Genomic DNA, 72,089 nt, shown 5'->3' on the forward strand with positions numbered 1-72,089 from the left:
GTGTACTTTACTCCAATACATTTGTAATGAGTAATGCAATAATACATTACATTTCGCATGGCACCAAAACTTTTTCTGCAGCTGTTTATCTCTGTCTCAAAACTACTGTACATCTTGTGTGTCTTGCCTTTACCCAAACTTGTTCACTAGGCTACTTTACATGGGTGCTTCTCAATTCTTATTTGTGCAAGCTGTTTCCTTTCCTTGCGTCTTAGCTCCACCCGTTCAGGATGCGAGGGAAGGTTGCAAGGAAAAGATGTGAGGACGGAGGAATTGAATCACGTGTAATGATATATCCTTGCTCCCTTTAACGGCACTTCAAAGCGCCGTCAATTAGTTATGAATCTACACCGCTGGATTTGGCTTGCACGTTGGGATTATTGAACATTAGAAATAATTATTTATATTGTAATAGTTTCAACCTCCACAAAATACCACATTTGTCCGTATTTCTTTATATTACCAATTATTGAGTCAATTATCAATTTTACAAATTTTACATTAACTTTTCACTTCAAGCAATGATCGCTTTTTATATCAGGGGACATTTCTTGTTCATTTAATACAAAAATCCAACAGATACCTATCTTTAATCTTGCAAAAATTGCATATTCTATACTGGAATTTGCTGTTTTTGTGCTGTTTTCGATTTGGTAAATGTGAGGTTTTGCTCTTCAGATTAGCTCTAAAATGCATGTTTCTGTATATATTTCTAATAAATATTTGTCCAAAATAATCATTAAATGATGAGTAAGGTGTTTTAAAAAATATTTTGCTCATGCATCTACATTAAATCATCCATTTTGTGTATGTCCGAGAAATCAGTGTCAACTGTGTTACTCCCTATAAAACCCCCTATAAATCAGCAATAGTTTGTTCCAAAGTCACATGTCCAACATCACGTGGTGTCACTTGTTTTTTTGGAGGGAAATTTTGAAAAAAGTGTGCACATAGAGTAGATTAATTGACCGTCAACTGTGTTACCAACTTGTTCTGGTGAACTTGCGTCACATGTTATATTTATAAATGTGTAGAGAAAGAATATAAAAACATAAGTTAATCAAGGTCAACTACTAACTTGTCCAAGGCCAGCAGTTTGCACAAGGCCCTAAAATGGCGGAAAAACTGTGTTACCCGTCAACTGTAACACTTGACAAGGATTCACATGGTGGACAATGTTGGCAATTCAATTTAAATTTAATGAATTGCTTGTACTTACATTTGTTGAATAAAAAGAGTTATCATTTTAAAGAGCATTTTCTCTTTTCCTTCTAATGTGTCCTGTCAACAGTGTTACTCCTGTCAACTGTGTTACTTTGTCTGTCAACTGTGTTATGTGTGGTTTGTATGTCATAAATCTTTTAAATGTGAACTAAACCATCAGAAAAATAGATGGGGATATCTCTGGAGATGGAAATCTTGTGTAAGGATGGTGAATAATACTAAATTCAGCATACTGTGGATTTATGACACAGCATTTGTCCGTAAAACAGTGACAAAATAATGAATCAAATGTAAATTTTTCATTAAAGGGGCTATATGCGTTTTTCTGAAATTTAAACTCGCAACTGACACCTGTGGCCAAAAAACAGAACTGTTCTTATTTTCTGCTCGCTCTCGCAGCGGTGGTGACGTCACATCCGCAGACAGCGCGGGAAAAAAACGACCCGCCAGAAAATAGGAAAAATAGGATACAGGCTTATAGGTGCACCCACTGTGAGCGGACAAGGTGTCAGTATGCTCATCAGGAGATGTTTGAGTCATAAATGGTAAAATAAAAAGGCTATTGTTACGTTTATTTTGGGGAAAAAGTTGCATATAGCCCCTTTAACATATTTAAAAAGTCATTAGAGCTTAAGTTTGCCAAATAATTAATTTAGCACATTAAGGGCATATATTATTCAACCACCTAGTTTATTGATCGAAAAAGAAAACTGATTTCCTGACATTTTGGCTGACATGAAATGTACCCCTAAATATAGAATGACTATTACTAACAATTCATTATTCCCAGTTATTAACTGCCTTTGATTTGTTGTATAGTATTACAGTTTGTTTAATTTTCTTGTGCTTTGATTGAATTCTGCAACTGTCCTACTACAGTTGTAATTTGACATACATTTGTGTCTAGTACATGTAAACAATAATAATAATTAATAAACTGTGGCAAGATGTGAAGGGGGAGGAGAATTTATATGTGTGCCATGTTTAGTCAATAAAACACTTCTGCAAAGAATACACCTGTGTCTCCTCGCTCATGACTCCTCAGGAAGCCTCCTCACTCCTCGCCTCCTCGAGGTGCAATAAGAGATTTGAGATGTCCTACAAGATGGCTGAGCTCGATCGGTTTCTGGGTCATAGGATGGAGGACGGAGGAGCGAGGAATTGAGGAGGGATATTGAGAAGCACCCCATGAATGTGAGTGCATTAGCAGGTAGTTGCTGAATCACAGGTGTTTCATTTATGAGATAAGAGTAACCGGTCCTACTCAACTCGCTCCGAGCGGGATTCGAACCGTGGTTTCAGGCGAGGGGGGCGGGCGCTCTAACAAGGAGGCTAAAGACTGCAGCCTCTATAGCATCAGTCGCTAGAGCACATCTTGAGATCAGGGGATTGAGGTTTACACACACAGCTCTTACTGGCCTACGTCCGTTACACTCACCCCCTAAACCTTACTCCCATCCAGGTCATGGAACCAAATGTAACCGGTCCTACTCAACCCACTCAGAATGGGATTCAAACCGTGGTCTCTGGGGTGGGAGGCGGGCGCTCTAAAGGTAGGGACACACCAAACTGACGCCAAAAAACTAGCGCTGATGAAAGCCGACTGTGTTGTCACCTCACATCGCCTCCGTCAGGGAAATAAAACTGTGCTTGAACACACCGAAACAACTAAAGTCAACTGTCAACTATCATGCACATTCTGCGTGTAAAGGAGATAACTGTCAATTTAAGCATATATATTTGTCTATATTCGTCATTCAAAAAGGGAAAGCGAAACTAAGACTGCAGGTATACAAAGCAGCGCTTGCTTACTGTTTTGAATATCAATCATGCTGATCACGTTCTTTATTCCACTCTGCTCGTTATTATGAAAATATTCGCTCAGTTGAATGCGCAGGTAAGATGATGTAGCGACTGAGGCGAATCAGACACATAATCGCCTGTTACATTTAACAAATATGTTTGAAATGCTTTGTGCTTAGTAACAGACCTTCCCCCAACACAACAGAGAACGTCCTCAGTCACCCTGGAAACCAAGTGATAAGACGTTTTACGGCCCAAAAGAATGTGGCCACATGAAAAGTCCACAGTTAAAGACACAAAGCCTGTAAAACACAAACATTTGCCTCAAGTTATAGACAAACCCATGCACCCCAGGACACTGTATTTACACATATAACTGTCTTGTAAAGTGTCCCTTGTATGTTATTTTGTTTATGCATGTCTTATGAACAACTTACTATTTCATGTAACCTCATATATTGACCTTTTCTAAAACTAGGTCTTCTAAACATTAGATCGCTCACACCTAAGGCGGTTATTGTAAATGAAATGGTCACAGATAATAGTTTCGATGTACTTTGCCTTACTGAAACCTGGCTTAAGCCAAATGATTATTTCGGTCTTAATGAGTCTACTCCGCCAGGATACGGTTATAAGCATGAGCCCCGTCTGATTGGTCGTGGCGGCGGTGTTGCAACAATCTATAGAGATATTCTAAATGTTACCCAGAAAACAGGTCACAGGTTTAATTCATTTGAAGTACTAGTGCTAAATGTTACGCTATTAGATGTAAGAAAGAAATCTGTATTATCTCTAGCCTTAGCTACTGTATATAGACCTCCAGGGCCCTATGCTGATTTCCTAAAAGAGTTTGCAGACTTTCTCTCAGATCTATTGGTCAACGTCGATAAAGCATTAATTGTTGGAGATTTTAACATACACGTAGATAACACAAATGACGCGTTAGGGGCTGCGTTTACAGATCTATTAAACTCCTTTGGGGTTAAGCAAAACGTCACTGGTCCCACTCATCGTCTTAATCACACACTAGATTTAATTATATCACATGGAACCAACCCAACCGATATAGATATTATACCACAAAGTGATGATGTCACTGACCATTACATGGTAACTTGCATACTGCGTACTGCTGAAATCTGTCATGTTGCGCCACGTTATCGGCCAGGCAGAACAATCCTTCCAACCACTATAGATAGATTCTCAAATAGCTTACCGGATCTGTCTCAGCTGCTAAGTGAACCCAAACAAACAGATGAACTAGAGGAAATGACTAGCAGTATGAGCACCATTTTCTCTAGTACATTAGAAATTGTAGCACCAATTAGATTGAAAAAGGTTAGAGAGAAAAATAAAGCACCATGGTACAACAGTGCTACACATGTTATCAAGAGAGAAACTCGTAACTTAGAGCGTAAATGGAAACAAACTAATTTAGAGGTCTTTAGAATCGCATGGAAAGATAGTATGTCACGTTATAAAAAGGCCCTAAAAGCAGCCAGAGCTGAGCATCTCCGCAAACTAATAGAAAATAACCAAAATAATCCAAGGTTTTTATTTAACACTGTGGCTAGACTAACAAATAAACAAGCATCGCCTGAGCAAAATATTCCGTCACAGTTTAGTAGTAATGATTTTATGAACTTCTTCGCTGACAAAATAGAAAGCATCAGAAACAAAATTGTAAATGTACAATCATTAATGATGTCTTATGATTCAACCGCAATTATCGCCCCTCAAGAATTACTATACCGCTTTACAACTATAGGACAGGAAGAGCTAAATAAACTTATCATTGCATCTAAACCAACAACATGTTTATTAGATCCAATACCCACTAAACTACTGAAAGAGTTGTTACCTGTAGTGGAAGAGCCTCTTCTCAATATTATTAACTCGTCTTTATCTTTAGGTCATGTTCCAAGAATATTCAAGTTGGCAGTCATAAAACCTCTCATTAAGAAGCCACAATTAGATCATAATAACCTAGCAAATTACAGACCAATTTCAAATCTTCCATTTATGTCTAAAATACTAGAAAAAGTTGTGTCCGCTCAATTGTCCTCTTTCTTGCAAGAAAATGATATCTATGAAAAATTTCAATCAGGATTCAGGCAGCATCACAGCACAGAAACCGCACTCGTTAAAATCACAAATGATTTACTTCTAGCTTCTGATCAAGGCTGTATCTCAATACTAGTTCTACTCGATCTTAGTGCTGCGTTCGATACTATAGATCATAAAATACTATTAGATCGACTTCAAAATTACACTGGTGTTCAGGGACAGGCATTAAACTGGTTTAGATCGTATTTATCAGACCGCTACCATTTTGTCTGTCTAAATGGGGAAAAATCAAAGATAACATCAGTAGACTATGGGGTGCCACAAGGATCCGTGCTAGGCCCTCTGCTATTCTCAATATATATGCTGCCACTTGGTAATATTATAAGAAAACATGGAATTAATTTCCACTGTTATGCTGATGACACTCAATTATATATTTCATCACGACCAGATGAAAACGCTAAATTATCTAAACTGACAGCGTGTGTTGATGATATTAAACACTGGATGACGTGTAATTTTCTGCTATTAAATTCAGATAAAACGGAGGTATTACTTATTGGTCCAAAAAACTGCCCACAAAACCTCTCACAATACAACTTTAACTTGGAAGGATGTCCTGTCGCTTTATCCACTACAGTAAGAGACCTGGGTGTTATATTAGACCGCAACTTGTCTTTCGAAAGTCATATTTCATATGTTACAAGAACGGCATTTTTCCACCTTAGAAACATTGCTAAGCTACGTAACATGCTATCTATTTCTGATGCAGAAAAGTTAGTTCATGCATTCATGACCTCGAGACTAGATTACTGTAATGCTTTATTAGCTGGTTGTCCTGCATCATCGATAAACAAGCTACAGTTAGTCCAAAACGCAGCTGCTAGAGTTCTTACTAGGTCAAGAAAATATGATCATATAACACCAATTTTATCATCTCTACACTGGTTACCTATTAAGTTCCGTATCAATTACAAAGTATTGCTACTGACCTATAAAGCCCTAAATGGTTTAGCTCCAGTGTATTTAACTGATCTTTTATCGCCCTACAATCCATCGCGCTCTTTAAGATCACTAAACTCGAGGCTTCTGGTCATTCCTAGGATATCTAAGTCCACTAAAGGAGGGAGGGCATTTTCACATTTAGCTCCTAAACTCTGGAATAGTCTTCCGGATATTGTTCGAGGTTCAGACTCGCTGTCCCAGTTTAAAACTAGATTAAAGACGCATCTCTTTAGCCAAGCATTCACATTATAAATAAGTTTTATACTACAGTTAAATCGCACCAACAGCATTAATATTCTGAACAGCAGCTATGCTAATTATTTCCCATCTGCTTTTCTGTTGTTATCTCGGGACACTAGTCCCGAGGTAACTAGTTCATCAGCTCCAGTTTGTATCCAGCCTCTCATGGAGACTTCAGATGCCCCTGTGATGAGACGACTCGACGCCTGTGAAGAGACGACTCAACGCCAGCGTTGTTATGGCCTAAAATAATACATGATTGATTAACTTATCCTAACATTTTTCTTTAACATTCTCTTTCTAACATTTTTCAATGTACATTTATGAAATGCACTTTCTGTGAAGCTGCTTTGAAACAATGTGTATTGTGAAAAGCGCTATACAAATAAATTTGAATTGAATTGAATTGAATATATGCCGTGTCTCCTATCAAATTAATGCTCGCTTCACGATTTACACTTTCATATATGTCATATCCTCGTAGGAGGCAATATGTGTTAACTATAACTATATAAATGGGCACAGACCCATTGACTTCATGCTTGAAACAAAGAGCCATAAAATCTCCAGAGGAATTTCCCAGTTAGAAATCCCAACAATCTCATTGGTCATGTCTACCTCAGGAGGGTGTGACTACTCCCAGACCTTAAAAAGAGAGATCTCAGATTCCCTCTTTCTCTTCTTCTTCTCCTTCTTCTGGACACGACTCGCTGTGCCTGTGGGCTTCACACAAAGCCTCACGTGTGTGTGTTGGACAGGAGACCAGATGCCACCACATGGGCCATCAGGCCCAAACTCCTTAAGGCCTGTGCAACTTCCCCAACCTCGATGGAGTCGAAACAACCATGCAAGCTCATCATTTCTTCTTCATTCGATGATCACCACTTCAATGCCATCGGACAGAACCATCGAAACTTTCTCTTGCGATTTCACCTCGGACAGTCTTCTACAGCTCAGGCTAAATGCAAGTAAAGTACGAAATACAAATCGCTGTGTATTTAGTAAAACTGTAAATCCCTCTGTTCAGACAAAGGAGTTTATCAAAGATGATTCTTCCTAAGGTTTAGACTTTTTGCATAACCTCATCCATCTGTTCTGACCCTTTCCCTCCATCAACTTTAACCTTACCTCTTGTCATGTATGTTTTGTATATGTATGTTTCATGTTAGTTTTAGTCTTGTCCACGCTTTAGTTAATAAAGTTTGTGCACAATATGTTTGGTCCTGACTCCCTGCCTGCAAACAAATTGTCCCTTAAATGATCGATCTTGTTTATGCGCTCTAAGCGCTTATGTAAATACAAAGGAATAATTATTTTTTCTGTGGCCATGAAAGATATCCTTTTTCTAAGAATTAATTAATAATCAATACTGAACGTCCATAGGACGAACTGATTGATTGATTGTAATGTTAATGTAGCTACATCAAGTTAATATATTTAACTGATTCAAATATTCATAATTAGTCATAATGAATAATTATAATAAGTTCTGAATAATTATTAATATTTCCCCTCAGAGCTAATTTGCAACAATGATATAAAATTGGAACAGCCTTCTGTCTCTGTCGTCATGACTTCTTTGCTTGATTTCATCCCTTTTGCTCTTGTTCTCGTGCACTGGCTCTTTTGCTTCAACAGCCAATTTGAGTTCTCTCTCTAACCAATGACCCAACGCCAATTCTACAAAAAAAAAAAGATGTCAGACTCTCAAAAACGGCCCAACGTTGCCCAACGGCTGACCGTCAGCTTGGTGGACCAGCCTGGTGTCAGTCGCTAGAACGCCTCCTGAGAACAGGGGAGTGAGGTTTACATGCAGAACTCTTACCAAATGTTAGATTTAGAGTTCTCTCACTCACTACGTCTGTTACACTCACCCCCTAATCCTCACTCCCATCCAGGTCATGGAACCAAATGTAATCTACTCAACCCACTCTGAGCGGGATTCGAACCGTGGTTTCCAGCATGGGAGGCGGGCGCTCTAACAAGGAGGCTAAAGATTCTATAGTGTCAGTCGCTAGAGCACCTCTTGAGATCAGGGGACAGAGGTTTACACGCAGAGCTCTTACCAAATGTTAGATTTAGAGTTCTCTCACTCACTACGTCTGTTACACTCACCCCCTAAACCTCACTCCCATCCTGGTCATGGAACCAAATGTAATCTACTTAATCCACTCTGAGCGGGATTCGAACCATGGTTTCCAGCGTGGGAGGCGGGCGCTCTAACAAGGAGGCTAAAGACCACAGCCTCTATAGTTTCAGAGCGCCTCTTGAGATCAGAGGTGTGTGGTTTACACGCACAGCTCTTATTGGCTTCTAACAGTTACATAAGGACTAGGCCCAAACCAGCACGTCCAGTGCAAGTAGGCTTTGACTCTTACCAATAAGTAAACCAATATTCTTCCTAATAAAGGTCTTGAAAACTAATTCACTTAGACAAACATCATATAGGCATCATTAATATTGTAATAGATTGATGACGTACCTGGCTCTGGTGTTTTGTCTTTGACGGCTTCTCAATGGCTGAAACAGAAACACAGTATTAAATTACATAAAGGAAGACCATGTGGAGAATATTAAACTCTATGAGCTATGGCCAACTGGCATACTGATTATGTAGCATGATATTGATTGAAACATTTCAACACATACACATTTTTTGGAGGATTGTGTATTTGGTATATGAACAGTCACGTTTGTAGGTCAAGCTAAGTTTGTGTCAAGCTGTCAAAACTCCTGTCATAGTAATCACTCAAACAGCAAGTTAGAGCCTGTTTTGAACTTTGAACCCAAACTTCAGAAAGAAATAGTCAAGTTATGTGAACTAATTTTTCCGTCTTTCAAGCTCAAATGCATGTCAGACCCTCAATGTTTCTTGGTTGCTACATTTGTGGAAATCTACGTATTCAAAGAATACATTGCTGAGTCTTCACCTAAGGCTACAATTAGTGTCTGATTTAACCACAGTTGCTTTGTGGTTTTGAAATAACTTTCCAAAGTGGGTCTTTTTAAAGCAATCCAGATCTTGGTTTGGAAATAGCCAAAATCTGTAAAGGGTGCCATTGCGTAACATCCCAGGGAACATTTAATTTAGGGATACTGCTTGAAAAAAATAGTAAACCATGATTTGAGGATTCAGAACGCCCCTTCAGATGACGTCAAATGTGAACACACAACTCAACCACTTTACCATCCTGTGCCCACTGAAAGCAGTCAGTCATGAAAAACCGGCATATTGTTTCCACTGTAAAATTCCTTCCTCAACTTCTTCCTCAAACACTCTAGAACTTCTACTGATTTGGAAACAGCTGAAGAAATCAGTAAGAACTGACTGACAGATCAGCTGAGGGAGAATAAAAGCAGCTGTATTACCTGAGAGATATCTTTCCAGAGGGGAGGTGGAGCTTTGGTTACCCCAGCAACAGAAGAACAAGCTCCAGACCAGGACGGTGGCCAAAACCAGCACAATCACCCAGAGTAGCCGGGCCAGAGCCGGGTACGCCAGGGCCCAGTCCTGCAGCGCGTCCATACTTAGCCACTTTTCCCTTTTCCCTCTCTGTCTACTCCCTCTTTCCTCTCGTCTAGCTCCTGTGGCTGCTTCTCAGTGGCAGATGGGCAGCAGCTGTACAAGGCCACAACCCACGTCAGCTCTGGAGGAGTGCGTATATGAGTGTGTGCGGCACTCGCAACCCTGCCTGGAATATCCAGCAGCCACTCCCAGGGCAAAACATCTCTCACACACACACACCCTCATTTCACTCAGGCTCCGAGACCTGTTGGTTAATGGTAGGTAAGAGCAGAGAAATGCACCCAAGGCGGTTTAAAGCGACAACAGAGTACACTTCCTAGGTGAGCATGTACAAACACAGACATAATAGAGGACATTAATGTAAACAGTGGCCTCAAAATGTATTTTGACACTTGAGTCACACTTATCAAGAAGATCTCGAGGGGAACGGATTACATGCATCCACTAAAAAAAGACTTGAGTTTAGTCATTGCTAAAATGATTGCGAAAAGTGAGGTTAGTTCTGAGAAAAGGTCTCTTGAATCATTTGCACATTTGCAAGTGTGACTTCCGTGGCCAAACAATTTTTAGGCTTACCATATTTTCATAATGAGGCAATTTTCAGCCATCTTTAACTACTCAAAAAACATTTTTTAAAAATGCAAGCCTTTTTTCAAGATTTACACATTTCAATTAATAGTAAAATTCCATAACATTGAATTGAATATTCAATTCATATAAATATTTCTGAGTAAAAAAACTAGAGCTTAAAACTAGTGGTGTCAAATCTATTAATGGCAATTAATCACATCCAAAATAAAAGTTTGTTTACACATAATATATGTGTATACTGTGTATTATTATGTACTGTATACACACACACACACACACTCATTGATGTATGTAAGAAATATTTGCATGTATATATTTATATAATATAAATATATTTATGTGCATGTGTGTGTATTTATTTAAACAGTACCGGTACATAATAATTATACACAGTACACACACATATATTTTGTAAACACAAACTTTTATTTTGGATGTGATTGATCGATTTGACAGCACTACTTACAACAACTGAATGGTCCATTCCCTTCCATTAAGATTTAAAAAAAAAATAATAATGTTTTACTCCTTTAAAATTCATAATATGAATAATATGTACGGATTATTCAATTAAACTGGATGGAATTTTTCTATTAATTGAAATGCGTAAATCTTGAAAAAAAAGTTTACATTTTTGAGTGTACTTTATTGCGCAAATTATTGTGTACATGTATTGCAAAACACATTTGCTACTATTGAGATGGGATATGGATATGGGTAAGGTTAGGGAAAGGTTTCGTTGGTATGGGTAGGTTTAAGGACAGGTTAAAAGAAGGGTGAATTATAAATGTAATTACAGCTATAATTACATGCAGTCATTTTTTAAGTAAAATGTAAATACAAGCAAGTACACAATAAGTGCGTTGTATCAAATTATTAATTACATAGTAGTTAAAGACACTTAATATAAAGTAGGTCCACAATTTATGACAAAATATTTTTCTCTTTCCCACTCAAAACCATATTTGATGATTTTACATAAAGTTATACATTTACAAGCCTCTATTTTGATGAATGAACCAAATATATCAGCTTCCAGGAAACATGCATCCAGTAAGCAGAAAACACACACTTTCCATAAGCATTTTGTCTGGACTTTGGATGAAATATAAAAATACCCAGAGGAAAATCTGTTATTTAGAGGAAGCTGGTCATTTATGAGTCACTACAGGATCTTTCCATCTCGGTTTGCTTCTTTGACAACACACACACCCTGTGTTTTCAACCTCTGCCCAAAATTACCTGGTCCCCCCCAAATCAAACACAGATGCCCAACATTCCTAGGTTTCAGCTTGTAAACACACTGCAAAATCAAGAAGGCTTTAAAAAGAGACGATGATCAGTCAGGCAGCTGGTAATGACTGGTTTGTGGCCGTTGATGGGTGACTAGCCAAACAGTGGTGGAAAAGTTAGTCTCTGCTGCCACCTAGTGGATAAAACCATTACTAAAAGATTTCATGACAGAACTGATGCAAATTTCTTTTCCAGTTGTCTGTGATGATTGTATATATAAAAAAAAAAAATTCTAAAAAAAAATTATATTTATAGATAGATAGATAGATAGATAGATAGATAGAGAGATAGAGAGAGAGAGAGATAGAGAGAGAGAGAGAGATAGAGAGAGAGATAGATAGATAGAGAGATAGATAGATAGATAGATAGAGAGATAGAGAGAGAGAGAGAGAGAGAGAGAGAGAGAGAGAGAGAGAGATAGATAGATAGATAGATAGATAGATAGATAGATAGATAGATAGATAGATAGATAGATAGATAGATAGATAGATAGATAGATAGATAGATAGATAGATAGATAGATAGATAGATAGATAGATAGATAGATAGATAGATAGATAGATAGATAGATAGATAGATAGATAGATAGATAGATAGATAGATAGATAGATAGATAGATATAGATAGAAGATTGCATCTAGGTGTAATATCTAGCCAAAGAAACGCTTTGGAATGGTTACTAAAATTACATAACTGATCAAAGTTTCGAAAGTAATTAATCATTTTATTCAGCAAATATGCATTGCATTGATAAAAAGTGACAGTAAAGTTGTGTTACGTTCAAATAATACTGTTATTTTGAATATTTTGTTATTTTCTATTCCTCAAATAATCCTAAGCCTATTAAATATTAAGCAGCACAACATTTTTTAACATTGATAATAATAAGAAATGATTCTTGAGCAGCAAATCAACATAATAGAATGATTTCTGAAGGATCATGTGACACTGAAGACTGAAAAGATGGCTACCAAAAATGTTGCTTTGCCATCACAGGAATAAATTACACTTTAAAATATATTAAAATAGAAAACAGTTGTAATCATGTTTCACAATTCACATTTTTAGTTTTTTTCAGTATTTGATCAAATAAATTCAACCTTGGTGAGCATAAGTGACTTATTTAAAAAATGTAAGGAAATCTTACCGAAACTTTTGAATCATTGTCCAGGCCTGAAAGTCACACTTTTAAATTCTTTAATATTTCAGGACTGTAGGAACCCTGTTGATAGAGTGAAAAGTGTGTAGTTTTTTTTTTTCCGGATGTTAAAATACTTTCTACCATCTTTTACTGTGCACAGAAAACGTACCCATTACAAATGTTGCTGAGTTTGAAGCGATTGGAAATCCCCCCCCCCAAAATGACACAAATTGCACACTTTACCTTTGACCATTAAAGATTCCAGAAGTATGTTGTAGGATCCTTGAAAATGTGTTCAAAAAAACACTTGCATTGTTTATTGTGGTGTTATGATATTCGAAACAATGACTCGCATAAGGAAAAAAGAAAAATGTCCTTTGAGATTACACAGAACTGGAATAATAAATAAGAACTTGCCTGGTAAAATCCTTTCTTCATACAGAATATATAATATAGGGAAACATCCCAAAACTCCATAGCTTTGTCATGCTGGAAATGTCGGCAATAGTCTTTCGTAAAATGATCCTATTATAAAACATGGCTAGATAAAAGATGTTAGTTAAATACTAAGATGAGGTTGAGGAGTATATCAGTTGATCCACCCTTTGCCCTTTTTTGCTTCCTTTCTAATAGAAGCCAGTTTCTTGACCCGCCCAGTTCGGTGTCTAAAAAGGAAATGGAGGATCATTAGTGGTATAAAGGATGCAAACTCAAAAAAAACTTCTATTAAATGTGTTTGACATAAATATTTTAAATGCTCTGACTCAAGCAATGTTTTCAGAGTGAACATCAAGCAAACTACAGGACAGCAGAAAATACAAGACATGAATTGCTTCGCTGACATAAAATCCGATTATTCCGACATTACGCTGAGTCTGGGCTTTGATTTGGGACTGTGCGAGATATTTAAAGGAACTGTATGCCAGAAAATGCTGGCTAATGTTCAGTTAAGGAAAAAAATGCTTCAACGCTTAAAAGCAAAAGTTTCCCAGCACACTCATTTCATGACGGTAAAGATTCCAATGAGGCCTGGCTTGAGGAAAAACTCATTACTTTGGTCCGCCCCCCCCCCGAACACCCTGTTTTGTTTGCTTTGAGTCTGGTACCTCATTCCTGCTGCTGTGACTGATCTTCTTCTCGATGTTCATGGCCAGCATCTGACTGCGGAACGACAGGCTCTTGGTCTTCTCGATCACTTGTTGATACGGCGAGACAGCGTTGTTGCCCATCACCACGTGACCCTGAGAAGAAAACACCCATTATTGAGGAGCAGTGAACCGTAGAAGACTAAAATAATGCTTATATGAATTATCAAACAACTTTTCTGAGTATTATGTACTATGTACTAGTTAATTATGTACTTCAGGGGATTTGGGGCTTCAAAGTCACTTTGGCAAAGCTTCAGACAACCATTCTATTACTAAATTACAGTTCCTATCAGGGGTGTGCGATATATTTAGTCTATGATAATATCGTAATTGTTCTATAGCCCTATAGTGTCATATTCTAATTTAATTTATTGATTAAATGTAATAATTTGACATAATAAATGATGCATAGGCTACATTTAATTAGGCAAGAAAATATTACCCTTAAAAAACGTAAAAATCAATTTAAACTTAGGATATTTTATTTCGGTCACTGCTGCCAACGAACCATCACACAAAATATAAATAATAACAAAAACTTGAGGAGTCAGCTGTCAACAGCAGTCCTACCCTAACGGAAAGAAAATATATTTCCCTATATATGAATGGTCAATATATTAAATTATATAATAATAATAATAATACAGAATACTATATTGTCTTAATATCTTCAAATATATTGAATAATACATAAGGATTTGCCGCTTTTCATATATTGAAAAGTATGTGACTATATATTTATTAATATATCACATGTATGTAATTTTATATTCAGTAATACACTTAATAATACAGTATATAGATGGTCATGTGATCAGATATGGTACTGCATGTGTATAATATATTGCAGATATATTTACTCATGCAGTAGAAACACACATATATAGAGAAATATATAATGTAATACATTTCTTATTCTTACATTAGAAATGTTTCATATTTTCAAGCTAGTTAACAATAGTTCAAGCACACCTGCTTGTACTAAAGTATTTAGCAAAAAGACTACTGTGCTGAAAAGAGCAAAGACTTTACTTTTTTAATATAGTCTTGCTGATGTTCAGCCAATCGTCAGCCTAACCACAGCACAGGCTCTACTCTTCAGCACAATGGTAACCCCAAAATCTCAGACATACCAGAAAACCTTTTAAATTCCAGAAAACACTAACAGATCTCCCCCTATATTAATATTTAGGGATGCACCGAAATGAAAATTCTTGGCCGAAACCGAAAACCGAAAAAGAGGAAACCAAGGCCGAAAGCCGAAAACCGAAACACCGAAAGAAATTATGCCAATTATTAGTACCATTGCATTTATGGCTATGACTGTGTACTAACTTTACTAAAATCAAGGCATTGCAATTGCATACATTAATATTAAAGTTTCAAAGAATAAATCAATTACAAGTTATGCCAATATTTATTTAGCACATTGCAACAATGCACAGTATAAAATAAAATTCAAACTAAAATGTTTAACTTGACCCCACTCATTTGTACATTAAATAATAATGTACAGGCCTTAGGGTTGGGTACCGAAATCCGGTTCCAATATGGCACCGGTACTTATATAACCGGTATGTACCGGACCGAATCAGAACGCAGATTTCGGTTCCTCATTTCGGTGCCAAAATTCAAACGTGCTTTCGTGCTTTGGCTGAGCCAGAGACAGACGCTCAGCGCTGGTCACATCACAACTCATGACAACTATTCAGTGTTTTCAACGACATCATGTTTATTTCAGGTTTCAGACATTTAAATGCTCATAAGTAGGCTACTAGCAAAAAACACAACCTGATGTCTATGAAAGCGGCTATGACAATCCTTTCAGACGATTATAATTTGACTAACGTTACATGTTTTATTCACATCAGATACATGAACATTATACAGTAACTATAGCGTTTACTCTGTTCTTCTTCCAGTTCACTGGTCACTTACTTTCATGTATTTCGTGAGACGAGAATGATCTCAAGTGTTGTAAATCCGACAGATCCGATTCTGAGGCGCAAACTAACATGGCGCCGCCCATTGCGCTTTATAGATCAACTAACACACATTGACTCACACATTTGAACATCAGATAGTTCGTGACACAGTTAAGAAGTTTGTGAATATTTTGAATAAAAAGAAAAAACGAAATAAACCCGATACAGCTGAGCTGTCAGCGCTATTGCGGCTGCTGTGTCATGTGAGAAACATGACGCGTCGCCATGGAAACATTAAGACGGTGCGTTCTAAAATATTTAGCCAGAGAATATGATCATATTTCAAAAAAGAGCTGAAGCTCGAAGCTGGTTAGTAGCATACCAAGAATACAGACGACTGCTGTTATTATTGTAATTAAGAGTTATATTAGGCTTGTTGTAGTTGGGTTAGGTGGCTTAGGTTTTACTGTGAATTTGTAAATAAGTCAATTATAATTTGTAAATAAGTAAATTGTGTTTTGTTTTTATTTATATTCATACATTTAAGTATACATTAAACTTTTAATAAATGGTTCAATTTAAATAAAAAATAAATAAATAAAAAGCCATTTAATGTCATCCACCTCTTTTGTGGCCTTTTTTTTTTTTTAAAAAGTATCGGTTCAGGCACCGTTTAGGCACCGGAACCGTTTTAAAAGTATCGGTTTGGCACCGGAATCGAAAAAAACCCAAACGATACCCAACCCTAACAGGCCTACAGAAAGGTTTTTAAATTAAATGTTCTCTCATAAAAACAAAGTGCATTTAGGTCTAGTGCATTTAAAATTGTTCTCTGTAGGACTACTACAAGAAAGTGTATTCAGAACAAGTGCAACTGCTTAAAGATACATTTATTTTCTCTGTAGGCCTTTAACATAATAGTGTATCAAATCAAAGACTGCCATAGCCCACATGTTAACTGTAGAATAGGGGTGTAGTAGCGGTACACACAACTGACGGTTCGGTACAGCAGTTTTACAAAATGGCTTTTTATTTATTTTTATTGGTTAACTGAAAAAAAAAGTCTGTCCTTAAATGAATTAAATTATAACTAAAAGTTTATTGAATATATTGCTCTAAACTATATAGGGAGCCCTTACTTGCACATTAATATTAAAGGTTAAAAACAGAGCCCAAACTATTAGCCTAAATTCAGTTGCAATGTATTTTTAGGTCTAATAATCAACACTCAAATAACATCGTACACAAACATGTACACTTCACATAAGGAAGTTTTTGCAATAACTTCTAAATCTAATTATAAAATAGTTTTTTATCCAATTCGTTGTTGAAATATAATCATTTATACACAGTGTCTGTCATTTTATTTAAACATACATGAAATAATCAAGATATCATTAACAGGTTAAGTAGAATATAATGAATATAACGGCTAATATAGGTCATATATTTAGTGAAAGAGTTGATTTTTCTAGTGAACTAACAGCTGTGGACACTGAATGACTGCCTAAGGTAAATGATGCTACATGACTGTTTAGTTTACAGCAGTTATATTGAGGTCTTTCCGCCGTTGAAACACTGATTGAGCGATTACACCACATATATACACATGACAGTAAGTTGTAATGTATCCTCAACACACCTTAGATGTTCATTCATGTTTATTCTTTAGGAAGAGATGATCGATCGCGCTCACAGATGATCGCGTTCACGCGCGCGCGCTGCCGCCAGATTGAAGTGTGTTCCGCGCTTAAAACATGCCCACTGTTAAAGATTGCGTTCGGTTTCACAGTGAAGTCTGGTCCTCTTCTCATCATGAGCTCTCCTCAACATGAGCTCTCGCTGTCAGTGCTTGTGCATGAAGCAGACGTGGGTGTTTCTCAGATATACTGAAACACGTCCACACCGCTGACATGTTGCTTCAGACAAGCACGTGCAGGTCGCGGTTTCTGTTTGCGTCATCACAACATTTCGGCCATGTTGTTTCGGTGATAAAAGTATTTCGGCCGAAAACCGAAAATGCACTTTTGGGGCATTTTCGGCCGAAAATTTTCGGTGGCCGAATATTCGGTGCATCCCTATTAATATTGAGCAAAACATTTACACAAAACATTTTAACATGTACTTCCCTTTAACAGTTAGAAGCAAAGCAGGCTGGGAACTAGAAATCGGCTGTAACTCATTCCGTGAATGTGCGTATATATGTGTGCGCAACGCATTCACATTTATATGGGAACATGTTTGTGCAATATATGTACAAAGTAAAGATAAAACGTGTTGGCTGGTAAAGTAGATAAAATGGTGAATGATACATGTAATGCTATTTTTGTCTTCATTTCTAAATATTTTATATGAATCAATATATAGCCATACATGTTCAATGCCATAGGCCGTAAAAAAATATGGATGACGCGACTTCATTCGCTTCCGCTGAAGAAAAGTGAAGCCTCCGGAGGTCCGAATATGGTGCTGACATCTTGCGCAGATTTAGGACCGAGTCTGCGCAGTAGTGACCTCGGGATTGGAGTCTGCGCAGTAGAGAGCAGGAAGTAGAGCCACGATATCAAAAGCCCGCCCACACTCTTGCAGATGCAGAACAATTCATTATGTCGGTGTGAAATAAACAGTTATGGAAATGTAGAAATTAAAGCTAAAGCTCCAATCTCCTCCTGAAAATCCCGAAAAAAGTCTGTTGGTGCCTCAGTGACAACTTCACTCAGAGAAGCCGTCAATCTCAGCTGTCAATCATGACGTCACACCCCCCGTTTTCATAGCATCAAATAACTAACTAAAACCAGACTTATTTAAAAAACGAACACTTGAAATGAAATCATCGTGATAAAAACTGCCTAAAATGACAGAAACCAACTTTGGGAAAAAATTATATGATGTGTAATTTGATTGTTTCGTTTGTCTCGCGTCCATTAGAATACACAGATGGGCGGGGTTATTACATATACTGGGAGCAACCACCTGGGGGCGACCGAGGCGTGTTAGCTTCAGTTTCTAACAGGAGTGCTGCAGGCTTGGTCAATGCATATAAGCACTAGATTTCCATATATGGAAATGTATTATGTAATATATCGCATTATATTTTGCAGTATATTTCTATATATTTTTGTTCCGTAAGGGTAAACCAGCCAAGATACCAGCACAAAAACCACACTCAGCTAAATATTGTCTGATCATCGACAAAATCACAGAAAATATAGAGATATTATTTTTTGTCAATACCGCACACTCCTAGTTCCTATATCAGCATCCAATAAAATTAAGCACTATTCATTAACAAACATACACAAGAAAGGCAAGTAAACTAAAGTTTGCTTTTCCCTTTAAACCCCACATCTAAAGAAAAGCTCAACCAATACACAAAAAAGTCACCCTCATGTTTCCGTCATACTCTGTAGCTTCAAAATCTCTTTCACACTTACAAAAATGTCAAACCAGGCATGATGCGTCGTGAAGGCAAGTTAGATACGCACAAGCACAAAGGAATAGATTTATGAGAGGTAGAGCTAACATGAAGACACCAGAAGAATATAACATTTTTAATGAATAATATAAAGTCTTATGTTGTTTTTTGGAAACACTTCATTATTACATGCTATATGTTAACATTACTTAATGCAATAGCTATTCTTACAGCGTTTATTCATCTTAAAAGGTAATTTCTACAAATACAATTTTAACACTTCAGTATAAATTAACATTAGTTATTGTATTATGAACAAACATTAATTACCAATGAATAATAGAATATTTATAAATTATCGGTAACCTAGATGAAAAAATAGCTTTTTTTAAATAAAAAATATTTTTATCCATGCTTTTTTTTGTCATTTACTAAATGGATAAGAGCAGCTTGGACATTCTGCTAAACATCTCCTTTTTAACTTACAATAAGGCCTTGCAATATTTGTTAACGCGTTAACTATAAATCTATTAACTAACTATCAATGAGCAATATATTATTATAACATTTATAACAACATTAATATTGGCAATTAATAAAAAATACAGTTTAAACTTTTGATTTAAAAAATGTAATAGTAAATAGAGATTTTTATGAACTAAGATTAATAAATGCTGTAGAAGTATTGTTCAATGTTAGTTGATGTTAACTAATGCCATCAAATGGAACCCAATTGTAAAAACTGCTAACAAAATATAAAATCATTGGTTTGAAACATGAGGGTTAGTAACGGATTTTTGGGTGAACTATCCCTTTAAGGGTCATATTCAGCTGAAAATAAATTAATATTAAAGGGTTAGTTCACCCAAAAATGAAAATTCTGTCATTAATTACTCACCCTTATGTCGTTCGAGACCCGTAAGACCTCCGTTCATATTCGGAACACAAATGAAGATATTTTTGTTGAAAGCTGATGGCTGAGAAAGGCTTCAGATAGGCCTCCATTGGCATTCAGTACACTTATACTCCCAAGACCGATAAAAGGCACTTAAAACGTCGTTACAAAGTCCATCTCACCACAGTGACTCTACAATAATCTTACGATGCGACGACAATAGTTTTTGTGCGCAAAAAAAAATCTAAATAACACCTTTATCCAGCTTGTTATTGCCTTCCGCGTGTGCCTCCACGACGCATGCGCGAGAATATGACGTAGCGCCGGGGTTCGGGATTCCATGAAATGCACACTCTAACCCCATTTTGAGAACTACGCCGAGACCTAAAGCACGATCAATGTAGAATCCAACAGCTTAGACACGCGCGTCTTCCTCTGATTGTAAACAAATCACTTCTGGGTCATCTGTCCGAACGCCGGATCTGCGTCATATTCACGCGCATGCGTCGTGGAGGCACACACGGAAGGCAGTAACAAGTTGGAAAAAGGTGTTATTTTGATTTTTTTTGCGCACAAAAACTATTGTCGTCGCATCGTAAGATTATTGTAGAGTCACTGTGGTGAGATGGACTTTGTAACGATGTTTTGAGTGCCTTTTATCCGTCTTGGGAGTATAAGTGTACTGAATGCCAATGGAGGCCTTTCTCAGCCATCAGCTTTCAACAAAAATATCTTCATTTGTGTTCCGAATATGAACGGAGGTCTTACGGGTCTCGAACGACGTGAGGGTGAGTAATTAATGACAGAATTTTCATTTTTGGGTGAACTAACCCTTTAAATATTAAATGTAAGACTTGCAAAATAACAAAAATGGCTTTAGGCTATGTGCACCTAATTTATACAATGTACAAACAAACAGCCTTCTTTCACTGTCAGAGGGAGTCTAGTGCGTCTCAAACTAATGGGCTTTGTGTTTGGACATGTGTTCTGCACCCCAGAGTTCGCTCACCAGTTTGGAGTCGATTTTGGCATCCAGTCTGGCATTGCGGATCAAGTTTACGATCCATCTCTCAGCCTCCTCGGGGGTCATATTCAGCTTATCTGCCAACATGCTGCCCAGAGACAGGAAGAGCGATGGATGAGAGGGAGAAAATGAGAAATACAGAGATTGCCTAAGGTGAACAATGAGCTGTAGCTTTCGTCTTCAAACAAGTTCAAACATTCTCAGTGAAAATCAATCAGGGTGAAAAACACAAGCTGAAGACATGAATTAAGATGCACCACCACCACGTCTGTGATTAAATGTGGACACAACAGGGTTCCTAATTAATGGTGCGCAAAGAAACTTTTAAAGGGGTACTATTATGCTTTTTTGCAACATTCTTAGCATGTCAATTTGTTGTTTGAGCATGAAAAAGATCTGCAAAGTTACAAAGAACAAAGTCCACTCCAGTAAGCACAGTTTCTGAACTCACTGAAACGCCTCGATTATAGTCTTGAGTTTTCTTCCGGGAACGTACGTCACAATATTCCTCATTTAAATAATTCCCACTGAAGGCATACACGAAAAAATTGGTGAGGCCTGGTTCTATTGCATTAGTAGTGTGTTGAGACTCGTGTATATGGTAAGGGGCGTGGCTTTTCTGAAACACGCTTGAAGCGGTTGACCAATCACAACACACTGGTCCAGCCGATAAATCACAGCACACTTGAGGCTTCTTAGAGACAGGAACTAAACAGGGCTGCGTTTCCCAAACGCAAAAGCCTTTTTTAGTAGACCCTGAAAACAAAATCAAGACTTTGAAAAATGTCATAATAGGACCTATTTAACCCCTTAAAGACCTAGAATATTTTCGGGGCACCTGACTCGCCTGTACTTTTCTTTGCTTTTCTAACCCATTCTAGCAGTCAGCATCAAGTGCCATATATCCCTTTAAACAGGAGAATCTGACATTTCAAAAAAGCTAACTTGAAGCCCAATTTTACATTTATTTTGTCTAAAAGTTTGGTGTTTTATTACTACGTGAACTCTAACAGAACCTGTTTTTCCTTTAGAAAGTTATACTTGGATGTTCTAGATTCCCAGATGAAATTGTAAAACATGTAAAAATCCCTAACCGCTAATAAGAATCAATTCCGCCGGGACATTGTGTAGCGACTCGTTTGAAAAACTAATTTCAATGCCTCATCCGATGTGTACCGCTGTTTTATACTTGTTTTAGATTTGTGTTATGCTTTGTCGGAGAGTGCTCTCATGTAAATCTGTTATTTTGGGTTTGTTTTCATGCACGCAAATACGCACGCGCGCACGCAACTTCTTTCACTTTGTGTTTGTACAAATTTCTAAAGGAACATGCTAACTAGCAGATCAAAAGACCAAAACGTACGTTTATTAGTTGAGTAGATGATGGTTTCAACCAATCTGGGCACGGCGGTGGGACTAAGCATCAACAATCATTCCCGATTGGCTCAGAGGAACAAACCACATGGGTTTTTTTCACTGGAAAGTCCGGAATCTCCTCTTTACAATACTTTTTTAAGCATACAGATTGGATTAACAGATCAACAATTATTTTTAGCCGAGGGCAACTGTCTTTAAGGGTTAACAAGCATCCATGTAACACCTGTTAAAGTGATTAGTATTTTAGTTACTAATAACTAAACCATAAACATTTCTTACTTCATTTCAATTCACTTAATGTTAAACAGACACACAACAAAATAAAACTTTCAAATTAAAATGAAAAAATATAAATAAATAAAACTATAATTCTAACATTGTCTCAATGATACTAAAATAACATGTAACACACTGTTGTGCTCTCTATCTAGCTATCCTTAGCTCATTCTTCAGAATGTACACATTGTGATGTCTCTCAGCTTTTGTCAGATTTGGCTGGGTTCCATTGATCCTGGCAGCGCAGTGAATCCTCGCAGCACGCTACGCTCTTTTTACAGCGCTAAGAGGATTAGCGCACACTAGTCTATCAGGATTCATCCAGGGAGGGAGGGGATGCTACCTGATGCTGATGCACTGATGGATCCGGCAGAACGTCTCGAAGATGAACAGCCGTGCGTTTTCAATGAAATCCTCCAAGCAGGCCACCAAGAAGAAGTCGTTCACCAGCACCTTGAAAACAAGAATCCATTCAAATTATGTGCTTTAGAAGTTGAGTGAATATTGTTTATGGTCGACTGAAAGACTCTGAGACTGAACTAAGTGCTTTTAAAAATGGTTTAAATTTAACTTAAATTTTCCATTAAAAACTATTCATATTTTTTATACAAAATAAAGACTTTTTATTCAATAAACCTTTACAGTAAAGCATGTAATTTCTGCACACAAGTAGAGTAGCACAAACAGAATTGCAAAAATAATGGTCTAAAAATGATATATACAGTATACACCGATCAGGCATTATATATTGTGTTGGTCCCCCTTTTGCTGCCAAAACAGCCCTGACCCATTGATGCATGGACTCCACTAGACCCCTAAAGGTGTGCTGTGGTATCTGGCACCAAGATGTTAGCAGCAGATCCTATAAGTCCTGTAAGTTGCAAGGTGGGGCCTCCATGGATCGGACTTGTTTCAGCACATCCCACAGATGCTCAATTGGATTGAGATTTGGGGAATTTGGTGGCCAAGTCAACACCTCAAACTTATTATTGTGCTCCTCAAACCATTCCTGAACCATTTTTGCTTAGTGGCAGGGCGCATTATCCTGCTGAAAGAGGCCACAACCACCAGGGAATACCGTTTCCATGAAAGGGTGTACATGGTCTGCAACAATGCTTAAGTAGGTGGTACGTGTCAAAGTAACATCCACATGGATGGCAGGACTCAAGGTTTCCCAGCAGAACATTGCCCAAAGCATCACACTGCCTCCGTCGGCTTGCCTTCTTCCCATAGTGCATCCTGGTGCCATGTGTTCCCCAGGTAAATGACACACACGCACCCGAAAGAAAATGTGATTCATCAGACCAGTCTTCCATTCCATACCTTCTTCCATTGCTCCGTGGTCCAGTTCTAATGCTTATGTGCCCACTGTTGGCGCTTTCGGCAGTCGAGAGGGGTCAGTATGGGAGCCCTGACTGGTCTGCGGCTATGCAGCCCCATACGCAACAAACTGCGATGCGTAATCTGACACCTTTCTATCAGAACCAGTATTCTTCTTGAGCAATTTGAGCTACAGTAGCTCGTCTGTTTGATTGGACCACACGGGCCAGCCTTCGCTCCCCACGTGCATCAATGAGCCTTGGTCGCCCATGACCCTGTCGCAGGGTCACCACTGTTCCTTCCTTGGACCACTTTTGATAGATACTGACCACTGCAGACCGGGAACACCCCACAAGAGCTGCAGTTTTGGAGATGCTCTGACCCAGTCATCTAGCCATTGCAATTTGGCCCTTGTCAAACTCACTCAAATTCTTCCACTTGCCCATTTTGCTTTAAGGACAAAATGTTCACTTGCTGCTTAATAAATCCCACCCACTAACAGGTGCCGTGATGAAGAGATAATCAGTGTTATTCACTTTGCCTGTCAGTTGTCATAATGTTATGCCTGATCGGTGTATATAGCTTTTAGACACAAATCCCACATGCATAAACTGAAAGGGTGGTGAAAAGGCAGTTGAGATTACGTTTTCACATGTCTGAATGCTGAATGCTCCCTCTGGCCCAACTAGGCCATGTCTAAAAGAGGAGCTGCTTCATAGCTGTAGGTCTGAGAACTGACAGCAGAAAAGCCCAGTGGGAAACAGCATTAAATTACAGTAGACAGGGATTTGCAGTGGGTGAATGGACCTATGGCTCCAAGCAAAAGGATGAGAGTTCTCAATGTATGCCTCCAAACGATTCCAACTGGGGGAAAACAGTGTACAGTGGAAATCATAGGGATGACAGAACGGGTAGCTCACAGTGGGTGGTGATCTTACCGACTCGCACTCCCTCAGTTTTTTCTGCGCGCTGTCGAAATCAAAGTTAACGTAGAGGCACTCCACAAACTCTGTGATGGGATCCTTGTATGTGTATGACTCCTGTTGAGAGAGTGAAAGCAGAGCGAAACATTAATCTCGTGCTAATTTGACAGCGAGTGCCAAAGTCGAGGGTATAAAATGCGCCGGCACCCCAAGAGGCACTTTGACGACTACATTTAAAATGAGACGCTATTTCACAAACTCTGAATCAATGCTTAAAAGGAAGCACATCTAGTATGAGCATAATGGAATGGGATGACGCTTGTCCAGATGGAAACCTCAGAGGAGAACCTGTGAGCTCATTCAAAGAGGACAATCTTAAAAACAACCTGAACTCAAATAAACTCTCGGCTCAGATGAACTTCCATAAAACCAAGGGATGGTCAACTTGCTGGTTTATCTTAATTTTTTTCTGGAGTGTTTATTTTAGCTTTAACATATAAAACAATGTTGATATTGATGTAGTTAATCACTGTTATAATTACCATAACATTATTATATGATGTTCCTTTTATAATTCAGCCGTCAATATCTGAACGCATCTACACAATTTGACAATCACACAAAACTGAGTAAACCTAGGAAAATTCATTGTACAAAGGATCACATTAGCCATTTCGTTCGTATGTGGCTAACAAACATGTCTGGTAGAGACGACCATAAACCAGAGTAAAGGGGCGGTCACACTACACTTCTCATTCTATTGACTTCCATTAAAACATACACAAATGTGGGAGACCGGAAGCTCATCATCTCTGCATGTGCAATGTTTAGCGTGCATTTGGGAACATAGAAGGCACCAGTTACGCATTATTTGCACATTTGCATAATTTCCAACATTTTTGTAGGAAGATGATTACAGCATTTCAAATGTGTAACTAGATGCATTTGTAAATCGGTTGGTTTAGCGCAAAAATAAAAGGGTTTATCTCTTGCAAATTAGGACAAAAGTATTTTAATTTCCTACTGCCTGTAGCATGAAGTAAAAAATATCCTTGTGATTTTACAGTGCATTTGTTTTACAATATATGGCTACAACGACCATAGAAACAATAATATAAAATTGTTATTAGTATTATAATATTCTAATTTTTTGGTTTCCTAAAACACCAGTGTGAATGTAATGTAGACTGAGACACTATATCACTATATAACTAGAAAGAGGGTTGAGAGGTTGCTCATTTCAAGTTCAGGTAATGACTATTCACCAACTTTTTTCTTTGTTCAATTTGCACACTTAAAGGGTTATTTCACCCAACAATGAAAATTCTGTCATCATTTACTCACCCTCATGTCGTTCCAAACCTGTGAGACCTTTGTTCATCTTCATAATGCAAATGAAGATATTTTTGATGAAATCCGAGAGCTTCGTCCATGTAACTCCAGTGGTTCAACCTTAATATTATGAAGCAACGAGAATACTTTTTGTGTGCAAAAACAAGCAAAAGTAGAGTGAAGCTCCTGCGTCATCATCACACGCATGTGTCATGGTGCTCACGTGAACAGCATCGGCTGCCATAGAACTCGAAAGCGCTACACTGTAGCTTAAACTGCGTAAAAGACTGACACAGACTAGACAAAATTGTTGAATGAAGTCGTTATTTTTGTTTGTTTTTGCAAACAAAAAGTATTCTTGTCACTTCATAAAATTAAGGCTGAACCACTGTATTCACATGGACGATTTTAACAAAGTTTTTATTACCTTTCGGGCCTTGAAAGAGGTAATTACGTTGCTGTCTATGGGGAGGTCAGAGAGGTCTCGGATTTCATCAAAAATATCTTCATTTGTCTTCCGAAGATAAACAAAGGTCTTAAGGTTTTGGAACAACATGAGGGTGAGCAGGGCCGGCCCAAGCCCTTATAGGGCCCTAAGCATAATTTTATTTGGGGGCCCCTCGTGCCATCAATACGATTGACTATTGTCAATTCTTGATAATTCGCACAACCAGTATCAATGTTAATATTTAGCTGTATTGCTTACATCATGTCTGCCTGGCATGTTTTTTCTCTATACGGTTTTTAATTGTAACAGTAGCAAACCCACAAGAGGTCAGGTGTTAATATTCAAAGTCTCAGTGATACAGTTCAGACTGGGATATGTACTTTTTTTTAAGTAGTATCTTATGCTGAATATGCTCATTTTCCCCCAGGATTCTTTGATGAATAGAAGGTTCAAAAGAACAGCATTTCTCTGAAATAGAAAGCTTTCAAAAAACCTAAAAACATTGTACACAACTTTTTTCAACACTGATAATCATAAATGTTTGTTGAGCATCAAATCGTCATTAGAATGATTTGTGAAGGATCATGTGACACTGTAGACTGGAGTAATGATGATAAATTCAGCTTTGATCACAGGAATAAATAATACTTTACTATATATTCACATAGAAAACAGCTGTTTTTCATTATAATATTATTTCACAATATTTTAGTTTTTACTGTATTTTTAATCAAATAAATGCAGCCTTGCTGAGCAGAATAGACTTCTTTTCAAAACAAGAAATGTTGATTTCTTTTAAACATTAAACAGATTTGTTGTTTTTTTGCATTCCATTCGACTTTGTAGAAAGAACCTTTTTATTTTCTAAATTAAAACTTCCAAAATGCAGGCTACACAACTTATAATTTCAAGGGGACAACATACCTAGCACTTGCAGAAAAACATTTAGGCCTACTGAGAAACTGGAAGCTATGCTAGTGTAGCCTACTCCGTCCAAAACATGCAGCACGTCAGACAAGATATTCGCACTAAACCATAGCGCATTCTTAAATCCATCCATTCATAAAAAGGTTACCGGGCAACAGCTGACGAGTACGTTGTAGCGCCGATTTTTCCGCACCTTGGACTTTGAACCCCTAACAAGCGAATAGTGTCCAGCCGAGGGCGCCGCAAGCTCGTGCAGCGCAGTCAGAATCAATCCGTGCATATATTAGAAAACTTAACATTGTGCAGTTTATTTAGTAATTGTTTAAGGCTATTTCGCGATTTCAATCATCATAATAAGCAGCCGCTTAGTTCCCTTATGCCAGGGGTGTCCAATCCTGCTCCTGGAGGGCCACTGTCCGGCAAAGTTTAGCTCCAACCCCAATTAAACACACCTGAACCAGCTAATCAATGTCTTATTTGGCATACTAGAAACTTCCAGACAGGTGTTGAGGCAAGTAAGAGCTAAACTCTGCAGGACAGTGGCCCTCCAGGACCGAGTTTGGACACCCCTGCCTTATGCCTTGGGCCGGCTCTGCGGGTGAGTAATTAATTAAATTTCATTTTTGGGGGAACTAACCCTTTAATTTTGATCTCTCAAAGTGCACCAGATCGATTAATTTAACTTTACAAAAATATACGGCTGTATGCCCCCCGGATCGCCCTAGAGAAACCGATGTCCACCCAACACAGTCTAACAAAATCCTGTGGGAAACATCATAAAACGACCGTTGCAGCGTCCATAGAAATTTAATGTGAAATTTCCACGGGATAACTATATACTAGGGCTGTGCGATTAATCGAAAAATAATTGAAACCGAAATTCAGAACCTCTAACCGACGTATTTTTCCCATGTCGGTTATTTCGGTTTTAGTCATGTGACTCCGCCCCATCAGTCACATCAAGTGCAGTTTGCAGGCACACAGAGAGATGCAGGAGCAGTTATCTTTGTTTATAGATGCCCAGAATCACTATAGTAACTGCATGTTTTACACAGTCTATACAGGTCAGTTAATTGCCGTTCTTATAGCCTACGCCAGGGGTCGGGAACCTTTTTTGACCAAAGAGCCATTTTTTAATTTTTGGTTAATGCATTTTTCCAAAAGAGCCACAGAAAAAAATAATATTAAATTATTATTAAAAAACATGCTTTTTTCCCCAATAAAATTTCAACAATAGCCTAGTAATTATTAGGTCCATAACTAAAAAAAACACATATGCAGAAAACAATAAATAAATTGCAATATGGAATTAATTGTGCAGGGCTTTGTGAGGTTGAGTTATAAATCCTCTTTGTATGTGTGAACATCTACTGTGTTTACGTGAATACTCGACTTGGCATTTTGATATATTTCTGTAGTCTATTAATCTGACGTGCAGCCGAGGACAAAGCTGTGCTTGTCAGTGTTGCGCTCGGAGCGCGTGCACAACATCCTGTCAGTAATTCAATTGTCTTTCGTGACTTATCACGCTTTTATCATTCATTTTCGTCAACTGAAATCTGCGTGGATTATCATAAATACACATTTATTTATCACAAGGGTCTCTGCGGCAAAAGCGAAAGTACCCGCGGGTGAAATGTTTCGAAATGTCTCTTTCCACAACAGACCACCAGTTTCAATAAAAGGATATATTAAAGTTTGTATAGCCTACTTTTATATTTTCGCTGCTGTTCTAAAAATGGTTTTCGGTTACCTTAAACAAGCCACAGCTGCTTGAATCCCAGAGCAGAAGCTGTTACCACAGAAACGCAAGTGGTTATTGTTTGCTGTCGCGAGACTCGCGACTCGCGACACTCGCTAACAGCACTGAACGTGCGCGGCCAGTACAACTTGAATATTAGTTATTATCATACGTTTCATTAACTTCGGTTGGCTGTACAACAAGGGAATTGTAATTGGCTGCTTTTTTTCTGCAGAGAGCGGATCTCTGTTGATGTGTCTAATTTTTTTTATCGATCATTTACAGGGAGATGAGCCACATTATTTTTGTCAAAGAGCCAGGTGTGGCTCGCGAGCCATAGGTTCCCGACCACTGGCCTACGCGCTGACACACACACACACACACACACACACACACACACACACACAGACGGCGCGCGCAAGCCCCGAAGCCAGACCGGTTTCACTTTCGTCCTCATAAAGTTTGTCAAGTAAATGCGTTTAAAGGCTTGACCATTTAAATCGATTGTGCACTATTCAAAAACAACAATACGGAAAACGCATCCGTTCAGTGCTCAGCTTTTTTCTGTGACACAGAGAGCCGAGCCGTGTCGCGTCTCTGCCAACGCGCGGACCTCTTTCACCTGCGTCCTCAAAAAGCTTTGTCATTTGTATATGCTTTAAGGTCTACCAGTTTGAACATTAAAAAGTGATTTTAGACCATTAGATGTGTATTATGTTGAATAATGCCTTATAAATGTATTATAATGCCTGATATATTGTGACAAACGAACACTCAGACAGAAGCTGAGTGAGCTCAGAAGCTCAGCAGCGCAGAAACGAAGTGTCAACGCTGTCCTGTGACTAAAGTAAAGTCACTAAAGTACCTTAGAAACTCAACCGTTATAGGCATATATTTTAATACCTTTGAAGTAAGTACAAACCACAGCTTTATAATGAATAGAGACGGTATGAGTTATTCACACACACACAATCACTCTCTCATTAATGCATTCAAATAAATGTAATGTAGGCCTACGGTGTTAATTTATCTGTATCTGATGTACAACAAGCAGAAATCTGCCCCATAGACATTAACTGCTGAAAGCTGTTTCCTTCAAGTATTTTAAAATCACAAAGAAATGCACCTTTTCATTAGAAAAAAAAAATCCACCTTTAATAGTAGAAAATATTTAAAGTTTAAAACATTATCAGGAACTTACTCAAAAACCTTATGAGGGCAAAAAATAGAAAGCAAAAAAAAAGCAAAATAATCGTTCATTAATCGTAATTGAGGTAAAATGTTCAATTAATCGAGGTTTTTATTTTTGGTCAAATCGTTACAGCCCTACTATATTCCCACTAGCCATTCAGAAAATTCACCGGCTAGTTAAATCATGCTAACCTGTTGGATGACTTTGACCAGGTCTTTGAGGACCTGTCGTCGTTTCCTCACGTCCTTGTTGGTAATGACGGCCGTGGTCAGGTAGCGCAGAATGTGGGGGCACATGGTCTGAATTGCGTTCAGGTATCTGAGAAAAAGACAACACCCATCAGTAACGCAAACATTTTTTTAAATCATCACAGTTCAAAAGTTTTGGGTCAGTACGTTTTTTTTTTTTTTTAAGAAAATAAGAACATCTTTTTATTCAGCAAGCAATGCATTAAACTGATTAAAAGTGATATTTTTAATGTTAAAAAAAGATTCTATTTAAAATAAATGCTGCAGTGAACGGGGCCAATGAGTTTGAAGCTCAAAAAAGTGCATGCATCCATCATAAATATGGCTCCGGGGGGTTAATAAAGGCCTTCTGAGGCGAATCGATGGGTTTGTGTAAGAAAAATATCCATATTTAACATGTTATAAAGTAAAATATCTAGCTTCCTCCAGGCCGCCTTCCGTATTCAACAACTTAGATCCATATGATGGATGAATGCACTTTTTCGAGCTTCAAACTCATTGGCTGCGTTCACTGCCATTATAAAGCTTAGAAACATCAGAATATTTATTCATATAACTCTGATTGTGTTCATCAGAAAGAAGAAAGTCATATACACCTAGGATGGCTTGAGGGTGAGTAAATCACAGGGAATTTTTCATTTTAAAGTGAAATCACCCTTTAATGGAAACGACATCAATTCCCAATAGTTAAGCGACATTTAGAATAATGGGAAAATAAATTCGCAAAAGTTGTGCTCAAATCTGTAATGGAAGCACGGCTGCTGTGGTCTTTCAAACACTCAACACAGAGTGCGTCATCTTCAAAGTGTTCAGACTGAGTGACGCTCATTCTATGGTCATGCAAAAAAGCACTTTTCCCCCTAAAAAAAAAATGTACCGCTTTCAAGAGCAAATCTCATTAACAGAGAATTTTCCAACTACCCTCTCTGAAGTAATTGCTGTAAACACAACACACACTTCCTGGCAAGTCCCTTCAGCAAGTGACAACAAAAAATTTATGCAAATGTGGTGTGATGCACTTCTACATTCTTTAATGAGCAATTTGAGTGCTTGTAATAGAGGAAGAGGGAATTGTGTAGTCGCACTTACTGGGGCTGATAGAGGAACAGCTCGATGATGTTGTCTCTGCCTTTGGGGTGGTTAAAGAAGACAAACAGAGACCAGTGTATGAGCCATGTCCTCTGCTGCAGCGACTGAAGAGGGGAACTCACCGACTGAACCGTGGCAGGAAAGAAAAACATGGTTTAATTAAAAATACGTCAACATTGCTTCAGCCTTGTCATATGGTTGACGTTACATTACTAGCACGGACTAGTAAAGCAAACGAGGCCGCAGTAAATCCACACACATCCATCTTAACTGCACCGCAAATAAAAATGCCAAGCATTACTTCTCAAAGCTGATGCAATGTAAATGTCATCTTGGTCAATTTTGTGTGTATAGTTGATCTAATGCCTGAGGTCTGCTAAAGGACTGTTATATCTCAGCTCAAAGGAACATGGGTGATACAGCAAATTAACCAGCGGGAAGGATATTGGATTTCTCCAGCTGATGAAATATAGCTGCAAAGCTTCTATTATACAGGGGAGACAGAGGCTTGAAGGATGCCAGACAGACGTACGTTGTTGTCGATGGTCTCTCGTAAACGGGTCAGGTCCTCCATGGCCGCCTCCCAGTTCTGCATGAGGATCTCGGAGGCCAGTTTGCCCCAGAGAGAGCTCAGAGCGTTCCTGTCCGTGGAGGGAACCTGAGTCATGACAACAAAACATTTTGTTGGTATCAATTCTCTGCCAATTTCCACGATGAAATTTCATTGATCCTGCTCCCACAGATATACATTTTTCAGATATATTGTTGCTTCAGCATTGATGAAAATTGTCACGTCTCAATTGGTTAGGACACAATTTTGAAACCACAAATCTCTTTTATTTTATTAGAAAATCATTAAGAAAATTGTTCACATATATACCATTCAAACATTTGGCGTAAGATTTTCAAATGTTTTTGATAGATTATGTAGATTATTTGACATAGATTAATTAATATAGATTTTTTTAATGAAAAATACAGTTAAATGAAATATTACAATTCAAAATAGCTTTTCTATTTTAATGTTTTAAAGCAGACGTATTGAATTATCAGCAGCCATTAGGATTTTTTTGTAATTATTATTAATGTTTAAAACAGTTGTGCTGTGCAATATTTTTGTTGAAACCGTTATACATTTCTTTAAAGGAAAAAAAAAAGAACTCTGATAAACTCTCGGCTCAGATGAACGTTCATAAAAACATATTGGCATGCATATTAGCATGCGTCATCAAGGGATGGTCAAGTAGCTGGTTTATTTAGATTTTTTTTCTGGAGTGTTTATTTTAGCTTTAACATATAAAGCAATGTTGATATTGATGTAGTTAATTACTGTTACAATTACCAAAAGATTATTAATATGATCTATGAACTTTTATAATTCAATATCTGAATGCTTCATACATAGGTGCGGTCTACACAATTTGACAATCAACTCAGCAAAATCTATCACACAACACTGAGTAAACCTAGCAATTTCATTGTACAAAGGATCAATGAAACATTACATTATCCATTTCGTTCGAATATGGCTAGGCTAACAAACATGTCTGGTAGAGACGACCATAAACTAGAGTAAAATACAGTTACATGAACAAAAAACAGTTAAATGAAATATTACAATTCAAAATAGCTTTTCTATTTTAATATATTTTAAAGCGGACTTATAGAAATATCTGCAGCCATTATTACGAAACATTTTTTATTATTATTAATGTTTAAAACAGTTGTGCTGTGTAATATTTTTGTTGAAACAGTTATACATTTCTTTCAGGAAATGAAAGAACGGCATTAAAATGAAATATTTTGTAACATTATAAATGTCTTTAGTGTCACTTTTGACCAATTTAACGCATCCTTGCTGAACAAAAGAATACATTTTAGCAAATAAATAAATAAAAAATCTTAATTGTCCTAAACTTTTGTATGGTCTATTAGGGCTGTAAGGCAGCATTTAAGTATGAAATTGAATGAACAAATGTAAAAAATAAAACACTACAGAGACTTCACTATAAAATATACATTGAAAGCTACTGTATTGAAGTTTTTCAGTCAAGAGCAGTGAGTGATTTTCTCTTTGTCTTTAGTTGTTTTATTAAAATTAAAGGGATTCTAGTTCACTCAAAAATTTAAATTCTGTCATTGATTACTCAAGTTGTTTTACACCTGAATAAAGTTCTTTTTTTTCCATTGGACATAAAATATATTTTGAAGAATGTTGAAAACCAACCAGTTGCTGGTCCCCATTGTAGGAAATAATAATATGGAAGTCAATGGCTACCATCAAATGTCTGTGTTCAACAGAAGAAATGAATACAGGTTTGGAACAACATTAGAGTGAGTAAATAATGACAAAATTTTAGAGGTGAACTGTCCCTTTAAGGTCAAGCGGCAGCATGTTCACTAGGCTGTGCTGCTGTCAATTCAAGACCTGCACACATCTAATATACAGACACATGCCGATTTTATTTTCACTTTAGACATAACCGATTGATGTTAAATAATGTGTGTATTTGACAGTATTAGCGCAGTAAGACTACTTAGTCCAGTAATCACGTGTTTGACAGGCATTTAGTGCGCGCTCGGAAAAGCGCATGTTAAAACAGTGCACACGAATGAAATGTTTAACCAGCAAGGCTTTAAAATGCATGAAAATAATGAACTTTCGTGATTGTAAATAACTATAATGTTCGGTGAGCATAACTCTACCACTAACGTGTGATGTGAATGGATGTCGCGTTGTTCAGTATATTGGGATGGAGGCAAATGATAGAATGTGTACTGCAGCACTAATATATATTTTTTCAAAAGCAGATTTTGGTGACATTTTAATCGTCCACAATCAAAAATCATGATATCGCATACCCCACCCACACCACAGATTTGAGTGCTATATATAGTATATATATATGAGTGCAGATATATATATTTATTGTTCAATCAAATTATTAAAACAAAAATACTTTATTGCCGTTAAAAGAAAACACTCAGCGAAGAAACAAATTATTTTGTTTCTACTTTCTGCCAAAGGCAGTAATTTCACACTTCACAAATCAAATTAACCAAAAGCCCAGAATAAAACACTAGCAGTCTTGCTTTCATGAACAAGAACACTTACTAGCACACGGAAGAAGTAGAGATACTCCGCAGCCCCCGAGTAGTTGCCACATTCATACTGGAACTTGGCATAACGGTACAGCGTATCCAAATATTCCTGACGAAACTGAGGGAGAAAAATACAGAGATAACGCAAAACGTTGGTGAAATGAAATACTCAACGATGCAATAAACTGTTAATTAGCTTCTCTGAAAATAAAAAAGGAATAATTGGTTATAGTTTGAGGTACGTTGCAAAACTTACTCCATGTTTATCTGCTAAATATTCAAACAGCATCCTCCCATCTCTAAGAAAAAAAAGAAGTGCATGGTAGTTGTGAATTTGCCAATTCACACCAGATATTATATTTCAAGGTGCAGTAAACAGTAATATGATGACAGCAGACCTGGTGGACTGCATTTGTCTCTGAGTCTCAGGATCTTCAAACATCTTCACTATGGGTTCAGTCTCAGACTGGAGCTGCTTCAGCTGGGCCACCACTGTGGTTCTTTTCTCCCTTAAGGCTACACAGAGAGAAATTATTACATGTAATAATATACATGAAATATAGGTAACACTTTATTTTAATGTGTCCCTGTTGCACAGTACATGCATGTATTATAGTAATAACTATAAATTAGGCATAGTTACATGCAACTAACCCTAAACCAAACCTGGTAACACTTTATTTCAGTGTCCTTGTTACATATGTTACATGTATTTACCATTATAATAACAGTAAATTATGCATAATTACATGCAACTAACCCTAAAACAGATCCTAATCCTAACCTATACCTATAGTAAGTATGTGTTGTTAATTAATATTACGCAGTACTTAAATATATATCATTGTAACAATGACACCTTAAAATAAAGTGTAACCCCAAACCCTATAGTATGTACATATACTTAATTGAAGGATTAGTTCACTTTAAAATGAAAATTATGCCATGATTTACTCACCCTCAAGCCATCCTAGGTGTATATGACTTTATTCTTTCTGATGAACACAATCAGAGTTATATTAATAAATATTCTGACGCTTCCAGGCTTTATAATGGCAGTGAACAGGGTTCACGAGTTTGAAGCTCAAAAAAGTGCATCCATCCTTCATAAACGTACTCCACACAGCTCCGGGGGGTTAATAAAGTCCTTCTGCAACAAATCAATAGGGTTTTGTAAGAAAAATATCCATATTTAAAATTTTTAAATGTAAAATATCTAGCTTCCACCAGACTTTCGTATTCAACTTCTGAAAAAAGCGTAACTCACACAATGTATCACTAGGACTAGGGCGGTCTGGCGGAATTATATTTTACTACCTGGAGCTCTGTGGAGTACATTTATGAAGGATGGATGAACTTTTTTGAACTTCAAACTTGTGAGCCCCATTCACTGCCTTTATAAAGCTTGGAAGCATCAGAATATTTATTAATATAACTCTGATTGTGTTCATCAGAAAGAAGAAAGTCATAACACCTAGGATGTCTTGAGGGTGAGTAAATCGTGGGGAAATTTTCATTTTAAAGTGAACTCTAATCCTTCAATATCAGTACTAAAATGTATAATTACACTGTAACAGGGACACATTAAAATAAAGTGTAACCGAAATATATAGTAACACACACTATTTGATGTGAAAATCTTCATTACATTTAATTACTCAATCAGTGTTTCAAGGGCAGAAAAATGTCAATAAAAGTGCTTGTAATAAATGTGCCAGGCAACGTTACATTTACCTCAGGAAAGCAATTCAATGACCATAAACTCGTTAGCTAGAAAAATGTACTCTGGAAAGGAGTATGTTTTTATTTAAAACTCTCTTTAAGTGAGAGGGCACACACTTACAATGTGGAATCTCTTTGTCAGGATAGAGGTTTTTATATACATCCATGGCAAAATCCACCATGTTTGTTTCACTGAGAAGATCCAGCTTCCCTTGGAGAAGTTCTTTCTCATTGTAGATCTGAGGTGACAATAAACATCAGATTTAACAGCACCATATCAGGATTTCTGATTATATGACTGACTGTAAACTGAAGAGGAATTATGCATGATAGCATGATAACACTGAAATATTACATGTATATTTTCATTTATCTTACACACAACAAACAATACTTTTGTTGTCTCAGGTGATGGTATTCCATAGTAATAGTATTTTAACTTATATCACAACAATTAATGATGACAATATTCACGTATTTATGGCATAACATTACATGTTACTTTGGTGTTATTTCAACAATAATAAAACCATGTCCAAGTGCTAATTGTGTTAAGAGTAGAAATGGAAAGAGAGAACAGAGATACGGAATAAGAATTCATGCTTTAAACATAGCTGATCTGTCAAAAAATAAAAATAAATGTTTAATACAATTATCACTATGAGGTAATTTCTGATTTAATATCAGATAAGAAAATGTATCCAGACCAGCTGACTATCCGCCACACGTGGCGCTGCTCGATTATCGACCACCAATCAATTAAAAATATAACCGATCAACGAGGCATTTGCTTTACACTACTGCGGTTTATATATTACCTCTTTGACAGAGAGAAATTCCAGCAGCGGAAAGACCAAATGCCGGTCTAAAAAATGCGCGATCTTGGTGGTCAGATCGTACTCCGCCATTTTGGAAACGGAAATGAGCTTTAAAAAAAACTTTATTTAAACACTGTAGAAGCGGTGACCTACTGCACTCTACAAGCACTCTAAACCAGACACGTGCTGGTTGTCAAATTGAAATTCCCTCAAGTAGAGTAGTATGGTTAATGTTACTGTAAAACTGTACATTCAAGGTTTGTTTCCTCTGTAGAGTACATTATACATTTCTTTGAGGCCATGTAAGCCACAGTTTTAGCACATTAGGTCTCCCAGGATTTAGCTGACCAGGCTTTTTTCCCAGCAGGGAATGTTTGGAGGTTTTACCATGACAACACATATGGGAATATGATCATATGTTTTAATTATGTAAGTCTGACTAATGGTTGTTGTAAATTAATATCTCAAGAAAACTTTAGTGGGGTCAAATCAGAATAGGCTATGACTTTGTGTTATGAGACATGCATCAGTTTCATACATGTCCACAGTAGAAGACTAAATATTTAACTAAATATTCAAATACATTTTCAACTAAATTACTGATCTGCCCGCATTGTCACTATATGATAAATTGAAATGAGCTGATGACATCACCGTTTCCTCCAGAGCAGCTGTATATCAAATTCTGTTACATTATTTTACTGTTTAACACTGTGAAGCTGCTTTGAAACAATCGGCATTGTAAAAATCACTATATAAATAAAGGTAAGGTGACTTGACTGGACTTGTCTAGACATTAGGACTTACAGCATGCTTATCAGGCATTTTAGGGAGACATAGGTGAATAAGGAAGAAATTATACAACAATATTTTAATGAAATATTATGAAAACGTTGCCACGTTACTATCATTATTATAGCTTCTTTTTTCATTATGTTGCCCAAAGAACACATTAATATGAAAATTAGAGACAAAATTAATAGATAAGGTGGGGTAAGTGGTATTTCAAAACTGCTTTAGAAAAGTGTCTCAGCCGAGTAACAAACAAAACAAACCTATAGCCAATCAGCAGTAAGGGGCGTGTTTACTAATGACAGGGAGAAAATAGCGCTCAGTGCATGTCATTATTCAAAAGACATGACACAGGATGGACATTAGCCAAGCGACGACAGAAAGAGAGAGGTGGCAGATAAAAAACTAATGTGGAAGATGTCAGTGGAACAAAAGAAGGCATACGATCAGGCAAGTAGCTTTCCAGCGCTGGAGAGAACTCAAGGAGCGAAGGTTGCTTTATTTCTTCTCGATAGGCAAGTAACATTGATTTTGTTTTGTTTCACAGAACTAATATGCTTTTGCTTGAATATGCTCATGTGTCATGTTTGCTTGTTTGTCCATTTGCAATTGTATCGTCGTTCATTTAAGCCAGGGGTCGGGAACCTATGGCTCGCGAGCCATATATGGCTCTTTTCCGGATTTTATATGGCTCTCCAGTTTTCAAATGTTGACTGAAAAATACACCCTCGATGATGATAATTATTTTTAAACTATTAGCATACTTGATTAATGTAGAATTTAACATTATGAATATGTAAAATTAAATTAAATATTAGGGATGCCACAATTCTCAATATAATATTGTACCGTTCGACGGCCTTCATGGTTCAATACGCGCCTGTGAATTGCGGTTTTTCGGTTTTGCATTTAATTAAGTATTTTTCTACAAATTCAATCATTTGCCTCCATCCCAATACTGAACAACGCGTCATACATTCACATCACACATTAGTGGTAGAGTTATACTCACGGGACACTATAGTTATTCACAATCACGAAAGTTCATTATTTGCATGCGTTTTAAAGCCTTGCCGGCGTGTGCGCGGTTTTAACATGCGCTTTTCCGAACGCGCGCACTAAACGCTTGTCAAACACGTGATTACTGGACTAAGTAGTCTTACTGCGCTAATGCTGTCAAATACACACCATGTTTACATAAACACAGTCGGTTATGTCTACAGTGAAAGTAAAATCGGCGCGTGTCTGTATATTAGATGCACGCAGACTGAAAACAGGTCTTTAAAGCAAATTGAAAGCAGCGCAGCCTAGTGAACACGCGGTCCTTAAAGGGACAGTTCACCTCTAAAATTATGTCATTATTTACTCACTCTAATATTGTTCCAAACCTGTATTCATTTCTCATTTTTGAGTGAACTGTCCATTTAATGTTAATACAACAACAAAATACAAAGAGAAAATCACTCACTGCTCTTGACTGAAAAACTTTAATACAGTAGCTTTAATAAGAATCAATGTATATTTTATAGTGAAGTCTATGTAGTGTTTTATTTTTACATTTATTCATTCAATTTCATACTTAAATGCTGCTGTACATCTCTGAGCTGCCAGTGTAAATCTTTACATATATATATTTTATATTATACATACACTAGGAATGTGTACAAGGTTTTTTTTAAGGAAAGTTTTAAGTTTAAGTAAGGTTTTTCAATTATTTTAAGTAAAATAAAGAAAGAGAATTGCAATTAAAAAATAGTCTTTTTTCTCCTTAACCTCTTGCTGTTCCTGTCGCTTAAGAATAGAATAGCAAAAAACTGATGTGACAAGCCATCAGAACCGAACCGAAAACCGTGGTTAAAAACCGAGGTATGTATTGAACCGTGGACTAACTGTATTGTTGCATCCCTATTAAATATGTTCAAAAATATTTAGGTAAGACACTTACAGCTTAATATGATTGACAGCGGTGTTTGGCCTGTATAGCCTACCTTTCAGAGAGCTGAATTTTAATTGGTTAGGCCTGCATCATGTCTAGATCAAGTTAAGCAGCTATCTAAATTAAAAATCATCAACGAGAGCAAGATGGCAAAAAGAAAAAAAAGACGACGATTACCATTCATTCCGACCCCAACTTCAAAGCACTCAGCAAAATGATGCAGCAACAAAAATCTCATTAATGCAAGTATAAGGTACAATACTTCTTGTTAATCGCGTGTTTATGCTGCCCGTTTCTCTTTTTTTGTGTTAAAAATCAGCACTATATCAGTGAACAAAATATAGTGCTTTGTATATATTGTGTAATCGTTAGTTTGCATTTTTGCCACCTACTGGTGTTCTATACAACTACCAGAACTACTAACATTGCAAGTGGTATGTTAATGCTGTTGTTATTACATTAAAATGCATAAAAATGTGCAAATATTTCTAATAAACAGGTGTAAATTTTGCTGTGGCTCTTTTGAAAAATTTCTCTAAAATTATTATTTTTTTGGCTCTTCTTGGTAAAAAGGTTCCCGACCCCTGATTTAAGCGATGATAAAGACCCATTAATTTCAACACCATATAAGCCTAGAGTGTCTAAACCAAAAAAGAGTGTGTCCGAAAAGAAAGATAATATACTCCTAGTCCTAATATATGTTTGTTTCCCTTGGTCCCTGTTTTTGTGATCGATATAACCCTCTAATCTTGTCATAATTGTAATATATTCGTTAGTTGGACTGTCATGCTTGTGCTATTGACTTGTTCATGAGAACTGTGTTTGTGTTTTTGGGATGAAAGGGATGACTTTTTCACTGAACATTCGACCTGGATTACCATAGTAACACACATTGCTTTCACTTATTGATGACATCATATTCTCGGCCGGTTGCCACAGCAGATTCCGCCATAGTCGTTGCCTGGGTTACGTATGGTATGTGTGGAGCTATCAAAATAGGGGCGTGTTTGTTATGAAATCAACATCGGTTACCAGAAAGCCCTTACCCCACCTTTAATGGGAAAACAACTAATTTCTAGCCATGTTTACACACATATTGTGTAAGATAAAATAGTATATCACATCATCTTCTAATATCTTTCAAACCATAGTTGAGAATCTTTGTTGGCCTACAAATCTTTGTGCATGTTTGGAGCCGTTTTACAGAAGAATAGCCTGGAACCTAAAAATGGACTGGTATACTAAATATAATTTATATATATATATATATATATATATATATATATATATATATATATATATATATATATATATATATATATATATATATATATATATATATATATATATATATATATATATATATATATATATCCTGGTCCTGGTGTCCTCTACATAGGACATATATATATATATATATATATTTTTTTTATGTGTCTCAGGAGGATATGGGATTCACTTTAAACATTTGTCATTTAATTTCTGATTTTGATGACGGTAGTTAGTAATATAACTGTATGCTGTAGCCTATATGGGTCGTTCATTTTATGCAGAAAATTTGTTTAGCCATTTAAGAAAGCATTTTTATAAAACTAACCAAGTTATACCAAATTGAAAGTAATGATCAAGCTCTGGCACATTCATTTTATTAATTATAATCTGGAAATTTACACAATAGTACGTTTAGCAGGATGCAAATGAAGATATCAAGTTGAGAATTAGCTTAAATGAGAGTTATTGTGAGATCATGCATGTAAAACAAGCAACCTGGTCTGGAAAAAAGGACCAAAATCAACTTCCCTAAAAAAGATACTGTAAGCAAAATTAGGTGACCTGTTTTTTCCTATCCCAAAGGAATGTGGTGGTGCTAATACTTGCAGTCTGGGCATAAGATTTTGTCCTCCAACACTTTCTGTGATTGTAGATACAAGGGTTCATATACACTAACATGGCAAAATTTTCAACCTCTATTAAGTAATATCAATTCCAGAAAATTGTGAGTGAGTTAATCATATTTATCCAATATGTAATGTAACGCATTGCAGGAAGGAATTATGGACTTTTGTCAGAAAGTGGTTTCCATGGTAATTTTGCAAAGTAATTGCAATTATGCATTATTTCAAGGATACCTAAATGAATAAAGGAAGAAACAGATCGAGTCATCTGACTCTCAAGAAGAGAGCGACTTTCCTTATGATAGACATATCATCATTCTCAGTTAATTGCCAAATTTGTCATGCTACTCACTCTGTTAAATGCCACAGTACATCTTTTGATGTTTTATCTAGCATTAAATTAAAGTATGGCAAAATTTTAAAGAGCTGATTTCAAAGTCAATGCGTCTGAAGAAACAAAAGGTCTAGTAAACGCACTAACACTCAAGGCTACTATGCACGTTACAATTAATCTGTGATCTAACCAAACTTTAAAGTGGACTAATGAAAAATACTCAAGATAAGAGCAATTACAGACAGATATAATCTGTAGTTTATTTCCTAAAAAATATAATTTGCCCCAAGTGATAGTATTGGGCAGTTTATCAGATTAAACTCTAACAACTGAGACAAATTAAAACATATTATGGGAACATTTTAATTTGTTCCTCAGTCTTTCAGAGTAAACATGTCCTAAGATTACACTTGCCTATTAGTCATCACAATGAATATTTCAACCCATGCTGACTGATCTCTAATAAACTCTTAAGGACTATCATGCAGAGATACAAATGTATTGCAGTACTCTAGACGTGCTGTGTATGTGTACAATATATCAAAATTACATGGATAAATCTTCATGGGGCCACTTATATTTTTTATTTGAGTTTTTTATCGTATTCATTTGATTTATTTTTAGACCACTGGTTCTCAGTTAGTTTTGTTTTGGTATAATACTAATAATTATTACACAATTTTTTTTGAAGTTGTAAATAAAGATTTAAATAAAGATTATTAAAAGATTATTTTAAAAAGATTATAATTTATTCAAGAAAATACTATTTAAGTCTTTCAACTTCATAATTTTCATGTTTAAATCGATGTGTTACTTGCCTATTCTTTGTAATTATTTGTAAAATGTATTAGCAATTAGGAAAATGAAAATTGTTTCTACATTGTTTCAGTATAAGATGATTAATTGGACGATATTTTCCCATTTTGATATTATCAGCCTCAGCCAACAACCAACATTTCAAAATGGATTTATTGTAAAAAAAAACAAAAAAAGTATAAAAAATGTATGCATACTTTGCATACTTGAAATTATAATGTGAAATAAATAATAAATAATTTATGTTAATTTCCCTACATTTGTGCACATTTATTTTTTGTTGTTAAATGACATTAGTATTTATGTATTTTATATTTATTCATAATTATATTTATAAATAATTTTATATTAATATTGAATATGTGCTAAAATAATATCTGTCTTTTCTATGCCTAGTGTAGCCGTTATAGTCGTGATTCTTGGAGTATAGTTTTTCACTCTTTGAATGGATGAATTATGGTGCACTGCGGACATTGAATTCAAGATAATGACACATTGTGATGTGGAACAAAAAAAAAAACCCTCCATGGTAACTCTTGGTAACTCATGGTAACTCAATTATTCCGATAAATGTGACAGATATCATCCATAGCCTTGAACAGCAAAACAGCAGACCCACTTTTAATCGTACAGCAGGATGAGGGGGCGGGTAATTCAGTATTCACAAATTATATGGCTATAAAGGGCTCATTTAACAGAAGGAGCACGAGAGAGAATGGAGAGGAGACAGTGTAATCTGCATTACAAAAGAGGTCGGGTTTAACTAACCTGTAACTGAGCCATACTAGATAGTGCCAGTGCTGTTCCAAACCATTAATCTCACTTCTGTTTCAACTCCATTGTGGGTATTTTTACACTGGTGATTTTATCACTGCATTTTCCATAGCATTTTTTTTTTTTACTACGCCACATAAAAGCATTTGACTGATGGCTTCATTTATTCTGGACAGCTTCAGGAGCGGGTTGAAGGTGCTCCAAGGAAACCAAACGATGGTGGGGGTGTTGCCTGTGAGCTGTGTGCATAAGATTTAGTCTTCTGGCACTTTCCGTGTGCTTGATGGGTATCAGTGACAGAAGATCATCCTTAAGGGACAAATAAATAATCCATCCATGCATTTGGTTGCTAGAGTGAACTGACTCTTTGGGGAAAATGGTTTGTCTGCCTTGCTTGCAGATCTCAAAAGCCTAGCGGGTCATGTGAGTCATCAGCCAAAACAGAACAGATATAGGGGTCTTTCAAAAGCGCTGACTCTGTAGCAGTGCAGTCTTTTAATCTAAATCAAAGGATACAGGGTGACGTTTTTGATCGAGCATATTTCTATAAAAGTGATTTTATACATCGCAGGATGCTGAATTTTGTCTTGCTCTGGAGAAAAAGAGATCTCTGTAACTAAAATGTGTATTGACTTGTTGCATCTAGCATTAAAGAATGAATCTGAATTTTGTTAGTTATGTGACCTCTAATATTTCAAAATATTTAACTGTATTTCTACATCTTTAAAGAACCAATCAGTCATTTTCCCACTCATTAAGTTTCACATGTAAAAAATGACCAGTAGTCCAATATTTAAAGGGGACTTATTAGGGTCTACTAAAATAGGTTCCCTTTCGAACGGTTAGTCGTACTGTGTCGAATACGCTAGGGGGGGTTAACTCCTGTTCCCACTGAAAAGCTTATAAAATCACGCAGTGCTACTGCACAGCCATAGCAGTGAAGAGAGCTCTTGCACGCTATTGGCTGGCCAGTGGGAACTGCATGAACCAATGGCAGAGCGGCGTACCTGCGTGAACCAATCGGTGCTGAGCCACGAACCCGCCAATATGGACGGGGCATCTGCCTATAAAAGACGCTCGCTTTGCCATAAATTCAGATTTTTCTCCTTCAGTGACGGTGTACTTACCAGCGGAACAGCGAGAAGCCAGCCCGGCCTTCCTGCGAGAGAGTCAGCGACCTGATATCAGCACACTCTGTCGTGAGCGATCCTGCTAGCTGTCACGCCGTGTCCCCTGCGCTCTCCGGCACTTCGGTGTATCCTTTTTGCATTTCAAAAAGAGCAAACAACATTTTAATGTCGAGCCACCTCTGTGGCATGTGCAGCTCCGAGCTGCATGAGGAGGACGGCCACGGCGAGTGTGTACTCTGTCTGAGTAAGGCCAACGCGGATACAGCTCTCACCAGGTCGGGCTGCTCTCACTGCGAGGGCATGCTTATCTCCTCTCTTCGCCCGCCTCACCGCCCCTCTCGCTCTCCCGTTCCCTTTCCCATCCGAGCCTCTGCGGAAAAAGCGGCGGAGCCAGAGGGCTGAGTATTCTGAGGCCAGCGAACTCACGCCGTCCCAGTGTCTGCGTGACTCGCTTTCACCTGGAGAGAACATCTCTCCGGTGATGTTCTCACAAACAGACCTGCACCCTCCGCTCGACGCTGAGGGCCATTTTTTTTCCGGCACGTCTGACGATGACACACGAGAGCGGCATGATGACTCAGTGTCATTAGCCGCTTCAGATGTGGAGGATTGGTCGGGCTCCTTCAATGACCCCGCCCTTTCTACATCTCAGCAACGCAGCAACTCCAAGGCTGGTGTTGACGCCGAACTCATCCTCGTTCTCACGAAATCCGTCGGCCAGCTCGGCCTGGACTGGGCCTCGCCAGAGGAGCCTGCACGCAGCCGCTTGGACGAATGGTTCCTGCCGGGGCGCCAACAGGCCCCTTGACAGCGAGCTGCAACGTTCTTTCCTGAGGTTCATGAAGAACTGGCGAAATCATGGCATGTGCCCTACTCTGCGCGCCTCCACTCATCTACCTTGCACGCGCTCTCCTCTCTCAACGGCGCTGACAAGAAGGGATATGAGAAGCTTCCCCCACTCGAAGAAGCTGTGGCTGCACACCTCTGCCCACCCTCTTCGCTGGGATGGAAGCCCAAGGTTTCGCACCTGCCGGCCAAGCAGGCTCCACCCTCCACTCGATGGCGGTCCTGCAAGTGTTCCAAGCTAAACTCCTCAGTGCTATGGACGAGAACGGAACAGATCAGGAGGCTTTCCACTATCTCAGAAGCGCCACAGACCTGGCCCTTCGCGCTACCAAAGCGATAGCTCTCTTCACTGCTATGGCTGTGCAGTAGCACTGCTTAATTTTATAAGCTTTCAGTGGAATCGGGGAACAGGAGTTAACCCCCCCCTAGCGTTTTTGACACAGTACTGTGAGAATGTTCAAAAAACACATTATTTTTCATATATTTGACATTGTTGCAGCACCTCTCTTCCTAGTCTGTCAGTAACGCTCTGTTTAGCTTCTGTTTCTATTCTCCTTCTGAAAAGCACAGTGGGCTCTGATTGGTCGGCTGGACCAGTGCGTTGTGATTGGACAACCGTTTCAAGCGTGTTTCGGAAATGTCATGCCCATTCCCATAACTGCAAGTTTCACTACTAAAACAGCTACTAAAACAGTCTTCTCCCCCTTATTTTTGCATATGCCATGGGCGGGAATTATATAAATGAGTTTATGACATGTAAGTTCTCGGAAGAAAATTCAAGGTTATAATCGAGGCATTTCAGGGAGTTCAGAAACGGATATAGAGAATAACTCCCTTTGGAGTGACTTTGTGCTTTGTAACTTTGCAAACCTTTTTCATGCTCAAACAGCAACATTACACACTAAAGAAAGTTGAAAATGTTAAAAAGCATAATAGGACCCCTTTAAAAAAAACAAGTCTAAAATTCCAGTTATATGAGTATTCTAATAAAAGCTGTTTTGATTCACATAGAGCAGGTCACTTTATGTTCAAGAGATCACTAGACCAGCTGAATACTATTGACCTTAATCTCAGTAACCCCTTGAAATCAGACACTTTCGTTCACAGAATGAATTATCCATGGCTGCGACTAGCAAATTTCTACAATTGCAATTGACGGACAAGCATCGTTTTAGACCCCGTTTGTATTTATCGTTGTCCACTTGTTATGTAATTGACCAAATGTTACCAGGTATAAACAGGCCTGATGCTGGAGGTGAAACAGTAGTGTTTATGTTTCAGGGTTCCAGACAACTAAACACACCATCAATAATACACTTTAGTTGCAGTGGTTGGGAAAACGTAACATTATCTTTAATGTCCATGTCAGTTTTTCCTCTACACAACAACGAATGAACACAGCATGAGATGTGGTGTCTGATTTATGAACAAATGACTCTTAAAAGGTTAGTTCACCCAAAAATGAACATTCTGTCATTAATTACTCACCCTCATGTCCTTCCAAATCCGTAAGACCTTCGTTCATCTTCGGAACACAAATGAAGATATTTTTGATGAAAGCCAAGAGGTTTCTGAGGTTTTCTTTATGTTATGAAGCGACAAGAATACTTTTTGTGCGCAATATTTCACATATCGTGACCATTGCAGTGTCTGTTGAAATTATGTGACCATGGCATTTGGAACAGATTAAAGTGTCCTGTCTAAGTGAACGGGATTTCACCTGGATCAACATCTTTGATCCACCAATTAGATTTGGAAAAGTTTCAAGTTTCAAGTTAAGGCTTACAAGCAGGGTTAAAAGTGCTTCTACATCAGTGTTATGAACCAATAATTTCACTCTGATTTTAGGAATAAGTTATGGGCAGGGTTAGGTGTAAGGGTAGGGATATGGTTAGGACTACATTTTCGGACACGGGAACATGACTTACTTGGTAAAATCATGGTGACTGTTCAGACACACTCAGTCAGTGAATCACGTAGAGCTAGTGGCTGTGTCCAAAAGCTGAAAAATTCTGCCTCCGTTGAGCAGAATATGATAATAGATAGGAATGCAACAAGGCATGTCTGAATCCAATGACTGAGATGCATTCATTGAATCAATGTTTGAAGGCAGAATATACAGTATCCTTAGCTGCCTTTGATATCCCACAATCCTGTGCATTCCATTCCTTGACAGTTGAGCTAAGAAAAATGCCGTCTGAAATTTGCGGTTGGTTCAGTTAATTTGTAAATGTATGTTTTTGACCAATGTTTTCAACTTTTGATGTCATTTTAAGCAAGAAATGTGTACTTTGGTAATTAAATATTTATGTATTACCAAAACTCTCTTTTTTGTTGTAGATCATTAAACCGTTATGTTTCAGCAGGTACCTTTGTGTGCATATGTGTTGGATGCGCGGCAGCGTCGCCGGAAATAAACGATAATAAAAGATGACCCGTTCTTTTTCTGACTTAGCTACCCCATGTGCTTGTGCTATTCCGACAATAGGACAAATGGATTTGGAATGTCTGTGTCGGCGAAGTTAACCAAGAACAGTTACTGTGATGTATATACAGTGTTGGGAAGTGGGAACACTGAATTACATAATTTAATTACAAAATAAATGTAACTATATTCCGTATAATCAGTTACTGAGAAAAAATTTGTAATTAAATTACAGTTACTTATGAAAATGTTAACGATTACAAAGGGGGTTACATCTTAAAGGAACACTCCACTGTTTTTGAAAATAGGGTCATTTTCCAACTCCCCTAGAGTTAAAGTTGAGTTTTACCGTTTTCGAATCCATTCAGCCGAATCCATTCCTGGTCTGACGGTAGCACTTTTAGCATAGCTTAGCATAGATCATTGAATCTGATTAGACCGTTAGCATCTTGCTCAAAAAATTACCAAAGAGTTTTGATATTTTTTCTATTTAAAACTTGACTCTTCTGTAGTTACATTGTGCACTAAGACAGACGGAAAATGAAAAGTTGTGATTTTCTTGGCCGTTGAACTTTACTCTCATTCCTCCGTATAATCAAGGAACTTTGCTGCTGTATAAATCATCTCTCACAAATGTCTCCATGGTTACAAGGCATGCTCCCTGTGCAAGCAGGTTGTCACATTGGTTATGTTGAAGAAAATAGTTAGTCTATTTTCAAGCACTACGTAATATCATTGCGCCTGCTGCACCCATGGTACGGCACAAAGTTCCTTGATTATTACGCAGGAATGAGAGTATAGTTCCTAGCCATATCGGCCAAGAAAATCACAACTTTTCATTTTCTGTCAGTCTTAGTACACAATGTAACTACAGAAGAGTCTAGTTTTAAATAGGAAAAATATTGAAACTCTTTGGTCATTTTTGAGCGAGATGTTAACGGTCTAATCAGATTCAATGATCTATGCTAAGCTATGCTTAAAGTTAAGCTATGCTAAAAGCTATGCCAGATCCGGAGATCAGATGAATGGATTAGAAAACGGTAAAAATCAACTATTTAACTCTAGGGGAGTTGGAAAATGCATTCTAGTGCTGGAAATGTAAAAATAATTTAATTCAGAAATTAGAAAAGGGCGCAAATATAACAGTTCACTGCAAAATATGTTTAAAAATTAAGGTTTCAATGTTGAACCTGTTATGTTACAATGTTCACCTTAATCAATTAACAGTTTAAAACATTCATTAGAAATTTAGAAAATGTATTTAAAAAGTAATCAAATGTAATCATTACTTTAATAAATACGGTAGTTACATTTTAAACAGGATAACTTGTAATTTGTAACATATTACATTTTCCTTCCCAACACTGTATACATTAGTTTCGAAGGACTCATATCAGTCTGTTTACTTATTTGTTTTTGACAAGGTGTAATTAAAGATACCTAGTCTCAACAGAGTCTTTGAATTAATGACTGGTATGGTATTCTAAAGAAATATGCAAATCATTATTTTCCCCTTTATTCTAATATTTATTTTTTATTTTTCCTGAAGAAAACCCCACATTGTGTCAGGGAAAGCAGGTCATAAACACTCTGGTGTTTAAGACGTTCAGTACCAAAGTGTTCAGAGCACTTAAAAAACTAGATCAATACAGAATGGAAACTTCTCATCTTCTTGCCTCAAGTCTATTGACAAAGCCTGAGAGGAACCTAGCATGAAGTATAATAGCAGCATAAATCAAAAGAGAGTAAGTAAAGCTTTCCCACAGCGAGATTAATCTCACTTTGCTCTCAGTGTTAAATTATGCATCTCACAGAATTATGGGGTGTAGGTTATGAAGTCCACCTACACCCTCCGCTTTTGAAACTCCACACATGATGTCATGAGTCAGCGCTTTTCATACGCCGCATAAAAGAGAATGATTTGCACATATTGTCTGACAGTTCACCTATCCTGTTCATAAAAACCCAAAAAGACATCACTGTCTCCAATATTGTGCGCCATCCATCACTGTCTAGAGTCCATATGCACATTAATGAGTTCTCTGAAGCATTTCCCCACTTTAATTCAGTCTCTTGTAAACTGTAGAAGCGGTTTCATGGGGAAAACATCATTTACGCCACTATAGGTCTTTTTTTAATGGATGGAAAACAACAACCAGAACTTGTTTTCTTTGAGGCTTACAATTAGGAGCGCGAAGTTAGACAGCGTTAACTCAGCAGCAAACCTCAGCAGTATCGACTTCACAATTGATGTTACACATATTCAAACCTCAGCAGGGTTCTTTCCTTAGCAACAAGGGGAACTTGGTTTCTATGGATATGTGCCCTTAACAGGACAGGAAAGAGAGAGAGAGAGAGAAAGGGACACTGCTGTGTGGGCGATGCAAACACGATCCCAGCTGGCTCTCATTAACTCACCAGCCAATCATTGTAGATCTATATGTACACTGTGTAACAACAGGCACAGAAAGTCAACAAGGTGAGGCGTTCACTGGTGCACAAATACTTGCAGGATCTTTACAACTGATACTAGCTTCAACTTGAAATTTAATGGGTGAAAAGAACTTGCTCTGGCAGACTTTTTTCTTTTCACAGAAAAAAAGGGATGTGGCTTTGCTTTTTGCATTGTTGACGTCTTTAGTAAGGTACGTTTCTCTTGTTTAAGCATCACCTGACACCCTCCAACTCTTCTTTTTTTTCTCTGCTGGCATGCGAAAGGTGCCACAACTCTCATGGGACTCATTACCCAAAGACTACGGGTTAAGAAACGATTCTGGAAATCCGTAAAAAGGTTGCTCCGCTCCCCTTACATCTTCACCGTCTCAGTATAAAAATAGCATTGTCAGAACTGAAAGGAAAAGCTCAATTTTGATTGACCCATAACCCACAGTTACGGCATCAATATGAGAATATTCAAGCACCTCACATATCATGCTTCCATGGTTGGTTATAATTATTATTGTTGATTATTGTTTACTCATACTTACTATGACTCATATCAACACTCCTACAATAAACTGGTGGCTTTCACCTGTTGGAAAATAAATAAATAAAAGTTAAAAAATGTCACTTGGAGGTTGATTTCTATAGGGAAAGTGCACATAGCAATGTGCTAACAGCCACTCAAAACCAACTATCTCGTGGCAGTGTGTACCTATTTTACGCTTGGCAAATTAGTAGCTAATTTGTATGAATTTGTAAGTTTTCGTACAATCTGTTCAGTGTCAGTTATTTTTAGGGGTGGGGTTAGGGGAGAACGTTTATGCTTACTTTTTTTTTTAAGCGTCATACGACTCGCATCACACAAATTCGCCAGTTACATTTTCCCTCGAGATTGGGTTGCTCACAACACCTTAGAAACCTTCACTCTGAAAAACACTGTGTTAAAAACAACCCAATATGGGTTGTTTTTAACCCAACACACAGAGAAAAAGGGTACAACCGCTTGTCACTGGGGCAGTACCCTTAAAAAGACATCTTTGTACCTTTTTTAGCACAAAAAGGTTCATACTAGTACCTTAAGGTACGTATTTGTGCTCCAAGGTACTAGTATGCACCTTTTAGGAGTAAAAAAAAGGTAAAAAGATGTCCTTTACTGTCCCAGTGACAAACGGTTGTACCCCTAAAGGTACAGTTTTGAAACCCTTTTTCTCTGTGTGAAGGGCTGGATAAATATAGGACAGAACACATGTTGGGTTAATTTTACCCAGCAAATTGAGTTGTTTATTTAACCTAGCATAAAGGGTTGATACATTTTTATTATAACACTAGCTTTTTTTCATGTACTTCATACATGATTGAATGTTTACAAACTTGAATCCTCTAAACTTTAAAAAAAAAAAATACTCCACACAACCACTGGTTTGCATGATAATTCCTTTATTTTCTATCATATTTTACAGCATAGCATCTTTTATATAGTTTTAATACTGCCTACATTTAAGCTTGTTTAACATATATTATAAGTAAAAATTAAACATTTAGAAGTGATTCAAGTGTAATCAACCAGTCTCTGTAACGCCATAATGGCGCTGGATCTCGTGCCGGAGCTTGTATCATGTTCAGTGGGGGAACTTCTAACTTCCGACCGCCGCCCTGCGTTTCACTCGTAGCCGAAATATGCTGTGACTGGTTCCATCACCTGTCCATAAACAAAGAGTGAAAAGCTCTGAGGATACATTTTAACATTCAATGTATTTATATTATATTTTTGTATATTTTTGAGTAAAATCCTAAACTTGTCTGCAAGGCAGCATCAGGCATTTCCACCACGCGAAAAGACTCATGTATAGGTGACTCACATCACGCCCCTGTATGTTGCTTTGCATAAAATTAAACAATGTAGGCTACAGAACAATAACAAATTTATAGATAAAATAAATGGACACAAACCTGTATTTTACCGAAGACATGAACCAATTTGACAGAGCTGAGAACTGCTCTCTCATGAAGGGGTTGCAAAAAAGCCTGCAAGTATCTGGGTAAGACAAAATCTACCCAAACACTGGGTTACGTCTGACCCAGAAGCTGGGTAACAGAAAAACTTCCCAAACACTGAAAAAATAATCCCAAAAAATGTCCCAAAAGGCTCGACCCAGGATTTGGGTCCAAAAAATAACCCAAGATAGTGTTCCTTTGGCTTTTGTCTGTAACTAATTAGAAATTATAGAAAATCACTTTATGTAGTCATCATGAAAATATGCAAATTAATGTCTTTTAAATGACATTATATTATCGAAACTAAAAGTGTTTAAATTAAACATTCCCCTTTCTCAGTGTTTTCAGTTACGCTTCAGTTGGCAAGCTAACAGCCTAGCTCAGCATAGTGGTAAGAAAAGCTTGAGAACTTGAGTTAGCTTGAGAAAGATAACAAGCTATGCTTTTGATGTTCCAAAAATGTAAAAATCACAGAACGTGTGCAAAACTCTCCTGCACAGTATAGGTCACAGTAATACATCATCAACAAGGCACAATGAGGGTCCCAGAAATTATCTATAGAGCACTGTGTTTTTCCCCAAGGTGCCTTTATTTCCGCCACCTAATTTGAGAAACTGCCGCTTACGTTGTGGTGTCATAAATTCAGATCCTATTGAAGTAAGCGCGGCTGCTACATTACTATGCAGCTCCCTGACTATCTGTTTCCTGTAGCCTTGTGACTAAGGCATGCTGACTTCATTCTTTGGTCTCCCTGATGCACAATGAGCTCCCGAATCAAAGCAATGAATGATGAACTAGTGCCTTTTCACTGGAGATACTTTGCTTCATGGTCGCTGACTTTTTTGTACTGTATAACATTTTATTTTTACTGTTGCTATGCAACAAACTCTAGGTAACAAGAATCAATTTGCCGAACAGGCCATTAAACAGCACGAACGGTGAGGAATGTCCAAACGACTCGTCTTGCCGAATAATTACACCAAACAGAAAAGAAAACAGCAGAACTGACGAGCTGGCCAAACTGTCACTCACACGACATGCAGTATAACTGACAACTCTGTATCTCACAGACATTCTGGACTGGACTTCATTTTATTGACATCTTTTCACTCGGACCGGCTTGGACTGGTTTTTTATCCAAAGAAATAAAGTGAGATGATATGTTGGGATGTCACTGCGCCACAAGCAATTTATGATATGGCTCAGCTATGTGTTGTATCGTGTGTATGTGCACACAATGACCGTAACGTTGTCCCTTGAGACAATGTCCACACCCACTCCCTGACCCATACTGACCCTGTAATCAATTTAGCCCCATTTCCTGATGCCAGCGGCCCTAAGTGATTGAGTTATTATACTGAGTGCTGGTTAGAGCAAATGAGAGAGGTAGACAGGGAAAAAAAGAAACAAAAGAGACGGCGACAGCCAGAGAAGGAGAAATGTCATATAAATCAGTTCTTATTTCAGTAGACGTGGTCATGCATTGTTGACATTTCATTAATTGCTATCCACACCGCTGTGTGCAAACTAAAAATACATGACATGTAAGAATACGTGCCACCTCCTCCTCTCAGAAACAACACCCATCTTCAACCATATCAAGGGCACATGCCTGAGTTTGGTTTTACGACAAACCATTAAGCTTCATTAAAACCACAAGTGATATTGGTAACCTGCAGATTTAATAGCTGCAATTTTTTACAAGCGTACCCTAGGTAAGTGATCTCATGCAAACAGACACTCGAGGGGGCTGTTAAAACACTCATGTGTGTGCTGTCACGTAGAAATGAGATGAAAAGAACACTGGTGTCAGGAGTCTTGGATGCAGTGCTGGTGTATAGCGAGGGATAATCTGATCCGGCCCTCGGTAAGCGTTTCTTCCGCACTCCTCAGCAGAAGCACCAACAGAGCATATTGCTTGTTCAAAGCCTCATCGGCACATATTTTACGTTGACCCGCAACCTGAGGCTTATATGTCTAGATTCCGCTATGTTAAAGGGATAGTTCACCCAAAAATGAAAAATTACCCCATGATTTACTCACCCTCAAGCCATCCTAGGTGTATATGACTTTCTTCTTTCAGACGAATACAATCGGAGTTATATTTAAAAAATGTCCTGGCTAATCCAAGCATTTTAATGGCAGTCCAAAATTTTAAGCGGCTCCGGGGAGTTAATAAAGGCCTTCTGAAGTGAATCGATGGGTTTTTGTAAGAAAAATATACATTTTTAACATGTAATAAAGTAAAATATCTAGCTTTCGGCAGACCACCTTTCGCATTCAACTTACGAAAAACTTAGCGGAACTGGCGCCTTCTGCGTAAAACCATGTCTACACCGGACGCAAGCGCAATGCAACAAAAGACAATAGAACCCATTATAATCAGTGATGCTGTCTACACTGGATGCAGCGCGACATGATCCCGACAGTAAACTGTTGCCTCGTTCTATTTATGATATAATACTTCTCATAGGAAGGACAAATGGATTTGCAATGGTCGCTTTGTCACGTCCAGTGTAGACATCTTCTAGCTGTTGTGTCGCGGTGCGATGCGTCGACACGGTGTAAGCGTTTGAACTGCGCGGGGCGTTACACTTTACGTAAGTTGAATACAGAAGGCGGTATTACACACTTTATAATGTGTTAAATACGGCAGTGGCTCAGTGGTTCATGTAGGTTATTTACTAACCGGAAGGTTGGTGGTTCTATCCCCAGTTCCACCTGACCAAGTGTTGAGGTGTCCATGAGCAAGACGCCTAACCCCAGCTGCTGATGTGAAAAGCCACCGCCATCGGTGTATGAATGGGAGAATTAGGGGCAATATGTAAAGCGCTTTGGTGGCCATGGGTGTGTTGAAAGCGCTATATAAATGTATTCCATTTACCATTAAAGGAACATGCCGACTTTTTGGGACTTTAGCTTATTCACCGTATCCACCGTAAGTTAGATAAGTCCTTACATACCATTCTCATCTCCGTGTGTGTCATAACTCTGTCTGACGCACCCACCGCTAGCCTAGCTTAGCACAAAGACTGGAGGTAAACGGCTCCAGCTAGCCTACTGCTCAATAAGTGACCAAATAACACCAACATTTTCCTATTTACATGTTGTGATGTGTATAGTTACATTGTTTACTAAGACCGACGGAAAATGAAAAGTTGTGATTTTCTAGACCGATATGGCTAGGAACTATTCTCTCATTCCTGTGTAATAATCAAGGAACTTTGTGGCGTACCATGAGTGCAGCAGCGCAATGATATTACACAGCCCCAGAAAATAGGCTAACTTCCGTCAACATAACCAACGTGACAACCTGCTTACACAGAGAGTGTGCTGGGGACTATTTTCAGGCGCTGCGTAATATCATTGCGCCGCTGCACTCATGGTATTGAGCAGTAGGCTAGTTGGAGCCATTTACCTCCAGCCTTTGTGCTAAGCTAGGCTAGCGGTGGGTGCGTCAGACAGAGTTATGGCACGCATGGAGATGAGAATGGTGAGTATGGACTTATCTAACTCTGGGGGATCCGGTAAATAAGCTAAAGTCCCAAAAAGTCGGCGTGTTCCTTTAAATATGGATCTTTTTCTTTCAAAATCCCAACGGTTCGCATCAGAAGGCCTTTATTAACCCCGCCGGAGCTGTATGGATTACTTTTATAATGGATGGATGCACTTTGGATGGCTTGAGGGTGAACAAATTATGGGATAATTTTCACTTTTGGGTGACCTATCCCTTTAAGGGTTCCTAAATCCTGTCATTATTACTCACCTGCATGTCATTCCAAACCTGTTTGACTTTATTCTTCTGCTGAACATAGAAGATATTTTGAACACGGTTCCAAGTCAATTCTCTTTCCTCGTTTCTGACAGCTTGTGCTTTGGGGGATGAGAATCAACACAATGTGCCTTTTGCTGCGGTCTGCATTCTGGATTCGGTTCTTTCAGGTCATTACGTGTTATGATGTGTGACTCTAATGGGGTTAGTTGCTATTGGGAAGGAGAAACATAGAGCAGTCATTTCCCATGAGACTCCTCCAGTACACTGGCATGCTGATGAGAGGTAGAGAGAAAAAGGGAGAGAGAGAGAGAGACATCTGCTCACACGTTTCCCGCATCCCATGTGCATTAAAACCACTGATATTCTCTAAATAAACGAAGCTCACAAAATTTTTTGTTCAAACCTCCCTGGTGTGCATTCACTTTGCCTCTATTGCAAAGCTGTTTATCGTGTGCATTTTTATGTAAATGCGAATGCAAATCTATATTCGACTGGCTTCAGAGGCATTGGAATAAATCTCCGTCCCTCCTGATTGGAGAGGTTTTCATACATTGACTGATGATTAAGTCAGCTGTCAGACATAGTCTGCCAAGCCAAGCAAAAAAAAAAAAAAGCAGAATATACAAGAATGTTTTTCTTTTCCAATGTGACAAATGGCGGACACAAATTTGGCAAGATAGTTGTGTGGTCCTATATGTTAGTAAAAAGTTGTATACGCAAAGAAACTGATCACACCAATTGAGACGCTTATATAACTGCACTTGTAAAGCATGCCGTATATTTACAAGAACATATGCTTTGGAAAAGCGCACAAACTCGCACAAGGACATTGTTCACATAAACAGATGTAACATTTAATTGTCCTTTACATACAGAATAATTTCAACCTAATTGGACCCTTAAAATTACTTTTGTTGATATGACAAATGTAGTGGTAATTTAGAAGCTGTTATGATCATTTGAAGAGCTGACAAGATATGTTTTTTGGCTTTAACTCAAGACTTCAACAGGACCTTCATCTTCATCAAGAGACAAAAGCGAAGGAGCACCGGTCGGGCTCGCGCCACTTCTGACATTTATAGAGCCGTACAGTCTGGCTTGGTGCTTGGAGTAAGCAAACGCTTGTCTCCTGATCATCTCCCCTTTATACATGGAGATCATCAACAGGGTTGACAGTACCACACCTCCGAGTGTGAGGAGGCACAGCCCTGCGATCACACACCTGTCCAGGTGAGCGCCCACTCTGGCGTTCTCTCTCTCCAGGCGCTCCATCTCCCGGGCGGAAACTGTGTCGGGATTCACTTTGACGTCACGTGGGACCGTGTAGGAGATTACAACCAAGGAGATCCCAGTAACTAAAAAGGTAACAGCCCCTATAAATCCATAATCCACGGACTTTTCCGATGAATCCACCATGAAATCGTCAACTGACAGAAGGGAGCATTCCGGGGCGCCATCTTGGAGCTCTTTGGATGAATTCCAACTGAAGTTGTCATAGTTGTCCTCTAACAACTGACCGTCTTTATGGTCAGTAATGTCAGCCACACCTGGAAAAGCTGTTTCAAACTGCTCATCGTAACATACCTCAACTTCTTCGTCGAATCCCCATTCATTGAGTTTGCAGAGTCGTCCAATTGGCAGAGTCGCTGTCCATGGTTCTGAAAGCCTGTTCGCCTCATTAACATTCTCCTCCAGATACGCCTGGCAGCACTCTTCATTGGAAAGGGCCCTTTCATCTGCACACACTGAGTGATGACTTTGCTGGTGTTTTAGGGACCAGTCAAGGTGATCGGTCTGGACAGCGTCTTGACCACAAAAGAGGACTTTAAGATCAGCCATTTGAACTTCTATTCGTATGTTCATCTCATAGCAGGCTGGCCCTGTAGTATGAGGACAAAAAAAGGTATGAGGGCAATGAAACCCTTTCAGTTTTAATTATAGCACAAAATGTGACCATGGACCACAACACCAGTCATAAGTTGCACTGGTATATTTGTGGCAATAGTCAACAATACATTGTACAAGTCAAAATTAAATAATTTTCTTGTATGCCAAAAATCATTAGGATATTAAGTAAAGATCATGTTTCCTACTGTAAAAGATATATATATTATATATATATAATTATTCTTATTAGTAATATGCATTGCTAAGGACTTCATTTGGACAACTTTAAAGACGATTTTCTCAATATTTATATATTTTTCGCACCCTCAGATTCCAGATTTTGGGCCAATATTTGTCTGTCCTATCCTAACAAACCATACATCAATGGAAAGCATATTTATTCAGCTTTCAGATTATGTATAAATCGCAATTTCAAAAAAAATTACCCTTATGACTGGTTTTGTGGTCCAGGGTCACAAATAGTAACACAAATATTTTGAGGGAAGAAAGTGTATTTTCACATCTGTTTATATGTGAAATAATGTAATGTATGAACATGTTAAAGGTGACAGAACTGTTATCAGCAGATATAGCATGTTATATTGTTTACTTTCATATGTAGGCCTATACAAGCGTTCCATCTAAATGATAAATGTTATACATATACATACAGATACACAGAAAGAGAGAGAGAGAGAGAGAGAGAGAGAGAGAGAGAGAGAGAGAGAGAGAGAGAGAGAGAGAGAGAGAGAGATGCGTTTCAATCTACATAAACTGGATGGATTCACAAAGATGAGACCACTAGGCTATATTTACCACAATTGTGAAAGTAACTAACAAACGCAGTCTGTTATGTTTTAAGCATATATATATATATATATATATATATATATATATATATATATATATATATATATATATATATATATATATATATATATATATATATATATATATATATATAGCCTATAATTTATAATTATATATAATTTTTGACATCCACGCCAAAAGATGTTACAGTCCACCCAACCTATATCCTACTGTTACAACTCTCCCTGGTAACGGGGTTGATTGTAACCACAGCACTCCTTATACACTTGTCATTTACACATAAAGTTACTATTAATTTAAAGCAGGCACAACATGTATATAACAATGTTATATCAAAGTTTGCGGGGGGAAATAGAGTTACAAATAAAATGTATTTCAAGACTTTCCCGTCTCTCCTATAGCCTAGCTTGTACGTCTCATTTTCATACAGTTATCAATATTCAATATTTGTAAAAGTGTGAATACTTACATTTGATTTTTCGAATTAGTAGTTAGGTTCCTTTTTCACGACCGAAATGTTCCAAAAGTGCGTTTTATCCGGTCAACAATACTTGTTGTAATAGCTAGAGCTTTAAACGGCGAGTGAACATCAGCACTGAACAGAGTAGTGAAGCATTTCCTGGGTTTCAGTCTCAGAAAAAGTAGTCAGGATGACAAGCATTGGGGAAAATACGTTGCCTGTCTTGTGCCTCATCTGTTACGCCGTATTTGGTGTCACCGTAAACTCACAGAAAATAAAGGCATCGCCTACCTTCTCCGAACAGCGTCTCGCTGGCATTCCTGCAGGGCTCGCGCTCCGTTAATTAAGTGAAGCTCGTCCTGTTCCACCCGCGCGCCGCGCTCAGGTCGCCTCAATGCTCCGCGAGCCTCTACAAGCGGCACAGACGAGGAGAGGAGGAGAGAAGAGAGGGAGGTTATAGTGTCGGGGGGGAAATGAAGCCTGATCAAACACTTTCATGCTGTTCTCCTTGTGAGATTCATGACGCAGCCTATACAGTTTGCATGCCCAAGCTGTGTCCTAAATTAATTATCCTAGAAATCAACATCATTAAAACGTTCTTGAAAATACATTTGAGAAAACATCAGATGCCAATCCGCTGAAATGTATTTTTGATTGCTTTTTCAAGACATAATACAATGTCACAATAGACTATGAAATCTCTAAAGTTGCACGTAGCCTATCATGAATACAAGTCTTAAATCTATAACAATCGTATTTATTTGTAAATAGGCAACGTATAGAGGAGATCAGGACTACTTGTAATAGGGGTAAGTTCTCACGAGATAAAGATTTTTAGTCATGCAATATATTTATAAGGAGGTGGTTCGTTTTTATTCAATTTTATACTCAATATTTTTGTTTGTTTTAATTTTGAAAGTCAATTTCTGTAGGCCCAGACACAAACCTTAAAGTCTTGGCATTTTTAATGCCATTGCCCATGGAAAAATAGATACATTTAACCAGTAGTGGGGCATGTTGTCACACTGGAATAATTTGTCACAACCTGTTTATAACAATTTTTTCAGCTAAATTTGAACAATAAAACTATTATGAAACAAAACAATTAATGGTTATCATGTCCGATGCAGAAGTTTCAAGGTAAAAGCATTTAGCCTTTAAAAAAGTAAATTCATGTAAATTAATCCAACTCAAAGAGAAAGCAAATGAAACAGTGCGCACAAAAATACAACTGAATGAGTGGAGATGAGGAACTAAATACACGGCGATGAGAACATAATGACTAAGGGCTCGTTCTTACAGAACGTGTTTTTGAGCTGATTTTAGCTTGAGCGCCACGTTTTAGGAACGCTGTCATGCATGAGACGCTGCAAAAGATGCAAGACGTGAGCTCAACGGTTATACACGTTCGTCTAGCTTGTGTTTACGTAAAAAAAAAACTGTGGAAAAGTAGCATTGGAATAGAAAAAAAAGCATTGTGGGTGAATGGCCCATAAGAGCTGTGATGATTAATGAGTATCCATGGAAACTGATCAGTGGCGGAAACTTAAACAAAGGAAACACAGGATGAATACAAACTAAAAGTCCATGAAAACGAAACTTAACATAATTGTGACAATGGTAGTGCAAAAAATTTAACATACAAAGCAGGATCTGCAAGGTTACAAAGCTCAAAGTCCACTCAAAAATGAGATTTTTTATTGAACAGAATTCAGTTTCCAAGAACTACAACGAACAAATTGTTTGGACTACAAAACGTTATTTCCGGGATTTATGAAGTCACAATGTTACTACTCATTTAAATAACCGGTGCCCACGGAATATGCAAAAAAGCTGCATTAGAGAAGGCGCTATGTCACAGATATGCTGTTTTGTCCACTCCTTTTCCAAAACTTTTTCTTTTTTACGGAGAACAGCTTCCAGAACCACAATGCAGGCTACGCACAAAAGCTTCTCCTGAAATGCAGTTCCCAATTTGTCAGGACAATCTGTTCTTTATGGATCACAACTTGTACAGTGCATCTGGAAAGTATTCACAGTGCTTCACTTTTTCCCCACATTTTGTTATTGTTACAGCCTTATTCCAAAATGGATTAAATTCATTATTTCCTTAAAATTCTGCAAACAATACCCCATAATGACAACGTGAAAGAAGTTTGTTTGAAATCTTTGCAAATTTATTAAAAATAAAAAACAAAAAAAATCATATGTACATAAGTATTCACAGCCTTTGCCATGACTCACAAAATTGAGCCCAGGTGCATCCTGTTTCCACTGATCATCCTTGATATGTTTCTACAACTAGAGGTCACCTGTGGTAAATTCAGTTGATTGGACATGATTTGGAAATGCACTCACCTGTCTATATAACCCAGCAGGCAAACAACGTCATTAGACGTTGATATTTGGTTACATTTTGGTTACGACGTCAGGTGACTAAAATGCAACGTCTGTCCGACGTTGGGGTCCAATGTCAATCTGACGTCATATTGACATCCGGTGTCTGCTGGGAAGGTCCCACAGTTAACAGTGCACGTCAGAGCACAAACAAGCCATGACGTCCAAGGAATTGTCTGTAGACAAGAAAACATTTCTGCCGCATTGAAGGTCCCAATGAGCACAGTGGCCTCCATCATCTGTAATATGGAAGAAGTTTGGAACCACCAGGACTCTTCCTAGAGCTGGCCGCCCCCGGCCAAACTAGGCGCCCTAGTCAGGAAGGTGACCAAGAACCTGATGGTCACTTTGACAGAGCTCCAGCGTTTCTCTGTGGAAAGAGGAGAACCTTCCAGAAGAACAACCATCTCTGCAGCACTCAACTGTATCAGGCCAGACGGAAGCCACTCCTCAGTAAAAGGCAGATGACAGCCCGCCTGGAGTTTGCCAAAAGGCACCTGAAGGACTCTCAGACCAAGAGAAACAAAATGTTCTGGTCTGATGAAACAAAGATTTAATTATTTGGCCTGAATAGCAAGCGTCATGTCTGGAGGAAACCTGGCCAACATCATCACTACAGTGAAGCATGGTGGTGGCAGCATCATGCTGTGGGGATGTTTTTCAAAGGCAGGAACTGGGAGACTGGGTAGGATCGAGGGAAAGATGAATACAGCAATGTACAGAGACATTCTTGATGAAAACCTGCTCCAGAGTGCTCTGGACCTCAGACTGAGGCGAAGGTTCATCTTTTTCAAACAGGACAACCAGCTTAAGCACACAGCCAAGATAACAAAGGAGTGGCTACAGGGCAACTCTGTGACTGTCCTTGAGTGGCCCAGCCAGAGCCCAGGCTTGAACCCGATTGAACATCTCTGGAGAGACCTGAAAATGGCTGTGCACCGACGCTCCCCATCCAACCTGAAGGAGCTTGAGAGGTCCTGCAAAGAAGAATGGGAGAAAATGGGAGAAACTGCCCAAAATAGCTGTGTCAAGCTTGTATCATCGTACTCAAAAAGACTTGAGGCTGTAATTGATGCCAAAGGTGCTTCAACAAAGTATTGAGCAAAGGCTGAGAATAGTTATGTACATGTGATTCTTTTTCTTAAATACATTTGCAAAGATTTCAAACAAACTTCTTTCATGTTGCCATTATGGGGTATTGTTTGTAGAATTTTGAGGAAATTAACTAATTTAATCCATTTTGGCTGTAACAACAAAATGTGGAAAAAGTGAAGCGCTGTAAATACTTGCCTGATGCACTGTATTTTTCTGAAACGACACATTACTTCACAAACCCCCATGATGACCTCCTTGCAGTTTGCTGGCATGATGCCAGTCAGCGTAGCGTATGTTTAGGTGGCCCTAGGTCATAAGAGTGCGCCTCACTGATTTTTCAGTGAAAGCTCAACATTTAGACTAATGCAACTTTCCACTGGCACAATGAATTAAACGAGACTGGTGACATCAGCTGGTTAAAACACATGAAAGACGTTGCTATGCTTCAGAGGCTGGAACATTATTAGAGCGTAAACTGTGAAATTGACATTTATGAGAATTTGCCCCCTGTGTGTTCAGATCTTACTGTCTCTCTCTCTACCATGGGCTACACATTGGAAAGAGATGACTTGAGAAAGGAGCAGCAAGCGCACATCGATGTCTCCATAAATAACAGCTGAAATGCCTTCTATTCAAGACCAACCATGGGAGATGTAATGCTCACAGTTTAGTCGACAAAGCGTGAACATCATAGTGAACAACAGTCGGTTCGCACATGTTATTTTATGTGAACACACAAGCAAGTGAGCATTACAGCCATGTGCTTCATGTTTTCTATGAGAAATGTGTCAAAGAGCAAAGTGTTTGACTTACCTTAAAGTTAATTCACCCAAAAATGAACGTTTTGTCAGCACTTACTCACCCTCATGTTGTTCTCATGGTATGAGTTTCTTTTTTTCTTTTGAACACAGAAGAAGATTTTTTAAAGAATGTTGGTAAACAGACAGTTGATCGTAGCCATTGACTTCCAGTATTTTTTCCCTATATAAAAGTCAATGGCTACTGTCAACTGTTTAGTTAACAGCATTCTTTAAAATATCTTCTTTTGTGTACAACAGAAGAAATACACTCATACAGGTTTAGAACAACATGAGGGTGAGTAAGAGCTGACAAAATGTAAATTTTTGGGTGAACTAACCCTTTAATATGTTACACATGGACTTCAAGACTTGGAATATAAAACAAGACAAGGGTCACAATCAACTTACCAATCATTTTAAGTAAACACCCTTTTTTCCCTCCCAATTGTAAACTCACAATTCAGACTTTATAACTCGCAATTGTGAGTTGTTTTTTTTCAATTTATTTCTCAGAATTGTGAGCTATCTGGTTATCACCAGACCAAGCGCAATCTTTAAGATTGAACATTGGTCTGGGGAGTCTGCTCTGTATTTTCTACTGCACAAGAGGCGCGATCAACGGGCATAGTTCAAATGACTCTGTGCGCAATTGGATAGTCCTTCAAACAATCAGACCAACGATCCATCGCTTCTCTATCCGTCATTGTGTTAAACCTGCCAATAGCGCGCTGGGTGGATAAGCCGGTTTATGATTGGTTCCTGCAAATTTGTAACAGAAGCTGGATAGAAATATGTACAGGTTTCCAGCCTAAGCTGCAGGGCGAAATCAAATCACCGGCAGATCGGGCTGGGTTTACCCAGTCTACTATAAACTTGGAATTTAACGAAAAAAAGTCAGAATTGCGAAATATAAACGCAATTAAAAAGGGTAATTGTGACTTTGTATCTCACAATTCTGACTTTCCCCCCCTCAGAACTGTGCAATAAACTCACAATTTTGAGTTATGAAATTCAAATTGCAAGATATAAACCCGTAAATCTGACCTAGAAAAAAGTCAGAATTTTGAGATAAAAAGTCGCAGTTGCCATATATATATATTTATTCTGTGGTGGAAACGTCTCGGTTACGTATGTAACCCTCATTCCCTGAGGAGGGAACGGAGACGTACGTTAGTGACTAACGAATGGGGGTTTCGCTTAGAAGCCAATCATCTTCGAGAATTCAACAGCGCCCAATGGCAGTGCCAATGCCATGGGCATGCGGAATTTGCATGCGTAACTCCGCCCCACCTCGTGGGTATATAAGGAAGTACGCTGGCAACATTACATTATGTTACTGCTGCAGGAGCCAAGACTGAACTCCGCGTTCCAGGCAGCACAGCTGATGTGGCAAAGGAAACATACGTCTCCGTTCCCTCCTCAGGGAACGAGGGTTACATACGTAACCGAGACGTTCCCTTTCGTTCAGTCACTACGACGTACGTTAGTGACTAACGAATGGGGGTTCCAATACAACAACGCCACTCAGCTGTCGTCCAGTGCCCTGCGTAAGTGTGAGTACCCTGTCGTAAGACTAGTACGGACGAAGGACTCCCACTTATCACAGGATTACCAAGGTACACTGGGAAGCATATCCCAGTGAGGGAATGCCAAGATGCCTACCGTAGGGAGGGCTTAAGAACACACATATGACCCGCTAAGGGCTGCATATGGAAGATCTCTAGGGTACCAGCCGAAGGTGGATTTTTAACCCTAGGGGTGGCAGGGACTTGCCAAGGGAAAGACACCTGCTCACTGAGGAGGCTTACGGTGGAAATACTCGTGTGGGGGTCGCCGGAGGGGAACCATGCACACGGAGCACCTGGCCGGACATGAGGGTCTGGGCTCGAAAGGGTAGACTGAACTGATGTCGGCGTGAGCAGTGCTGGAGGAGCTCAGGGCTCTCGGGGAGCTCACCTGAGGGAAAATATTGCACGTATCCAGTCCTTGGAGTGGAATGGCGAGCAAGCGAAGACACCTGAGCCTGGCCCATTACCGGCCACCCGTAGGGGCGAGTACATAGTCGGACACTGGCTCCACTCGGAGATTGTAGAATCTGGCGAAAGTGTTGGGTGTCGGCCAGCCTGCAGCTCTGCAGATGTCTGTTAGCGAGGCGCCATGCGCTAGAGCCCAAGAGCCGGGTGGAGTGTGCCCTCACACCAAGGGGACATGGTCGACCTTGCTGCTGGTAAGCCAAAACAATGGTGTCCACTAACCAGTGAGACAACCTCTGCTTTGAGAGAGCACTTCCCTTCCGCTCTCCACCATAACAGACAAAGAGCTGGTCTGAGGTCCTGAAACATCGTGTACTGTCTACATAGGCGCGGAGAGCGCGTACTGGACAGAGCAATGCCAAGGCTGGGTCTGCCTCCTCCAAAGGCAGCGCTTGCAGGTTCACCACCTGATCTCGGAACGGAGTGGTGGGAACCTTGGGCACATATCCGGGCCGGGGTCTCAGGATCACGAGAGAGTTAGCCGGCCCGAACTCAAGGCACGCTTCGTCAACCGAAAATGCTTGCAGGTCCCCGACCCTCTTAAGCGAGGCCAATGCGGTCTGCAGAGCCGTCTTCATAGACAAGAACTTAATCTCAGCCGACCGCAAAGGCTCAAAGGGAGGCCTCTGCAGAGCACTTAAGACTACTGAGAGGTCCCAAGAGGGAACGAGAGGAGAGCGAGGAGGATTCAGTCTCCTCGCCCCCCTCAGGAACCTGATGATCAGGTCGTGCTGACTTACCTTTTTGTCTCCTGGAGATCGTGGTAGGCAGATATTGCGGCCACATACACTTTAAGGGTGGAAGGAGACAGCCTTCGCTCCACCCCCTCCTGGAGAAACGATAGCACGGACCCGATCGGGCATTTCCAGGGGTCTTCTTGGCGGGAAGAACACCATGTGACGAAGAGGTTCCACTTCAACGCATAGAGACGTCGCGTAGACTCAGCTCTAGCGGAAGTGATGGTAGCGACCACCGCAGGTGGAAGACTACTCAAACCAAAAGGTGCCCCGTCTCTGAGTGAGGAGGTCCGGTCTCAGAGGAATAGGCCAGGGAGGGGCTGTCGCAAGGAGTATAAGTTCTGGGAACCAGGTCTGGCCGTGCCAATACGGGGCGACCAACATGACCTGCTCCTTGTCCTCCCTGATCTTGCACAGTACCCGTGCAAGAAGGCTCACTGGGGGAAACGCATACTTCCGTAGCCCTGGCGGCCAGCTGTGCGCCAGTGCATCCGTGCCAAGGGTGCCCTTGGTCAGGGAATAATACAGGGAGCAATGGGAAGAGTCCTGGGAGGCAAACAGATCTACCTGTGCGTCGCCGAACCGTTCCCATATCAGCTGGACCGTCTGGGGGTGGAGTCTCCACTCTCCGGGGAGAGGCTGAATCCGTGAGAGCTCGTCGGCTGCACAGTTCAGGTCTCCGGGGATGTGGACAGCACGAAGGGACCTCAGGTGCTTCTGACTCCACAAAACGAGATGGCGGGCGAGTTGAGACATACGGCGGGAGCGTAGACCGCCCTGGTGGTTGATGTACGCTACTACGGCCGTGTTGTCTGTCCTGACTAGTACATGTTGACCCCTCAGCAACGCTCGGAAGCGGTGCAGGGCGAACCGTACTGCCAGTAACTCGAGGCAATTGACATGCAGAAGGCGCTGGGGTCCTATCCAGGAGCCCGCGGCTGCTTGTCCATTGCACATGGCACCCCAGCCCGTGGATGATGCATCTGTTGATACAACAACATGCCTGGAAACTCGTTCTAAGGACACTCCGGTCCGTAGAAAACTGAGGTTCGACCACGGGGTGAGAGTCTGTAAGCAGGCCCGAGTCACTTGTACCCGGAGCGTGCCAGACCGCCATGCCCATCTCGGGACTCGATCGCGTAGCCAGTGCTGAAGCGGTCTCATATGAAGCAATCCGAGCGGCGTCACCGCGGCTGCAGATGCCATATGCCCCAGGAGCCTCTGAAATAGTTTCAGTGGAACCGCACTCTTGCCCTCGATTTGACGAAGGGAAGTCAGCAGAGACTGCGCGCGCTCGCTCGAAAGCTGCGCGCACATGGCGACCAAGTCGATATCCATACCGAGAAAAGAAATCCTCTGCGCGGGGCAAAGTTTGCTCTTCTCCCAGTTGACCCGAAGGCCCAGACGGGCTAGGTGATGGAGCACCAAATCTCTGTGTCCGCAAACCTGCTCTCGAGAGTGACCCAGTATGAGCCAGTCGTCGAGGTAGTTCAGGATGCGAACCCCGTGCTGCCGAAGGGGCGCAAGGGCTGCCTCGCCAATCTTCGTAAAGACGCGAGGGGACAGAGATAGCCCGAATGGTAGAACTGCGTACTGATATGCCCGCCCCTCGAAAGCAAACCGTAGGAACGGTCTGTGTCGAGGTAGAATGGAGACATGGAAGTAGGCGTCCTTCAGGTCGATCGCTGCAAACCAATCGTCTGGACGAACGCATTCGAAAAGGCGTTTCGCTGTCAACATCTTGAACGGAAACCGGTGAAGGTAACGGTTCAAGACGCGCAGGTCCAGGATCGGTCGTAGCCCACCGGTCTTTTTGGGTACAATGAAGTAGGGGCTGTAGAACCCGGACTTCATCTCGGCTGGAGGGAGAGGCTCGATCGCACCCTTCGCCAGTAGGGTGGCAACCTCCGCTCGCATGACAGGGGCATTAGCCCCGACCATAGTAAGCGGACTCCCCGGAAGCAGGGAGGAGCCTGCGCGAACTGAATCGCGTAGCCGCGCCTGATTGTCTTCGCGACCCAGCGGGACAGCCCTGGAATCTGAAGCCAGGCTCCCAGGAACTGCACCAGCGGGGTCATTCGGACTACAGAAGTACCCGGAGTGGGGCAGCGATGCAGCGTTACCGACCCGGACAAGGGAGGCTGTTGGGCGTCCCGGTGTGGGGGTGCGGTTAACGGCTGCGTCCTGACAGAGGAGACCAGGGAAGGACGCGCGTTCCACTGGGGTCTGCTCTGCCAGGAGGCTGGCGACAGAGAGGGATGCGAGTGGCGGGACCCGTGGGTGGCGCGCACTGTCATCACCGGTCTCTGGGTCCTCAGAGACAGGGACATGAGTTCTTCCCAAGCGCTGCTAGCCCGGGGGCCAGCAGCAGAAGGATTTTTCCCCCGGCCCTCCACCGGGGGAAGGAGAGGCCCTGCTACCATCCCCTGGGAAGAACTGGAACCCATCTCTGAGTTGTCCACCTCCAGCCTGGCGTTTAACCAGGCTGGGGAGCGGACTGGGCGTCATCCTCAACCACCTCCACGGCGCGGCCCAGGTGAAGGCTGCTGCTGGGGCCGGGCGGGAAGAGGGAGGGCGCCCTCGGCGGCGAGCAGACCGAGGCGACTGAGCCGGCGGCTGGGTGCAGCAGCTGGCCGCCGGGGCAGTACGTGTTACAGCCTCAGTCTGCTCTGGAGCGGCCGCGAACCGTTGGGCGCAGTTCTCAGCCGCGCCACCGAAGAGGCCAGCCTGGGATATGGGTGAGTTGAGGAGGCGGGCCCGCTCAACGTCCTCCACATCACCAGGTAAGGCCAGGTGTTCTCCCGGACCACAGCTGTGGACATCGCCCGACCCAGGGAGCGTGTGGCCACCTTCACCGCCCGGGGGCGGGATCAGTTGCGGCACGCAGCTCATTGAAGAGCCCTGGGTCGGCTCCACCCTTGTGCATGTGCAAAGGGGCGGCGGCCTGCCCGTAGCTCTGCAGGACCACGCCACCGAAGTAGACGAGCCCACAGGCTTTGGGAGGGTGCTTAGGACAGCCACACCACGCCACGTCAAGCCCTCTGTGGACACCGTAGTGCGCAACAGAGAGTTCAACAGTGGGGGTGAGGGGGCCCCAGTGTACCCTAGGCCGCGGCCCCATCAAGGGCAGAGAAGGCGGAGGAGGCCACCAAACGATCGCGGGAAGCACGGGGACTTCCGGGACCGCGTGATCTCCTCATGCACCTCGGGAGCGAAAGGCATTGGGGGCGGGGCCCAACAGCTGTCGGGTGCCGCCCCCAAAAACCAATCGCGCAACCACGAGCACTCGCGACTGCGCGGAGTTCCACACCAGCACGAGACTCGCGGCTGCCCGAGATAACATGGCTGTCAACTTTAGGTCGGATCAGGCAGCGCTGACACACCCGGAGGCGGAGCACAACCTAATCGTCATCCCCAAAAGACTCCAGCCCACCTTGGGATGCGGCGATCGACATCTCACTGCTATCTGGAGCGTGAACGAAACGAACGAGGCGTCAGAGACGGGCCGCTGTTTCAGTCCAACACTCGCGGGTTTAAGCAATGTGCGAGAGGGGGCGTGGCCCGAGGAATGATCGTCGGGGTTCTTAATACCACGGCACCGCACTCAGGTCACCCTGGCCACCAGCCAAAGTACCACCTCTCTCGGAGACGGTAGATTGGGGTGTGGCAGAGGGGACTCTCTCTCCTCACGGAGATCACTGAGTCTCGACCGCGACATCGCGATGGTCACGTTCCCGCAGTGGGAACATGACGCATCCACAAACACTGCCCGAACGTGCTGAAGCCCAAACACATCGAGCAGTGAATGTGCCCATAGACAGCAACGGAGATCGATAGCACCCGAAAGTGCACGGGCGAACCGTCTTGAAAAAGACGTGCCACGCGCAAGCTCTTTTTGTGAGAGGAAAGCTCTGCAGAGTGCCGAAGCGCCCAGGGAAACACACACACAGCTGTTGCAGATCACTGCACAGATCAGCAGGCAGGCAGCATGAGATCGCTGGAACGCGCCGTCACACCAACACCCTGGAGAACCGCTGGTCTCGAAGACTGAAGAGAAGACTTCAGAATTCAGGCTTGTAGGAGTGAAGAGATGCTCTTGGCTCCAAAGTAGAAACATAATGCGATGTTGCCAGCGTACTTCCTTATATACCCACGAGGTGGGGCGGAGTTACGCATGCAAATTCCGCATGCCCATGGCATTGGCACTGCCATTGGGCGCTGTTGAATTCTCGAAGATGATTGGCTTCTAAGCGAAACCCCCATTCGTTAGTCACTAACGTACGTCGTAGTGACTGAACGAAAGGGAACAAGCTTCCACTGAACATGACAACAAAATCAACAACAACAGTGTAAATAAAATTGGCAAAATGCAACCATATGAATTATTAATGCCCCAGTGCAAGATGGGAAGATGGCCAGAATATTTTTTTTTGTGTGAACTATGATTGTTCATAATAGAAAAGCAGCATCGAGACGCATTACTTGTGTTCCTGAAAGTTTGTAAGCAAACCAAGAAAACTTTTTTTGGGGTTATGTTTTCCGATTATTTATTTCATCTAAGAATAACCTCTTTACAGAGCATTGACAAAAGCATGTTTGCCATCTGCGCACAGTATGAGAAGTGGGATTGTCTTTTAGAATATGAAACTTATCATATGCTTGACACTTTTTAACCAGACAGAGAATTTTATATCCAGCAGCAACTGTCAGTTATATCCTATTTGAGAGCTTAGACTTAAAGATTGCTTGGAACTTGTAAGAGTTAGATGTGACACTTTATTTCCCACTGCGTTATGTGTTTTGTTTAACTGCTGGTGTCTTAGGTGGTATTTCTGCTGATGGATCTTTTCTGTAATAGGGGCTGTAACAGAGCACAG

The 72,089-nt window shown here is 39.6% G+C and overlaps 3 protein-coding genes across 3 annotated transcripts in view; all 3 read right to left on the minus strand.

Annotated features, from left to right (window-relative positions):
• The window catches only part of pleca (plectin a), a 150,623-nt gene extending 140,611 nt beyond the window's left edge, over positions 1 to 10,012 (minus strand). Inside the window, exons 1-2 of the mRNA XM_079829002.1 lie at positions 9,709 to 10,012; positions 8,822 to 8,859 (exon numbers count right to left, since the gene is read on the minus strand). Of these exons, the coding sequence (XP_079685128.1) occupies positions 8,822 to 8,859; positions 9,709 to 9,865 (195 nt within the window). The 5' untranslated portion in view covers positions 9,866 to 10,012. The remainder of the gene's footprint in view (positions 1 to 8,821; positions 8,860 to 9,708) is intronic.
• A 2,443-nt stretch (positions 10,013 to 12,455) lies between these two features.
• On the minus strand, positions 12,456 to 37,911 carry eif3eb (eukaryotic translation initiation factor 3, subunit E, b). Its single transcript, XM_079830100.1, has 13 exons — positions 37,813 to 37,911; positions 37,116 to 37,233; positions 35,671 to 35,788; positions 35,529 to 35,571; positions 35,286 to 35,390; positions 32,703 to 32,828; positions 32,171 to 32,295; positions 31,025 to 31,151; positions 25,209 to 25,310; positions 23,294 to 23,403; positions 21,283 to 21,385; positions 13,997 to 14,131; positions 12,456 to 13,555 (listed from the first exon to the last, which is right to left on the minus strand). The coding sequence occupies exons 1-13, from the start codon at positions 37,900 to 37,902 to the stop codon at positions 13,517 to 13,519; spliced, it is 1,341 nt and encodes a 446-aa protein (XP_079686226.1). The 5' UTR covers positions 37,903 to 37,911; the 3' UTR covers positions 12,456 to 13,516.
• Positions 37,912 to 57,815: 19,904 nt separating this feature from the next.
• LOC307134401 (uncharacterized protein) lies at positions 57,816 to 60,572 on the minus strand. The gene is made up of 2 exons (XM_079830119.1): positions 60,442 to 60,572; positions 57,816 to 58,852 (listed from the first exon to the last, which is right to left on the minus strand). The coding sequence occupies exon 2, from the start codon at positions 58,833 to 58,835 to the stop codon at positions 57,963 to 57,965; it is 873 nt and encodes a 290-aa protein (XP_079686245.1). The 5' UTR covers positions 58,836 to 58,852; positions 60,442 to 60,572; the 3' UTR covers positions 57,816 to 57,962.
• Positions 60,573 to 72,089: the final 11,517 nt, after the last annotated feature.

The sequence above is a fragment of the Gobio gobio genome, assembly GCF_949357685.1.
Source record: "Gobio gobio genome assembly, chromosome: 11".
Classification (NCBI taxonomy): domain Eukaryota; kingdom Metazoa; phylum Chordata; class Actinopteri; order Cypriniformes; family Gobionidae; genus Gobio; species Gobio gobio.

Excerpts from the sequence above, each read along its gene's own strand:
- eif3eb (XM_079830100.1), bottom strand. The coding sequence starts at position 37,902 with ATGGCGGAGTACGATCTGACCACCAAGATCGCGCATTTTTTAGACCGG. Across the intron at positions 35,391-35,528 it reads ATTTAGCAGATAAACATGGA|TTTCGTCAGGAATATTTGGA; the intron begins GTAAGTTTTGCA and ends TTTCTCCCTCAG. Across the intron at positions 32,829-35,285 it reads TCTACTTCTTCCGTGTGCTA|GTTCCCTCCACGGACAGGAA; the intron begins GTAAGTGTTCTT and ends GTCATGACTCAG.
- LOC307134401 (XM_079830119.1), bottom strand. The coding sequence starts at position 58,835 with ATGAACATACGAATAGAAGTTCAAATGGCTGATCTTAAAGTCCTCTTT.